Consider the following 72,089-nt stretch of genomic DNA (forward strand, 5'->3'; position numbering starts at 1 on the left):
TTTGCTAAGAAACATCTCAATGATTGCCAATACTTTGGGAAAATACCTTGTGGACTGATGAGACAAAAGTTGAACTTTTGGAAGGCAAATGTCCCGTTACATCTGGCGTAAAAGGAACACAGCATTTCAGAAAAGAACATCATACCAACAGTAAAATATGGTGGTGGTAGTGTGATGGTCTGGGGTTGTTTTGCTGTTTCAGGACCTGGAAGGCTTGCTGTGATAGATGGAACCATGAATTCTACTGTCTATCAAAAAATCCTGAAGGAGAATGTCCGGCCATCTGTTCGTCAACTCAAGCTGAAGTGATCTTGGGTGCTGCAACAGGACAATGACCCAAAACACACCAGCAAATCCACCTCTGAATGGCTGAAGAAAAACAAAATGAAGACTTTGGAGTGGCCTAGTCAAAGTCCTGACCTGAATCCAATTGAGATGCTATGGCATGACCTTAAAAAGGCGGTTCATGCTAGAAAACCCTCAAATAAAGCTGAATTACAACAATTCTGCAAAGATGAGTGTGCCAAAATTCCTCCAGAGCGCTGTAAAAGACTCATTGCAAGTTATCGCAAACGCTTGATTGCAGTTATTGCTGCTAAGGGTGGCCCAAACAGTTATTAGGTTGAGGGGGCAATTACTTTTTCACACAGGGCCATGTAGGTTTGGAATTTTTTTCTCCCTAAATAATAAAAACCATCATTTAAAAACTGCATTTTGTGTTTACTTGTGTTATATTTGACTAATGGTTAAATGTGTTTGATGATCAGAAACATTTTGTGTGACAAACGTGCAAATGAATAAGAAATCAGGAAGGGGGCAAATAGTTTTTCACACCACTGTATATTATATATTTGATGATAAGAGGCTTGCCAAAGACTTTTAATCTAAAGGCATTTCATACTTGTAGTACATTTGCTTTGTTCTAAATCTGGGAATGATACATTAATTTGTTTGTATTTCCAGTTTGTTCAGTTGCTTTTCATACTGCAAACATTCAAGTGAACTAAACATACCAATACACTTCACTTGGACATGTTGTGAACTTCTTTCATTGAGCAGAAACATTTTTTCCCAGAAAAAAATATAATGGGGGGCTTGGCTGCATTTGCGCACTGCTGCTTTTTCCATAATTATTAACTGGAATATTTGAGAATTATGTGCTAAAGGACACATTTCTAATAGTCGAATGTACACTGTACACATACACTGATGTGCTTCAGCTATATGACAGTAAACCCTCGGGTAATAACTGAATGATGTTGCAAGTTTACTCTCAATTAACCACCATATGAACATAACCTTAGTTGTTTTTTTTTTTTATCTCAAATTACAAAAGACATTTTGACATATCTAGAAAATGAATTTCTCTCAAAACTTTTCTTGTTTTGCCCTGAAACAAAGAAAAAAAATCTACCTTTCTCTTGCCACAATTAACACCAATTCAGCCTGCATTATCAACAGACAGATCAAACCAGTCAAGACAAGGAACTGATGTCACTGGCATTATATTGTACATAAAACACATGGTAAGTAAATCATTCTCCTCTGATTTTTGTAAATTAAAAGGTTTTAAAAGATAAGAAAAGATATTATAAAGTCCAGTATCTTGTAAGACAAAGAAACCAGAAATATTTTGTGTTTAAAGTACAACACTAAATTTAATCCTTGAAAAAGACAAAATGTATGCAAAACTATCATACAATCCACTGTTCAGTGAAAAGATAAACAAGAGAAATAGTTTTTGGTTCCGGTATTCAAGCTTTAACCGTGGCATAACTCTGATAAGAATTCTGATTATTTCTTTGTTTTGTGTTATGTGTGGAGGGAATTGCTCTGCCCAAAGGACTAATATTGCAGCGAGAAATGGGAAGTGAAGGCACCATGATGATTTGACAGAGAGTGGATGGCTGCAGGCAAGGTTGAAACCAAAAAGACTAAATATCATAGCGGCTAAACCCAATACACAAATCAAACTCATTGGTCAAAAACCAAAACCAAATTCCTGATTAGCTGTTCCTCATCTCCCCAACTCAAACACTGGAGATGTTAGCAGAGACATTTATCAATTTTTTTTTAAATATTCAGAAAAGTGGAGTGTGATATTACCACAATGGCAACCTAAAAACTCATCTCAATCGTGAAATCAAATGCAATGCCGTCATCGATTTTTTAACAGAAAATGAGCACCAATTCTACAATAAAACCACTTTATGAAGGACAACATATTCAAAATGGTGCCATGACAATGTCACCAATGAAACCATAAAAATAATAATCATTATTATTAACACAAAAATAATGTGGTGGAATTTCCCCTAACAGTCTAAAAATATGTCAAAAAGGAAATCTGAATGTGAGTTTGTCTACATAATACAAAACTTAAACTCTGCCAGTTAAGAAATAAATATTTATAATTAAATGACTAAGTATTCATTTTATTTTAAAGGGCTTCTCTCTCAACTAAAATAGGAGTCCTAAGGCACTTAGGTGCCAAAATTAAAAGTACAAATGTTAGTAGTTAGAATTAAGGAAGACAGGAAATTTTCTCAAGGTTTTCTTGAGTCTGATTTTTGGTTTATGTTTCAGGTTTTAGCAATCAGTTTCCTTCTGATTTTCTGGCTTTTCCACCCCTTTTTTAACCCTTGTTCAACCTACAAATTCTCAAACATTTCTTGGTCCTCCAATGTTGTTATTTTTTTGGTTTGCTGTTATTTTTACATAATACATTAATTTTCTACTAGCTGGACATTATGGATCAAAGCATATGTTAGTGGTCATACCCCCTGAAACTAAAGTGGTATTCAGTGACACAAAAATAACCTTAGATGTATATTTGACCAGGGCCCAGGAACATGCATCATTGTCTGATGGGGTCTCAACTAGTTTGTAATTTGTTCCAGAAAGTACATGTGAGGATTTGCTCATTTTGGGGCACCCAGGTATCATGCAAATATAGTGTTCATCTCACAATATTTCTGGCTATCTTCTATCATACACAGTGTGGAGAATTATGTAAACAAAGACATGTATAACTGCATGATGTATAGTAGTGGAGCCAACTGTCTTCTTCATTACTGACCTGCATATCTATTGCATTCACTGTCTGCACCTGATCTACCATGAAAGATTTTTTCTATGGATTTTATTTCTGATTTGCCACCATGTAGGAGGCTATATGATAATCTTGGCTGTGTCAGATGCGCCTTCTTTTGAGCAAGTGCACATTTCTGCCAAAAGCAGAACATTTACAGAAAGAACACAAGTGTAATGCTACTGGAGTCACCTTTTTTAAGTACGTACCATCCATATTCTCTGTCTGTTCAGGTGCCACAAATGTCAGTCAATCAAAAATACAGGCTAAACTGTAAGACTTCTATCAAAGATTTGAGAATAAGAACTAACCCTCAAATATACTGGTCTATATAAGTGCAGTATGTGTATAAGTATATAGATTAGTTCTGCCACACACATTTTAAGTATATCCTTCATTCCATGGGCAACAGCAGAAATACAAGCCACAATAATATGGGGATCAGAAATAAGAACATATAAAGGTAATGGTAGTGGTATATAGAATAGGTTCATTCCTGTCACACGTACAGAGCATACGTTAATTCTTACTTATATGAGCTAATAAACAAGCAGCATGTTGCCACTCTCCAGAAGCATGATTAATTATAACAGTTTTACCTTAAAACGTCTGTCTTGTTCAATGAAAAATCTCAGAACACATTCCACATTGCCTAGTAGCAACAATGTTATATACTAAATATTGACACGCATTCAATTACTTCTGCTCCTTCAATATCATACATATACCTCAGGTTAAAGACAGATTGATACATGGATGTGGTTATTTATTCATTCTAAAAATAAATAAACTAAATCTCTTTTACACAAGACCTCATCATGGGCATCACAGTTGGTTAGTGAATTATCCTACTGCCTCACAGTTCTGGAGCAAGTGGCTTGTATTCCACATCGAGCTTTGTCAGTGTGGAGCTTCTGTGTTTTCTCTGCATGTCTGTGGGTTTTTGTTCTCCTTTCCTCCCACATTCTAAACACACTTTTGTTAAGTTAAATGATGACTTTAAATTGACCATTAAGTGTGACTGTGCCATGTGATGCTTAGTTATGACAGAACTGGCTCCATCCTCCATGACCATTACATAGATAAGGCAGGCTCAGTAAAGGATGGATGGTAAGACACAATCCATTTGGCACTGTGGCACAATGGATAGTGTTGCTGCTTCACCACAAGATGTCATATACAATTCTAGCCCATTCATTATTTGTATGGATTCTGTATGGGTATTCCCCTTTACCCAGGTACTGCAGTTTCCACCAGCATCTCACATTTATTAATTTGATGACTATAAATAGATATATAGTGTATTACAAGTATTTAGACACCTTAACTTTATGTTGCAGCCTTTTCGTAAAATCTGTTCAATTAATTCTTTTCCCTCAACAAGTAGATTGGCAAAGCAAAACCAGTATATTATACTGTACAATGCCAAGATCCAACTTTTTGACCTCAATACTAAGCATCATGTATCCAGGTAACCAAGCAGCACTCATCACCAGTGTAATACCATTTCGGAGGTGAAGCACGATGGTGGCAGCATCATGTTGTGGGCTTTTCAGCAGCAGGGACAAAGCAAAGACAACATAGGAGTATTGCAAATTCTTGAGTGGCACAGCCACAGCCTGGATTTGAACCCAATCAAACGTCCGCGAAGAGAACTGAAAATAGCCGTAGGTGCTTCAAGTAATAAAGAGTATGGATAATTCCAGTTTTTAGTTTTATTGAACTTGCAAAGATTCATAAAATAATGTTTTGGTTTTGTAATTCTAGGGTATTCGGTTCAAGTAATAGAATGGGAAAAATACGTGAAATGAATTTAAATGACTTTAGCATAAGACTGCAACATAACAAAATGTGCATGGAAATTTTGTGTTTTATTGAAAGTGTATTTTTAAATGTCTACTGCGATTGTAAATGAGAAGAACGCTATCGCCATGCGCTCGATACCGTATTAGACAGACCCTGCCTCTCCGCTACCCCATTAAAAACTTTAAACGGGTGTAGTGAATGGATGGATAAATGAATGAGAGCCCTTGAAATGTTAATTTGCCTTTCTTCAAGCTGCAGTAGTTTTTAGCCTACTCATTTTTATACCCGCACCCATCACCTCAGACGTCTTGCCTTTTGAAGCGTCTTGATCGCCACCGTGAGGTTTCGCTGCTCGTAATGAACAGCTGTGCTCCATGACAATGACTGGTTCATTTGCCAACCTGCCGCTGCCAGTGTCAGTCCCATCCCATCCCATTCCATTCCTCATTTTTGGGACAGGCACACCCCTTCGGGAGCCTCGCACATCTACAGGCAAATAGACAAGCGCGTCGCAGGAAAGAAAAACTCGTGAAAGTCCATCCGGATGTGGAAGAGCGGGAGCTGGGCGCCTGCGTGTTGATACGAGAGGGGCGCACTCGGTGCGTTTGCGCTTCTTCTGTGGACGGTGCACCCCCGTAAGTATAAAGAACTTACTTCCAACCGAACTTATTCCACAGCCGCTCTCGGTATCACCGTTTCGCCAGCCGGCTCTCCTGCTCAGCTTCTTCCGCTGCTTCCCGGCTGGCCTGCTTATTCGCTTCGCGTCGGGATATTTTGTCGGTCTCAGAGGCGGCTGATGTGGTCAAAGTTTTTAGACTGACACATCAGCGCCACCGCTTCAACTTTGCTCCATACCTACAAGTTAATTGTTGGTCAGTTTTTGTTTCTGTGCTATTTTCTCGTCGCGCATGGCAGTTATAATTGGTTTGGGCAAAGAGGGCACGAAAAGCACAACGGGACGATACACCGAGAAGCCTGGGAGCAGAAGTGGTGTGTTTGTTATTGCAACATTTTCGCTTCAAACGTGCAGCTGCAAAAACAGACCGCGGAGATTGGCAAACCTTCGAAGAGAAAATTCAATACGAGTGAGGGCGTTTGGGCAGACCGAAAACGTTACGAGATCAGCCGTGGGAGGAAAACAAGTGCAGCCAAGTCAGACAGGATCTCCTTCACCAGCCAGTTGAGCGTGTTTACTTCACGTTTAGTCGATCTGGTACGCCCTGTATGTACACACATTATAGCTCGCCTTTGGACATTATTCCAAAATATTTTCTTGTGCAGTTTAAGACATTTGACTAGATATATGCAGTCATTTTAAAACGTAGCACAGCAAGGACGGTTTGGTTATTTAAACAATAAGAATAAGGAGAGTGGACGGAAATGGGAGCTGTTTGGTTTAAAGTTAAATTTTTCCGCATTTGGGCTTCAGTGCCAATCTAATGTTTATGAAAAATAATTCGTGAAACATGTTATGCACACGTTGGCGCACTGATAGCGCTGTTGCCCCGCAGTAAGTTTGCATGCGTGGAGTTTGCATGATCTCCCCGTGTCTGCGTGGTTTTCCTTCCACAGGCCAAAGACATGCAGGTTAAGTGCATTGGTGATCCTAAATTGTCCCGTGTGTGTGTCCAGCGGTGGGCTGGTGCCCTGCCCGGGATTTGTCCATTCCTTGTGCCCTATATTGGCTGGGATTGGTTCCAGCAGACCCCGTCACCCTGTGTTAGGACATAACGCGGTTGAACAATGACTGACTGACGGATTTAATGCACTCTTCACACCAGCTGTAGACGTGTACTGTACAGGCGTGTCAATTGTAAGTAAAGATTCAATTCAGTTTTGTTATCCCAAGTTGGAAATTTGCTTTGTCAGCAGGTTTTGCTGACAAACCACTACGTAACATTAAAACCTCATTAAAAAGAACGAAGCAATCAAACAAACAGCGCAAATAAATATAACAGAGCAGTGGCCATAACATTGGATCATATATATAAAAAAATTAAACCAATATTTAAGACTTGACTAGGCAGATGTACTATGAAACTAAAGAAGCTTGAGCTTCAGGACCCCAGAAGAGACTTTAATCTACATTGCTTAAAAAAAACTGTTTACTGTATGAGAGGGGGTTCTTAAAAATATTATTAATATAGTGCAATGCATTACAAAGTAATAGTCAAATTAGAAATGATAAAGTTATTAAAATATCATGTATTTGGCTGTAACCAAAAAAAATTACAATTAAGGATGTTTCATTATAAATATATCTAAAATAAAATTATAAATAATTTAAAACACTTAAGTTAAAAAATATTTAAAATCAAATAATCGCAAAAAGAAAGCATTTTTCATTGCTTGTGGTTATTGTAAAGGACATCATTTCTGTAAGTTTTTATTTACATTAATTATCTTATAAAACCTCATTTTCACCCCCCATAACTCAAACTATACAACATAGGAAATTTCAATTCACACCAGTGACTTTGACATGTGAGATAATCCAGTATAGCAATTTTAATAAAATCTGAGATGTAGTAGTTAACATTTAAAACATTTGTACTGATCTGTCATGGAGCCCCATTGAAGAAGACAATAGTGCTTGCACAGACCTCTTTGATTTAGAAGGTTTAATAGCAGTTGGGATGAAGGAGTATTTGAACTGGTTGCTTCTTATTCTTGGAACTTTGAACCTGTGACCTAATGGCAACAAATGGAATTGAGAGTGTAGTGGGTAAGTCCTGTCTGTTAGAATCCACTTTCCATAATACAGTACTTGCTTTTTACACCGATCTGTCAGATTTATCTGACTACTGTAAGGTGGGTTTGTGCTTTAAAGTGGTGTTGCGTGTTATTACTATTTTAGTTTTGCTTTTTTTTTGCCAAGGTGGTGCACCAGTTAGTGCTGTGGCCTCAAAACTCCAGAGTTAATTCCTGCCATGGTCAGTCTGTGTGTGTGTGTGTGTGTGTGTGTGTTTTTTCAGTAATTGCCCCACATGCCAAAAACTGGCACAGTGTGCTTTGTGATGGCCTGGTGCCCCATCCTGCTTTGGTACTTGCTACTGTTGAAGGGGATAGGCACCGGCTTGCCACAAATTTGAATTCAGTGAGTAGGTGAGAAAATGGTTGGGTGAGTGAAATGTTTGCTGTTGCCATTAGCCTTATGCTGTAGGAACAGACTCCAGAACTTGATTAAGCCAGGCTGACAACTGATTGCTGGAAGTCCATTCATCTTGCTTACTTATCCTAGGCAGGGTCACTGGGCAGCTGGAGCGTATCCCAGCAATTATCGGACACAAAGCAGGAACAACATGGACAGGGCTGCAATATTTTACATTAACTTTATTATGTCCTGTTCTCAAATTGTCAATGTGAAATGCACTATATAAAAATTAACAGAACACATGAAGTACCCTATCTGTGATAATGTGCTGTATGTGAACTATAAAAGGTGTTCCTCATATTAATGGGAATTTTCCATCAACATAAATAAAAGGGACCCTTTGCAATATTATAAAGAGATTTGTTTTTTTTTTAAAGAAAGGTGATTGAAAACGTAACATTGTACTGGCATTGACAACAGTTGTCCATGAATGTGGCAGTAAAGGAGACATTCCCTCTAAAGCAGCATAAGATTTTTGTTTTTGTGACATGCTGGTTTGAATATAAGACAGAACAAAACTGGAAAGTTTAAGAAAATTTGTTGTTGAGTCTAAATGGCTGTTAGTACATTATAATACATGGCAGATTTAACAAGTATGCTAAAAATAAGAGTGAGCTCTGGAGGGTACACCATATGTATGTGTATTGTATATGTGAGTAAATAAGTTCAAATTGAAATGTTTTAATAAATACAATGGCATGAGCAAATACAAAGAGCAAAGTGAACAAAAAAAAGACATCAAAAGACTAATCAGTGATGACAGGTTTACAGTTTGAATGAAGAGATGTGCTTAATGTCTGGACTTCTATAATGAGACTGAAAGCGACTCAGACATAAATTAGACACGATTTAGAGAAATTAGATACTAAAAAGCTAAATGACCGTTAAGAATAATAAAATAATGTTTAGCAATACTGTGGTGATGCTAGAGGATTTTAGTTACCAAATTAGTTTATTTGGAGCAAGTATTTGACAGGATCTGAAAATTAAGGGAAAAAGAGTTTTAGCAATTGTGTTTACCTCTGAAGAAAACTGCCTGCAAGTGGAAGAAGAACTACATGGAAAAAGCAATTTCTTATACTATAAAAGAGAGGTTTGTCCTAATTCAGGCTGTATTTTTAGAATATCGGAGCATACAATGTAAAATATCTTCTAGCATCCATCCATTAAACAAGGATATTACATTAAAATAAACTAAATCATACTAAATTATTTCAGTTTCATTGGTTTAATGGCATACTATAAATTACACAAAAGCTTTGTTCTCAGTACTGTACAGGATTTAGGATTGTGTTATATGTGTTGTACCTTGCAAGACTTATGGGAACATGCTGTTAAAAAACCTCCATTCATCCATCCATCCATTTTTTAATTTTCTTTTTGAGGTTGGGAGTCCTAATGCCAATTCCAGCAGCACTGGTCATACTGCAGACCCTGAACAGAGTGTTGCTATGTCATAGGCCACACTTGCACAGGCTGGGCTAGTTTAGGGCTACCAGTTAAACTAACATTCACACACGGTGACATCATGGACACTGCTCATGGACACATTCTGGTCCAGGGTACAATCCCAAGACTCTACCTATAAATTCCTTCTCCCATAAAAGAAACATTTGTAGTAATGTTACATATACAGAATATGTTAAATCATTACAGAAGGACTTGGACAGCATACAGGCTTGTGCAGATTTGTGGCAGATGAAATTTAATGTCAGTAAATGTAAAGTATTACACATGGGAAATAAAAATGTTAGGTTTGAATACACAATGGGAGGTCTGAGAATCAAGAGAAGGATTTAGGAGTTGTAGTGGACTCTCCCAACAGTTTTAAGAAGCCATTAAGAAGGGAAATGGAATGTTAGGTTATAAAGCATGATGTGTGGAGTGCAAGTCCAAGGAGGTTATGCTCAACCTTTATAATGCACTGGTGAGACCTCATTTGGAGTACTGTGTGCAGTTTTGTTCTCCAGGCTACAAAAAGGACATAGCAGCTCTAGAAAAAGTACAGAAAAGGGTAACTAGGCTCATTCCAGGGCTACAGGGGATGAATTATGAGGAAAGATTAAAAGAACTGAGCCCTTTCAGTTTAATCAAAAGAAGATTAAGAAGTGACATGATTGAAGTGTTTAAAATGATAAAGGGAATTAGTACAGTGGGTCGAGACTGTTACTTTAAAATGAGTTCATCAAGAACATGGGGACACAGTTGGAAATGTTCGCACAAACATTAGGAAGTTTTTCTTTACACAGAGAACCATAAACACTTGGGATAAACCACCAAGTAGCGTCAGATAGTAAGACTTTAGGGACTTTAAAACTAAACTTGATGTTGTGTTTTTTTTTTTTTTTTTAAGAAGAATTAGGTGGATAGGACTGGCACGTTTTGTTGGTCTGAATGGCCTGTTTTCATGTTCAGTGAAATTCTTACTTGCATGTCCAACCAACATGCAAGATGTTGCCATCCTCCAGGACCATGACAAATAAGAAAGTATTATTATACATAATGTCATTTTATTTAATAGAAAATGCAAATAATGCACATCAGTGGGTAAATGTATCTCATCTTTCAAAGGTTTGTACTGTGTTATGCTAAAGGATATTTTAAGATGACAACATGAGGTATGCCAGCCAGTAAAACATGGACAGTTTCTTTGGTAGAACAAAAGACCAAAGCATCAAAGCAGCTGTGCCAATTAGCTTCAGCTAAAATTAAATCAAGTGGATTTGACTATGAATAAGAAGTGGAAGGACGATGGGAATGCATGGGATGGAATTATTGGTTAAAATTTGGACTTACTGCAAGGACTGCTCCTGGGAACACAAGACAACGTACTGGCAGCTAAGCAGGTAATAGAATGGAAAATCATAAGGAGTGGAGTGTGAGAAATAAAGAGAGTTTCTAAAATGCATGCAGACCCTTGTTCTAGTTAGGAAAACTGGGATATTGGTCTCTGATAAAACCAGGTTAACTTGCATAGATTTCTCCATGAGCAAGCTGATTATTGGCTACGTAAGGTAAAGCTAAGGATTTTGTAGCCTTCACATGTCTGTTGCCTTCTGTTAGCTTCACATAGCCACAGGTAGAAAACTGTGGACGTGTTCACAAAGATCAGTTTCCTGTGCCACATGCTTGGTCAATCACATTATTTCTTCTTCTAGTTAAAGTAATCCATCCCAACATTTCAGAAATCACTAAATTTTTGTGCTTGAGCTAAACATAAAGTGCTAAGCTCAGCAACAGAATCAAGGGAGCAGTTGGGTAACGCAATAAAAGTAATATTCAGTAAAGTAAAGTAACAAGTAACCTAAGGCAATACTCATTCCACTGAAGTAAAAACGCCTGCATTATTATCTCGGCAGCAATGAGGTGTAAGGCAAGAAGTAACTGTATTCTGATACTTTGCAAGGCTCAGTCACACAGCTAAGCAAAAAAGCATCACCTGCGTACAAAATTCAATAACAGAAACATATTTATAAAGTGCCATTTTATTTTTCTTCCAGCTATTTATTGCTGGGTGTAGCAGTGGCCTGTACAGTTTTTCATGCAAAAGAAGAAAACGTAATGGACTGTTTACACATTACATTACAGTATGTAACTATATAACATTTTTAGTTACTTTTTTGTAAGTAATGAGTTATGTAACTGGGCAGCACGGTGGTGCAGTGGTAGCGCTGCTGCCTCGCAGTTAGGAGACCCAGGTTCGCTTCCCGGGTCCTCCCTTCGTGCAGCTTGCATGTTCTCCCCGTGTCTGCGTGGGTTTCCTCCGGGCGCTCCGGTTTCTTCCCACAATCCAAAGACATGCAGGTTAGGTGGATTGGCGATTCTAACTTGGCCCTAGTGTGCACTTGGTGTGTGGGTGTGTTTGTGTGTGTCCTGCGGTGGGTTGGCACCCTGCCCAGGATTGGTTCCTGCCTTGTGCCCTGTGTTGGCTGGGATTGGCTCCAGCAGACCCCCGTGACCCTGTGTTCGGATTCAGCGGGTTGGAAAATGAATGGATGGATGGAGTTATATAACTAAGTTACCATTAAATGCAACATTCCCAACACTGCTCGGCTCCACACAGGCTCTATGCATGTTTTTAGATTCATGCTGGCCAATGAGAATATTTAAATGTTTTGGTTTTTTTTTTGGCGTGGTTTAATGACGTTGGTACGTTTTGCCTAGGGAACACTCCATAAGTGGACTTGTGCATGTAAATGCAAGTTTTTTTAAGAAACCAGGTTATTCTGGTTTTGTATGTGAATGTAAAAGCACTGAATGAGTCACAGGCTTTATGAAACCAGATATACCCCACCTTTTGAATATCATGCGGTATCAATAATGTTGATTGCAGTTCCCTTGGACACTAAGAACTGAGTTACAAGTTTTGTGATTGTAATACATAAGGCCTCTTGTATGTGTTCATCAGTATGTTAAAGCAGCCACAGAGTGATTACTGGTGTTGGCCAGTCAGAGCAAGACGTGTCAATGAGTACCACTTTTCTCAGAACCTGCAGTTAGTAATGCTATTATCGATTGGCCAGCAATCTAAATCAGCTGATTTTTCACGACAAAAGGCTCAATTCATGATCAGTAAATTATTCGATCACAAAAGCCTTTTTTTTTTTTTTTTTAAGCTTTTTAGTTGAGTGAGTACACGTCTTTTTTTACTTCACTTTTTTATTGTAAACAAGAGAGGAGCAATCCAGACTTGACAAGAGAGAATGAGAACACCAGAATATTATCCTTTATATTACAAAAGTAAAATAATAAACTGAGAAAAGAGAATCTGAGGATTTGCCCCATGCAATTAGACAAACAGGAAGAAAATAATGAATTCAGACCTTTTTTTATTTTGTTTGGTTAAAGTGAACACTGCTTGTCTGAGCTTGGACAATGAGTGAAGTAGTGTAAAGTACAGCAGTTTACATTTTTCGATTCAAAAAAGAAGAAATAAAGAATTTTAAATTGCGTCCTAGTAAACAGTCATATAAATGTTGAATAAAAAGCATTGCCTCCACCTTTCTAAAGTGGCAATGGATGATGTCACAGTCAAATGATAACTTGTGATGTTTTTGGTGGCATCTCTTTTAGTACCTTAGCTGAAATCAAGTTGTTTTTAAGTTTTGTTTTGCCGTTGTATGCGTGAAACACATCTGTGATTTAAGCAACATGAAATGATTGAATGTATGGTTGTTTATTAAAGAGTCTGTCTTATCCAGATTTACTGACATATGCATGTTGCGCACAATGATGAAATAGAGTGTTTCAAAAGTATGGAGTTCTTTTGTGCTGGCTTTAGAGCATTTATTTATTTCTGACAGATTTGTGTGTTAAATATGTGGAAGCAAATACAAAAGATACTGGAGCATATAATGTGGCTTATTTTTTTATTTTTATTACAGTATCCATATTCAGTTGTAAGCAATACTACTTTTCAGTTTTTGTAGAATAATCTGTTCAAAATGCAGTATTTAATATATAGAGGCACTGCAGCTGTTACTTCAAGCACGCCATAAGGTTTACAGCATCTCTGCACAATGCTGGTAGAACTGGGTAGTGTTTTGCACAAATGATTTGTTTACTGGAACTTAGCATAGCTGAAGAACTTCTGCTTTGTTTAAATTTAGCGTTATGCATCAGTGAATCATTGGCATCTTGGCCAACTAGCAAAGAAGAATGTAATTTTGTATTTGTAGAGGATTAAGTTTGAACTTCATACATTCAGAACATCCTTAAAGTACAGTATCATTCAGTTAAGGAGTGTGTGGGGGTTACTAGCTATTAAACAGTCCTGGGTGGGTCACTTATGTATCACAAGGCCCACTGAACACACAAACATGTAGCATTCAGCTCTTTTTGGATGTTTTCAAAAATTAAACTTGCATAAAACACCCTTTTTGAAATGTCAGCTTTTGTTGATGTAAAGGTTGAAATCAAGACAAATCATATCAGACTGTTTTCACTTTGAACTTACTTTAGTAAACAATTAGCTTCTTGCAGTCGAACCTATAGACCACACACAGACCAAATCGAACCTAGGATTCTGAAACTGTGATGCATTAGGAATATATCTTGTAACTCCAAACAACTCCGATATAATGAGTTCTAAATGAACATTAAGAAGTATATTTTCAGGAAGGGAAAATGTTTGCAGCAGAATTCTAGGTAAAACATATGTGAATCTGAAAGTATCTCAAAATACATTTGGTTTGCTGTAGTATTGAAATTATTTTCATTTTTAAGTACTTCCTTTGGTATTAGATTCTCTTTTATAGTATAATTTTTGGAATTGTGACTCAGACATTTTTAGTAGGAAATTTGTGTGAAGCATAAGAGTCTTTTAAGTCTGCACCCTACATACTGACTTTCTGCAATTCCTAAGCTAGTTTTTTGTCAGGATGGGTTTAAGAAACAAACTTTTCAGCATCTGCCTGTCAATAGGTGGAACTGCACTTAAACTTCCTTAGACTTGTGCAGAAATGTGAATTTAGCAATCTATTTTTGCGGGCGGCGCGGTGGCGCAGTGGTAGCGCTGCTGCCTCGAAGTTAGGAGACCCGGGTTCGCTTCCTGGGTCCTCCCTGCGTGGAGTTTGCATGTTCTCCCCGTGTCTGCGTGGGTTTCCTCCGGGCACTCCAGTTTCCTCCCACAGTCCAAAGCCATGCAGGTTAGGTGGATTGGCAATTCTAAATTGGCCCTAGTGTGTGCTTGGTGTGTGGGTGTGTTTGTGTGTGTCCTGCGGTGGGTTGGCACCCTGCCCGGGATTGGTTACTGCCTTGTGCCCTGTGTTGGCTGGGATTGGCTCCAGCAGACCCCCCATGACCCTGTGTTCGGCTTCAGCGGGTTGGAAAATGGATGGATCTATTTTTGTTATGATGGTGCTTTATAAAAGTCACTGATGTGTTTGTATTTGACTTGAAAAAAAAATTAGTCTTACCTTTTAATGGAGAACAGAGAGAACAAAGTTTTTGATACAGTGGAACCTAATAACACTGAATAACAGCAAACAATATAAAAATGTCTATGAAAAAAATCTCTCACTACTTGTGTCAAATAACCCACATTTCAGGAACCTATTTTTTATGCATACAAAACACATGCATTTTTGCTAAAATATTGTAAAGGTTCTCAGATATGAACATAAACGAAGTGTGCTTTACGCTTGATGTTTCTCACTTTCTTTTGTTTAACCTCTATTTATACACCTCTCCCAGATCACATGCAAATGAAAAACTTTGGTTATAACGTTTTGTATAAGAAACTTGGTATTGGGTATAAATTTATAGCACGTAAGGTGTGTTTATACAGTATAATTTACATTAAATGAAATAGTCCTGAGGCATTCCAATTTGTTTTGTTTTTTTCTTCTTTCCAAAATGCGCCAGACAGGATGGCTTCTAAACTTCTGCACAAGATCCGGCACAGTTTATTTAAGGAAGAGACACCAGAGACAGATTTGAGCGCTGCAGCGGAGGATTGCCCAGAGATCTCAGAGCTAGATGATGATACAGAAGGACTATCTTCCAGGCTAAGTGGGACACTAAGTTTTGAGGGTGAACAAAATGTCAAACATGAAGATGAAGGAGGAAGTTCAGAGCCTGAAAGCGATTTGGATGTTTTAGAGGAGTCCTTGGAAAATGATTCAGAAGGGACAGGTACAGTTGGGGTGGCTGGGGGTAGACCTAAAACCTGGTTCCGTTAAAATCCATAAATTGAACTACTGGTAGATTGTTTTGTGTATTAATATAATTTTTACATGTGTGTACAAAACAATAATTATTCGCCCAAGTGCATCAAAATGATTTTGAAAAGTTTATATATTAATATTTATTAAATATATTATTTACATATTGCCAGTTTGGTATAAAGTACTTCCTGCTATGCAGAAGGAATGACTTTCAAACTTAAAGTTAAAATGTGTTTTGATTTGGCATACAACACAAGTACAGTAGTGGTACTTGTTGTTATGGTATTCCAATATTCACCCAACCATTGAATGTAAAGTATTTATTGTATATTTGTGTGACCTATAATTTAACTTGAAAACCATTTTCATCTGTGAACCTGATGGTGTCAGCATATTTTCTAAATAAAAAAACACATCAGTTAATATAAGCACATTTTAAAATGGATAGATGAAAGGATGAAAATCATTGCTTGTATGTATACAATTTGCTTATGAAAGTCAGTTATTTATAATATAAAGTCAAACCTTTTTTTTTTTTTCTTCAAACAAACTGTAGAATTTGTGGTTTCACTTTAATAATACAAATGCAAGTTTTAGTCATTTTTGGGAAGGGGTTGGCAGTCAACTTACAATATGTTTTAAACAGACTGTTTTAAAATGTAAGTTTTATGTATTTATAGGGTGATATTTGAGATGGCTTCCTGCTCAGTAATCGCATAACTCGGCAAAATGTTCAGTTTACTCTGTAAATAAACTGCTTTAAAAAACACAACAGCAAATGCACTATATCTTTTATGACAGAAGAAAACTTTTAAAATATGTCAGACTTTTAATTACTTAAAATTGTGGGGAAACAATCTACTGTAATTTTTAAACAAAACTGTGTTTTTCATTTCATGTTTTAAAAAAACAACAAATTATACTTATTTCCTGCACATCTGCATTTGTGTGCTGTGTAGTTACCACTTCATTGCACTTGTAATTAAATGGTTGTTAGATGGTTCATGCTAATGTAGTTTTTGCATATTTCTTTTCTGATTATTGGCTACTGCGTATGAAGGAAGGGGCTCTTACCTAATGCAGTATAATTTCTGGTTTGCTGCTTTAGGTTTTCCAGCAGGTCAACAACCACAACCCTTGCTAACTGTGCAGCTGCAAGAAAAGTGGCGCAGGAGTCGTACACGCAGCATACCAGAGAAAGTGATTTTTGAGGTAACCAATGCTACTGTTGTACAGGATCATAGCTCTAAATTTGTGGTAAGTGAACACAACAAAAACTGGTCAGTTCAACAGTGCAGAACTTGTCATAGTGAAAATGTGTAATACCTGGCTTAACAGGAAAAAAATCTAGCAAGTGGTGCATTCCATGACGCATCAGAGCAGATAAAATCCAGAAGAAACAATGCAGGACCCTGCTCTGCAAACAATAGCTGAGTGGAACAGGGCAGGGCACGAATGGTCTGAAAACAGCCAGGGATAACAGAGGTGGATATACAGTACTTAGCTGAAACAACGTGGGCGTTTATCAGAACATAGTAAAGCGAGGCTTTTTTTTTCTTTTCCTCTTAAGGATTTGCTTTTTTGAAGTGTTCTTTTAAAACCAAATGCTTCATTCATGTTTATAAAATGAGACTTTATTGTACATAGAAAACATTACGAATAAAATAATCTGATGTGCATTTGATGTTTAAGTTATTAAATGTTCATTCATGGCTGTGTTAGCATGTGCACTTAACCTTTTAAATACATAAGAGCCTACAGACTGTTAATGTGATTTCTTAAGCACTTCAGATTTTGATGCTTTAGTGACAGTTAACTGAAATAATGTTATTTTTTTTTTTTTCTATTTTTGGCACTGAACTCTTTTCTTCCTGTCACAACAGAAAGCTAGTAAAGCAGCATTCTTCTGCACCCTAAACCTAAGCATTTTTTTTTATTGGGTAGTAGCTCAGTATAACTGCATGCTAAGAAACAATATTAATGAAATACATTGAATTTTTCTTTTTTTCCTTCAGCTCTACACTATTCATGTAATCAAATCAGGACAGTTTGATAAATGCCCAGGCATAATCACTCGACGCTATACAGATTTTGCAAAGCTGCACAGCCACTTGAGGAAACACAACAAGGAGGACATGGAGGGTATAGTCTTTCCACGCAAAAAGCTGCGTAGAAACTTTGCAGCAGAGACGATAGGCAAACGCAGCCGAGCCTTTGAACAGTACCTTGCACACCTATATTCAATAGCAGATCTACGCCGCTCCCCAGTCTTCCTTGACTTCTTTTTCTTTAGGGACTTGGTAGAGGGACAGAGTTTGCTTAGAGCAGGCCAGTATGAAGAAGCCTTACGGTGCTTTGTGAACGCCATGAATCTGCAAGAAAAGCTAGGCTCCTGGCAGCAAGGCAATTGGCTTTTTACACTGGCTTCTATAGTGGCTAGTTTTCAGGAGCTTGAGCAGTTGGAAGAAGCACAGGAATACTGTGAACGAGCACTCGGAGATCTGTCCACACATCAAGAAGAAAAGCATCCCTTGCTTGTGCCACTACTCCAAGCAAATGTCCGTCTCTCTTGGAAAATCTCCAAGGACAAACGTCACTCCGAAGCTCACCTACAGAAACTGCGGGACTCGGGAGTGGATGTGGGTAACCAACCCTCTCTCAAGGAATACCTAATAAAGGAATCATTAGAGAGTAAGAAATAATCTCCAGCAAAGGAAGCCTCATTAACAGCTGCACTAATCTACAGCACTGAGTAAGTCTGAGCCTTACTCAAAGATTTCCATTTCAGCACTACTTTAGTAAGGATCTGTGCAATGTAATTAAGTAGAAACTGAAAATCATTAATGCACTCAGGATTCCCACTTCAGACTAAGAATTTCATTTTAAAGTCTTTAGTACTTCATTATACTTCAAAGTCTGTAGGATTAATGTTCTGCATTATCTATATAATAGACATAATACTATAGCTGCAGATCTAAAAGAAACACATGACAAACTGATTTGAGATTATAAAAAAAAAAAAAAAACTTGGAACTGCAGTTTATTTAGCTACATATAAGATCTCAATTATCACTACCAGGAAACTTGAGTGAAGCCACTTGAATTGTGTTGACATACAAGACTGGTCTCATATATAGAAAGCCTAGAAAAGCCACTTACTAGGTCCCACTCATCAATTTTGAACATTACCAAAGTTGTCTCAAAGTTCTGAACTCCGATCAGAAAGTGTTAGAGCGAGTGTCTGGACAAGTCATAAATTTCATTTTATGTTCCATCTGTGGTTTCTTTGAGATGGTGGTTACTACTATACTCGTATTCAGACAGTATGCTATAGTTTTGAAGTGTAATATCTGAACAATCTGTGTGTGAGCTAAAACCAGAGCAAAGGATATAACTTCAAACAAAGTTTACTTTTACAAGTAGTGATATGCCCACTATGTAATTTCCTGCTTATGAAGTAGAGGGTCTTCAACCTTCGAATATGCACATACACGCAAGCCTCTTATAGGTGGTATCTGTGTGAGCTGGTTTGTGTGTGTATATATTCATATTTGCATTTAAATTTTATACTGTTCATTTTCTTTATAAAAATAAGTCTTTTTAAATAACTGTTTAAAATATATTTAAGTATAATTTTTTTTTTTTTTTTTACATTTCAAAGAAAACTGCCATTTCTTTTTTTAAAAAGGTACTTACTAAAAGATTAAAGATATTTTATATATAGATTTTTTGCTTGGCTGCTAATTGACATCCACTTTATGACAGTTTTTTATATGTGAAGATATGGACATGGGAGTTGGTTAAACAATTGATATAAAATAGTGCTCTCACCCCTGTAAATGTCAACGTGTTTGCTTGCACTTTTTAAAATATGCCACCAAAAGTCCTGAATTTCAATCAAAAATACCCAGCAACAAAGTACTTCATCATAACAATGAATCAAATGAATATATCTTGTTTATGGTAGTTCTCAGTTAAATCTCTTTTAAAAACTGGTGTATAGTAATATGATATCCAGTCAAGCTGAAAACGGCAATTTGCACCTCTAAAAATAAAACATTTAAAGCTATACATATTTTTAGTTTCCTAAATTCATAGCCTTCCAAGTTATTTTTCAATAATGAAATGATACTTGATAAGGTTTTAATTCCACCTACAAAGGACTGTTCATTTTTCATAAGTGGTAAGTATAAAATGCTGTTACATTCAGAATTCTCAAAGAAATAAATTGCAAGTTCAATACACAAACATTTGAAACACTTATTTCAGTAATTACATTGATAAATATACCCGATTTATACAGAATGTGCTTAAGCGTAATGCTGCGGTTTGTTTATTAAGTGTTAATATTGAACAGAAGTTTACTAATTGATGTAGTGTAGTGGGTAAGGCACTGGACTAAAGCTGCCAGATCAGTTCCCACTTCTGACTCACTGTATGACCCTGGGCAAGGCACTTTAAAGTGCTAGTGCTCCAAATATTAAAGGCCTCAAAATGTTTCTAAACCATTGTGATATATCCTGACCTTGCACTTTTCTCTTGATAATACCATCAGCTACTGTACATACAACAAAAGGTAATCCTATTAAAGGATAAATGAGTTGTTTCACAAGGAGTACAAGGTACCTTCATCCACCATTTACCATTCGTAAATCATTCTCTATAAGATGTAACTGTAATAACATGCTAAAATGTCTGACTGCACTCACTTCCTTAAAGTTGCACAGCTACAACATTGCTTGTTTTGGTAAACACCAAGTAGAACACATGGTACTGTACTAGTCTTCAGCTGAGGTAAGAACATAAACAGCTGCTTAAATATTCTCAAAACTAAAATGAAAAGTGTACATTCTTTTGTTCATAATCTAATGTAGATTTTCCTCAACCTGTGTTATGCGAAGAATTACTGGGTGTTACATGAAGTAGCACAAAAGAAAAACGGAGTGGGAGACATTCAGTTGCAATTACAAATAAAGAAGCTTCAAGGTTTTGAATTGCAGCTATCAAACCTATTTCTTATATGTCCCATATATAACAAGAATGTCTCAAGACTGATGTAAGATATGAAGTAGTAGGGGAAGTGATGACGAAGGTGGTAGGGATGAGAACAGCGCTTGTACGCATGCACTGCACTGCCGAGAGCTGATTCTACAATAAAATAAAGAGGAATAACCTTGGAGGTCAATCATCACCCCAAATACGGATAGTAGATGTCGCATAGTATATGTGTACCAAATATCAGGTCAATAGGTTAAACGATTTGTGAGCTACATGTGCTTTAAAATCCTAGACAGACAAATGGACAGCCACGGTAGCATATTATATATAAAACATTGACTCACACTCTCATCAACAAAAACACCATTTCACAGTTTGTTAAAAAACTGAAATTTGTAAATCTAGATCAGTAGATATCCAGTAAGAGAGGACATTTAGGGGTAAACCACCAAAGCACCACCACATAATTGACAACCAGGGGTTTGTTGGGGTTGACGTGAAGTTTCGTGAGTAGTGGCTGCATTACCAAAGGGTAAAAGGCAAGAAAACGGCTGCACAGTAAGGGAAGTGCAATGCAATGCAATTACAGCTGCACGGCAGTTCAAAAGTGCTGGGAGAGACCCAGAAAAAAGATGTGTAGCTTAGAGGGAATATAATTAATAACCTGTATCAATTAAAAAGAATAATTTCCTGTAAAATTGTGTTTTGCAATGACCATCCATAAAAGCCAAGTCACTAGGAAAAGATCGGAATGTTTTACTCATAGACAATTGTGTATCTTCAAGAGTAAGCAACTCCAGTGACTTAATAGTAGTAGCAGTAGTAGTATTTGACTGATGCCTTTATCCCAGGTGACTTAAAACATTTGAAAATAAGATTAGTTATGTTTCTTTTGTTTTTCCAACTGGAGCACAGGAAAGTGAAGTGACTTGCTTACGGTCACACAATGTCAATAGTGGAATTTGAAAATATTTGAAGTCCTTGTTTCAAAGTCTTGACCATTACAACACACTGTCTGCCAATATTATTAGCTATTGGTTAAAAAAAAAAAAAAAAACATTGCAAATATTGTATACAGTTTCCTCAGATGCACCCAATTAACTGACATCCACAGTCTTATGAAATGCCCTGGGCAGAGCCAGGTAACACACCTAGTCTAACACAGGAGGGAAAAATTGTAAAATGAAAGCATCAGGTGTAACATTTTTATTGATTGGACATATGGATTAAATATTCTTTAGTAAGACTTCTTAGTTAGCTAATGTTTCCACCATACACTAATGCAGTCTCACAACAGCAAACGTGACAAAGTAATGTTCTGTCAAATCTGATTTGAAAAGTGTGCTGTAGAAAAAATGGCGTTTAAAGAGTTTTTATAAAAAAAAAAAAATCTAGTATTTTGATACTCAATAATTCATGTAGATATTACAATGTTTTGATTCTTTTTTTAGTATTGGTTTTAAGCAGTATTATTTTTCAGTTAAAGGACAGAAACTTGCAAGCGAATAAATATAGTGCATGCACATGATGAGTTAAATCATGTAGCCCACAATGATTATATCATTGTTCATAAACCTTGAAACCTTCCAAAGCCTGTGAAATACCCCCAATGTGGCAAGATGAAGAAGGGACCCGAGTTGCCTTGAAAGCTTCCATATTGTAATCTTTTTAGTTAGCCAATAAAAAGTGTCATTTTGCTCGACTTCTCACTAGGCTTACTAATTTTAATTCCATGTCAAACCACACTATTGTTGTTTGATAAATAATAGTAATATTAAAATTAGTTCATTAGAAAAAACATTTGGTGAGAAAAATTAAAACATACAAAATAATCTGTAATACTTTAAAATCCCCAAATACAATATTTTTGGACAGATAAAGAACTTTAATTTTACTTAATAACAGTTCAACCCTTACCAATTTAAGACCAAACAAATGCTCCAAAGTAGTACTTTGGAACTTTTAAATTCCTTAAGAAGGTATGCCATGACAAAAGGTTGAGAACCCCTCATCTAGGTTTTAAAAAATAAACATGTAATTTTTTTTTTTCTGTTCAGTTTGAAAATTTGTTCAAAGTGCATTCTTAAAAAATACATGCATTACTAAACTCTAAAACATTCCTCCTCTATTGTTATCCTGGGCTCTTTTATTACAAAGCAGTAGTGTTCTTTACACGTTTCAAGGCTCATTCAGTGTTTTTCAGAACACTTCAAATTTTGTCTCATGCTAATCCCAGCTTCCCTCTTTTCCAAAATATTTTCAGATACAATTTAGAAAGTTGCTATTTTGTATGTCACCCCAAGCCTACTCATTTTAAAGGATGGGAAAGAAAAAATGTACAGTTCAAACACAGCCTATCCAGGTTGTGGGTCATTAAATTGAATGAAAGCAAGTAATCTTTCCAATCATGGAAGGCAGAGATAAAAAGTTGTTACTTGCACAAGTGCAATACAGTAGCTACCAAAGGAAAGGCTTGTGCTTTTTGATCATGACACCTTAGAGCTTACTCGGACTCTGTACAGGTTTCACCCGCAGTACTCCTTCCTGAGCACAGGTGACTGCAAGCACACCATCACGTCTCCAAAGTCTTCCCTGCACAAATCCCCTGCTTTCACCTGTGGAAGGAAAGTTTTCAAAATGTTAGTAAAAAGAATGGGGGTTGGGAACACTTAACTGACGATCTGAAATTTAATACTTTATGTAATCCACAAAAGAACAAATTATTCTAAATAAATTCACACTGGACTACTCCTATTTTATATAAGATTTTTAAGTGTTTTAAGTTCTCTGCAAGAAATCCACCTGACTTTTATTCAAAAACATCAAACCAGCACTATCACAAAACACAGATTGGTCCATAAGGTAAGGCAAATTCAATTTTGAAAAAGTAGTTTTACCTGCCCAGGGACTCTCGCACTCATATAGCATCCATTCATCAGACCGGAAGTTGCTATGGAACCACATTGCATGATCAAGAGATGCTGTAAAATGTGGTCTCAAATGTGGATAAGGCATCAGTGCAGTTGTCAGAAAAGAGAAGTCTGAAACATAGGCAGCAACACAGCAGTGCAGCTTCATGTCACATTCACCTAATTTAAAAATAAATAAAGTTTGTTTGGCAGCATCCTTCTCTCCCTTAGGTCTAACAGTTAAAGTGCCAGATATCAAATTCAACCAGTAGTATGATAAACCTTTCATCCACGTGTCCCTTTTCTGCTTTTTTGATAACACAAAAATTATACCAATGTCATCTGAGAAGCCACTTTCTGTGGCATATATGCCGTTTGCCAAAGACTGTTGTTGCTCCACTCTTGACGGTTTCCCTCTGATCGCCAACCCCTTTCAACTGCATGCTGATCAGTCAGTCCCTGTGCTGCCCTATTGTTGATGGTTAGGAATTTCCAACCTCAAGGTAGTACTGCCATAGGTTTATCTCAATAATGAGCCAATTTCTGAACAACAATATACAGCAACACTACCCTCTAAGATCTTAACGAGGCTATCCCATTTGTACAGGTCACAGGCAACTAATCAATAACTATGATATGAACTGGAACAACATGTGGATGGCTTACACTGTTCCTAACCTGTCATTACCCTGATATCAGCAATCGCCATTTCAAAGCCAATGCCACCTTTTGTGACTTTTCTTTATGGCATATATCAAATTTTCCGACAACAATTGCTGATCTCATCACCAGACCATGTCAATTTAAACAACTGAAGCTTGCTGGTTATGTCACATTTGAAACCTTTCCTGCATAGTCCTGATTGCCCCGATTTCAGACAGCCAATAACATGCTATCTGACAGAGCTGGTGCTGAGTTAACAGGTATGGTGAGTTCAGCTTTCATTTGTGAGGCCAAAACCACCCACACTCTTTTTACACTGCATTACATGACTTGTACTTCTGGATAAGCATTCATTGATTGTCAGCTCTTTCTGCACACATAGCCTGCCCTTATGACTAAAGATAAAACCAAACCTATTTGATTTTGTCAAGGTGAATTGCAGCCTAGTTGCTGGGAATTTCATGCTACGTGACCAACGTCATAGGAGTGGGCCGCTGGCTACTTCTGTCTCACTAAGATTATGTAGATGAAGGCTACGACTAAAAATTGCTAGAAACGGTACGTAATATGACATAGCCTTAAGATGATGCTCCATACATGAAAGCACTATTACCAGCATGGGGCTCCAATTGATTACATTTTTAAGAAGTCTCTACCCTTTTAAATCGTGAGGGGTTGGGAAAAAGGAAGGAGTTTCCTTACTGGTGGACTGCTTTGAATTGGACATCAACCTATACATCCAGTGAAGCACTTGCAAATGTCCCATTTGTCAAAAGCTCTCTGCAGCTCACTATAATATTTTTTCGGAAACCCAGTGATTTACCACACTATAACAAGTTTTTTAATTTTTTTTTTTTTTTTAAACAAACTCCCCTCACAGTTTTGATTTTCAGACTGTCATGGAGTCCACAGGGTTTGTTTGGAGGAATCTGGCTCCCATTTAAAAAAAATTCTGATAGGATTGTTTTTACATTTTGTTGTGTGTATCATGATTACATTCATATATATTCAGCAAATACAAAATTTTCACTGTCTATGTTCTGTAATTCCCCACTGCAGTGCAATATGGCCATAGCGGTGTATGCTGTTTGCCTGAGAAAACATAAGCTGTCAAATGACCATCCTTCTACCAACTTTGTTATTTTCTCTCATCTAATGTGCTAGCGGAACCATAATTACAACTGCAATACTAATGTGCAGCAATTCCCCATTTCTTGCCAGGGGGCTTGCATCAAGATGTCACTACACACAGTAAATCAATTTGTCTTGGAAATATTTACTGTCATTTAACAACCTTTCAGAAAGAAGAGATCTGTCTAAACCAAATAGATATCCAAAGTAATTCACTATTATTACAGAAAAATTATAAACTAATGTGACTATGCTACAGTACTTACCAATGTGTCCTCGTGCCCGGACCCAAAAGAGCTTCTTTGGCTCCATGACCACTCTCTGGTAGAAATCAGGAGGGTTCACAGGTTTGATTTCAATTGGCACCTCCTCAGCCAAGAAGTTATTCAGTCCCAATTTGAACTTCTCAGTAATGTTTGGATCACTGGAATGCATCAAAAGTAGGGTAACAGTTGGCAGACCACAAGACATCCACTCTGAACAATCTGCAGCTCTAGAATTACTATTATTAATATATACGGATTATATATGTACAGTATATAAGTATTTGAAAGAAAATAAGTTATTCACAGCTTTTAATCAAAGGAACCATAACTTGGAAACAAATGTTCACAAGGCCAGGTATAAAATTAAAGCAATGCTATCTTTATTGCATCAAAAAAAGAAATTAGGACTTATTTAATTTGTAGACACATACATCCTGATCTGTAAAACTTTGATGTAAAATCCTACATTTTCCTTTCTTGGTCTTTTACATTTATGAAAGGTCTTATTATATATTCAGACACTCTTAATTAATCTATGCACTTTCTGAACCTACTAACTCCAATACAGGGTCACAAGAGCTTATGCTGGCAACAATTAGTGCAAGGCAGGAACCAGATATTGATGGTGTGCTATTCTGGCATTGGTCACACTCACATACATACCCATCTATGCTTCAGGTAAAAAAAAAAAAAATAAATCTCATATTATAAAGAACGGGTTTTACAGCTGGTAATAAAAGATGACAGTGCAGCATCACAATGACTGCAAATTTTAAAAAAGTCACTGTCATTGTGTACTTTGCATGTTCTCCCCATAGCTGTGTCTGTCTCCTCCACTTACTTTTGTTTCCACCCTGTTTCCATGAGGGTATCTGCCATTTCTAAATTAGCTTGGAGTATGTATGTTTAGATAGTAGATTAATAAAATGGATGTGACCTCTATATTTCAATAAGTATATTAAACCCACAAGACAAAATCAGAAAATTACTCAGAAACCTGAGGTAGTTTTGGATGAGTTCTTCACCCGTGAGCAGCTCTTCAGGTGGAGGAACAGCTGGCATGCTGAACTGATGCTTTAAAGGACTCGGCTGAACATGCTGAAAAGAGGCCTGGCAGATGAAGATCGATTGCCCATGCTGAACTGCCTTCACTGAGCGGACACAGAAGCTCCTTCCATCACGGCTCCGATCTACTTGGTACACAACCGGCACCTTTGGGTCTCCTGTGGATGAGACCTGTTGCAATTACTTTGAATCTCATCTGGAACAAGTAAGGATCACAGTGATGCATCAATCTTTACACTATATTGGCAAAAATATACTGACAAAGCCAAACATTTAGAAAACTATTCTTTACTTCTTTAAATGATACCAAGTTTGTGAAAATAAACTAAAAACATTTCTTCATGTTTCCCTAAACTCTTAAATTTTTATCTAAACAGAGGAGGACAATACTCCTTCAGACATAGCATGAGACATTATTCTTGCCCAGTTAAATGAAACCACTATCAATCACTGCTTTCTCATATATTTTTAATTTAACTTGATAGTTAAAGCCCATGATATTAAACTAACCCAAATGCCAAAACACAGAAGCAAAGAGTTCACAATTGTAAACAGGTCAGAGTACATACCAAGAAATGAATTGCGTTGTTTGGTGTAAGATGTCAGTACTTACCAGCTCTCACAAAGTAACAGTGAAGCGAATGCACAAAAAAGGAATCTTCCACAGACTTGGCAGCTGCCACCAGAGCCTGGCCAACAATCTGTCCCCCAAACAAGCGGCGAGTTCTTGGTACCCAATGGTGGGTTCCTCTACAAAAGAATTAAAGGCAACAAACAGAAAAAATGTACTTCATGCGAGTAATCAACCATCCATTTACTTTCGAAGCCCTTAATCTAATTTTGTGTCAAAGTTGGAGGCATGATGTTAACCAACCCTGACCAGGCCCCCAGTCCATCTCCAGTTTAATCTCGAGTATCAGGTGTATCAAATGAAAATGCCAAACGTATCCATTTCAAACAAATAAATAAATAACAGCTTTGTTGCAGTTTATGCTGAATGAGCGAACAGCTGACTAGAAGTCTTGCCAATCCAACATCTTCTCACCCAAGACAGAAGGTGATGTGATCGACTGATCACACGATAACCTGGAATGTACAAATTGGTCTTTTCAATCCAGACCGCTACTGTACAAAAATCACTCAATGTCGACAGCACAAAAAATATAACAACATGTAGTACTCTTGTAGCATTTTGTAGATTTTGTGTTTTATTCAAGTTTGTTACCTTTTATGCTAATTAAAAACTTTGTGTTTCTTGAGGACTCAGACAGCATTTCTGTAATATGTAAAAACATTTTAAAGTCCCTCCCTTTCAAAGACTCTAGAGTACAGTAGGAAAAGGATCTCTCACTTGACATTTGAGAAAAAGAGTGGAAGGAAGCAATGCACAGAATTCACTCGAGCTCCATTATATATTGAGTGCATCTATCTCGTTTAAAATTGTCCAAAATGTTTCCAGGGCAAGATCCAACCTGTGAACATTACAATCAAGTTCTAGCCTCATTGGGCCATATGTTTTGGTCGTGTACCAAATTAACATCATTGTGGACCAAAATCTTTAAATGCTTATCAGACCGCCTTGGCATCACAGTCCCTCCTAATCCACTGTTTGGTGTACTTCCAGGTAGGCTTAACGTGGAAAAGGACAAACTGTAATTACCTTTACTGTACTTCACTATTGGCACATAGACTTATCTTGATCAAATGGAAGAATGCTAACTCACCTCTTTTAAGTCATTGGGTAACTGATGTTATATATTATCTAAAATTGGAAATATTCAAATTCTCACTTAGAGGATCTGTACAAAACATTTTCAGAACTTGGCAGGGTCTAATCAATAACATTTTAGAATAAGCACTTAAACTGAGGAAGCAGACTCTCTTCCCGCTTTTTTATTCTATTTATTTATGTACATATATTTACTTTTATTAAAGTTTTACTCTGTTGGCCTAGCTCTTTTTCTTATGGGTGGGGGTTGATTTGTTTCAAACCTAGTTTTGTTAAACTTGACTTGCTTGTATGGAATGTTATTTGGTTTTAATAAAATCAATAAAATGTAAAAAAAAAACCAAAAAACTTGTGTTTCCGATATTTACCTTTAATTAGTGTTTTATGTGGATATTATGCTTACCATTGTTGTATATTCCCTGCTGTTCATTCTGAATTTTTGTGAAGTGCTTTGAGCATGGGAAAGGTGCTATATAAATAAAATGTATCATTATTATTATTAAATTATATGAGAGAAGTATAGAGATAAGTGTTTTCAATGAATGACGCTATATCATATTAATAATAGTTGGAATAGCTAGCCATTCGTTTCACAAATGCATTCATATAGCTACAAAAAACACTAATAATGTAACAAATTATTAATTTGCTGGTCAGTGTGGCTGGGCCTCTCTTGAAACTTCCAGTCAGTCTCATTCCGCATATTAAGTATTCTTCAGAGACGTTTTTAAGTTAGGAGCTCATAGGGTTTTGTATTAGGTTCGTTTGTACCTCGTGTCAGGTTTTTGACAGTTCAATAGGAACACGCCTCACTCTGTCACCATACTTTCTATAAATAAATGGTTGTATCTCAACAATGTTAAAACATGTTACAAAAACAAGCCCAAATTAATCGATATCACAAGGATATGCAAGTCATTCAACTGAAGATAAGCTAATCCAGTAGTATGACATCCACTTGTATAGGGTGGTCCAGATCTAATTATGCAATTTTCATTACGCTATAACTTAAGTTTATTACATTGAAAATCACCCGAAAAATCCCGGACCATCGAGAAGTGTGCGAATTGACGATATGAAGATTCGTCTTCGCGCCGAACTAGAATTGTCCTCGCATAAATCAAAGTCATCAAGATGATCTGGATCTGCATAATTAGATCTGGACCACCCTGTATAAACTCCCCATTCCAAGCATACTTGCACGTTTGACAAGAACTACTATACAAATCCTATCTTAGAATTCTTAGAAAGCAGTGGACATACCTGTACAAATCCGTCTCCAACTTCTCCAAATTTAAGACACTTGTGACGAGCACGCTCCGAAGGTCTGTCTTCTGTTCTTCTGGGTCATTTTCGTTTTCAGCAACTGCATCTTTTCCCATCGAATTCAACGGCTCGTCCTGGTTAACACTGGGGGACGAAGCCATTAATAAAGATAGAGTTGGAATAACACAGTGCCGCTAAGAGGAGTCTCGTCACATGACGAACACTGCTCACGTGACCAGCATACGTCAGAAAGAGGTTCGTCACGTGACGAGAGTGGCCCGTGATGTCTGTTTGGACTACAGATTGACGGCACTTAAAGTGAGAGGTACAGGCTTTGGCAGATTCACAGGATGATTTTTTTTTCATTTTATAATAACAATATACATCATTCAGTAAATTCTATCAATTATTATAAATGATACTGCCAATAATGTTGTTAGGTTAGTACTAACGCGGTTGTGGTCAAACATTGAACGAGCAGATTATTTCAACAGTTCGATAATGCGATGGATTAAAAGAATTTTCACCCGCCCAATAAGTGACACCTAAGCCCTTTTTTGTTTCAAATTTATCGTAATTTTCTGCGTTTTAATATAACTTTGCATAGTGTACAGCTGCATTTGTAATTAACAACTGAATAAACAATGTTTAATTTGGCAAGACCAACAAGGTAAATGTATACACGTCTATCTAACTTATGTTGCAGTCTGACATAACATTTATAAGACAAACTACTTGAACATGGGGCATTTGATACTTTTTTTTCACAGTTTTAACGGAGAGCCCCTGTTCTCCCACTCCTTTCCAGTACCAGAATATTGTCCTGCCGCATTTGCGAGATGGGCAGCAGATGCCTTATTTGTCATTCTTCTTCCTATCACACAATCATCTTCTACATTTTGCTTCACATTCAGCAGATGACATTGCTCTTCGTTTTTGTTCTGCATTGAAAACGGTCTTACTGCTAGCCACATTTTTTGCTTCACCAGAGCGTATCACATCATAAGCTTTCGATCAAGGTTCTAGTGGTTTGCTAATAATCACGTGTCAAAACGAATACAGCCCTCAGCATTTTATACACACACATATACAGTTAGGTCAATAAATATTTGGACAGAGACAACTTTTTTCTAATTTTGGTTCTGTATGTTACCACAATGAAGTTTAAATGAAACAACTCAGATGCAGTTGAAGTGCAGACTTTCAGCTTTAATTCAGTGGGTTGAACAAAAAGATTGCATAAAAATGTGAGGGAACTAAAGTATTTTTTAACACAATCCCTTTATTTCAGGGGCTCAAAAGTAATTGGACAAATTAAATAACTGGAAATAAAATGTTCATTTCTAATACTTGGTTGAAAACCCTTTGCTGGCAATGACAGCCTGAAGTCTTGAACTCATGGACATCACCAGATGCTGGGTTTCCTCCTTTTTAATGCTCTGCCAGGCCTTTACTGCAGCGGCTTTCAGTTGCTGTTTGTTTGTGGGCCTTTCTGTCTGAAGTTTAGTCTTCAACAAGTGAAATGCATGCTCAATTGGGTTAAGATCAGGTGACTGACTTGGCCATTCAAGAATTTTCCACTTCTTTGCTTTAATAAACTCCTGCGTTGCTTTGGCTGTATGTTTTAGGTCATTGTGTATCATGAAACACCGCCCAATCAATTTGACTGCATTTAGCTGGATTTGAGCAGACAGTATGTCTCTGAACACCTCAGAATTCATTCGGCTGCTTCTGTCCTGTGTCACATCATCAATAAACACTAGTGTCCCAGTGCCACTGGCAGCCATGCACGCCCAAGCCATCACACTGCCTCCACCGTGTTTTACAGATGATGTGGTATGCTTTGGATAATGAGCTGTTCCACGCCTTCTCCATACTTTTTTCTTGCCATCATTCTGGTAGAGGTTGATCTTGGTTTCATCTGTCCAAAGAATGTTTTTCCAGAACTGTGCTGGCTTTTTTAGATGTTCTTTAGCAAAGTCCAATCTAGCCTTTCTATTCTTGAGGCTTATGAGTGGCTTGCACCTTGCAGTGCACCCTCTATATTTACTTTCATGCAGTCTTCTCTTTATGGTAGACTTGGATATCGATACGACCCCTGGAGAGTGTTGTTCACTTGGTTGGCTGTTGTGAAGGGGTTTCTCTTCACCATGGAAATGATTCTGTGATCATCCACCACTGTTGTCTTCCGTGGACGTCCAGGTCTTTTTGCGTTGCTGAGTTCACCAGTGCTTGCTTTCTTTCTCAGGATGTACCAAACTGTAGATTTTGCCACTCGTAATATTGTAGCAATTTCTTGGATGGGTTTTTTCTGTTTTCGCAGCTTAAGGATGGCTTCTTTCACCTGCATGGAGAGCTCCTTTGACCGCATGTTGTCTGTTCACAGCAAAATCTTCCACATGCAAGCACCACACCTCAAATCAACTCCAGGCCTTTTATCTGCTTAATTGATAATGACATAACGACGGACTTGGCCACACCTGCCCATGAAATAGCCTTTGAGTCAATTGTCCAATTACTTTTGAGCCCCTGAAATGAAGGGATTGTGTTAAAAATGCTTTAGTTGCCTCACATTTTTATGCAATCATTTTGTTCAACCCACTGAATTAAAGCTGAAAGTCTGCACTTCAACTGCATCTGAGTTGTTTCATTTAAAAGTCATTGTGGTGATGTACAGAACCAAAATTAGAAAAAAGTTGTCTCTGTCCAAATATGTACTGTATGGACCTAACTGTATATACAGTCATATGAAAAAGTTTGGGAACCCCTCTCAGCCTACATAATAATTGACTCTACTTTCAACAAAAAAGATAACAGGGGTATGTCTTTCATTTCCTAGGAACATTGAAGTACTGGGGTGTTTTCCGAACAAAGACTTTTAGTGAAGCAGCACTTAGTTCTATGAAATTAAATCAAATGTGAAAAACTAGCTGTGCAAAACTTTGGGTCCCCTTATAATTTTGCTGATTTGAATGCATGTGACTGCTCAATACTGATTACGTGCAACACCAAATTGGTTGGATTAGCTCATTAAGCCTTGAACTTCATAGACAGGTGTGTCCAATCATGAGAAAAGGTATTTAAGGTGGTCAATTGCAAGTTGTGCTTCCCTTTGACTCTCCTCTGAAGAGTGACAGCATGGGATCCTCAAAGCAACTCTCAAAAGATCTGAAAACAAAGATTGTTCAGTCTCATGGTTTAGGGAAGGCTACAAAAGCTGTCTCAGAGGTTTAAACTGTCAGTTTCAACTGTAAGGAGTGTAATCAGGAAATGGAAGGCCACAGGCACAGTTGCTGTTAAACCCAGCAGGTCTGGCAGGCCAAGTAAAATACAGGAGCGGCAAATGCGCAGGATTGTGATAATGGTTACATACAACCTACAGATCACCTCCAAAGACCTGCAAGAACATCTTGCTGCAGATGGTGTATCTGTACATCGTTCTACAATTCAGTGCAATGTGCACAAAGAACATCTGTATGGCAGGGTGATGAGAAAAAAGCCCTTTCTGCTCCCACGCCACAAACAGAGTCGCTTGTTTTATGCAAATGCTCATTTAGACAAGCCAGATTCATTTTGGAACAAAGTGCTTTGGACTGATGAGACAAACATTGAGTTATTTGGTCATAACAAAAAGCGCTTTGCATGGCGGAAGAAGAACACCGCATTCCAAGAAAAACACCTGCTACCTACTGTCAAATTTGGTGGAGGTTCCATCATGCTGTGGGGCTGTGTGGCTAGTTCAGGGACTGGGGCCCTTGTTAAAGTCGAGGGTTGGATGAATTCAACCCAATATCAACAAATTCTTCAGGATAATGTTCAAGCATCAGTCACAAAGTTGAAGTTACGCAGGGGTTGGATATTCCAACAAGACAATGACCCAAAACACAGTTGGAAATCTACAAAGGCATTCATGCAGAGGAAGAAGTACAATGTCCTGGAATGGCCATCACAGTCCCCTGACTTGAATATCATCAAAAATCTATGGGATGATTTGAAGCAGGCTGTCCATGCTCGGCAGGCCTCAAATTTAACTGAACTGGATAGATTTTGTATGGAAGAATGGTCAAAAATACCTCCATCCAGAATCCAGACACTCATCAAAGGCTATAGGAGGCGTCTAGAGGCTGTTATATTTGGAAAAGGAGCTAAACTAAGTATTGATGTAATATCTCTGTTGGGGTGCCCGAATTTATGCACCTGTCTAATTTTGCTATGCTGCATATTGCATGTTTTCTGTTAGTCCAATAAACTCAATGTCACTGCTGAAATAGTACTGTTTCCATAACGCATGTCATATATTAAAAGGAAGTTGCTACTTTGAAAGCTCAGCCAATGATAACTAAAATCCAAAGAACTGGATTAAGAGGGGCTCCCAAACGTTTTTATATAACGTTTTTATATAATATATATATATATATATATATATATATATATATATATATATATATATATAGGTGGCACGCTGGTGCAGTGGGTAGTGTTGCTGCCTTGCAGTTAGGAGACCCGCAGTCCTTCCTGCGTGGAATTTGCATGTTCTCCCCGTGTCTGCATGGGTTTCCTCCTATAGTCTAAAGACATGCAGGTTAGGTGCATTGGTGATTCTGTGTGTGCTTGGTGTTTGTAGGTGTGTGGGTGTGTGTTTGTACCCTGCGGTGGGCTGGCGCCCTGCCCGTGGTTTTTTTCCTGCCTTGCGCCCTGTGCTGGCTGGGATTGGCTCCAGCAGACCCCTGTGACCCTGTAGTTAGTTAGGATATAGTGGGCTGGATAATGGATGGATACATATAAATACCTGCACTTCGCAGTGGAGAAGTAGTGTGTTAAAGAAGTTATGAAAAAGAAAAGGAAACATTTTAAAAATAACATAACATGTCAATGTAATTGTTTTGTCACTGTTATGAGTGTTACTGTCATCAAGGTTTTAATTATTATTTCTTTCAATCAGGTTCGTATCAGGAGGACGTGTTGTGTTCAAGTTACATTCCATGTTTGTCAACCGTTGTAAAGATAGCAGGTTTCATTCATTGAAGTGTACACTACCCAAATCGCTACTCGTGAATCTAAGATTTTTAACAGGCATTCCTGGTATTAACTTGTGGATTTGCCTGCGAATATTTAGCGGCAGCGTGTCTATGAACTTGTGGATTTGCTTTCGTGTATTTAGTGGCAGCGTCTGTATTAACTTGTGGATTTGCCTGCGAGTATTTAGCGACAACGTGTCTATTAAGTTGTGGATTTTTCTGCGAGTATTTGGCGGCAGCGTCACAAAGTTGTTTCCGTCTAGCCTGCATCAGAAAATGTACCACAACGTCTGACACGCCTCCTTTTTACTGTTTTCTCACAGCTTGGATTGCTGCTGTCATAATCGATTTGAGTTTCATGGTTTGTTTCAATTACGTTAGTATTTGCAGGACTTGTTGTGTTGAAGTGACATTCGGCATCTGTCAAGCATTATAAGCATACAACCGGCTTCATCGATAAATTCGCATCCAGCTTTTGAGAGTTGAAACATTCATAAACATCAAAGTGTCCACTACTCAAATTGTCACCTGTGAATCTAAGATGTTTAAGAGGCATTGGCGGTTCTTCAAAATAATAAATAGTAAAATATGTGGCCATTTCGGTACACTTGAAAGCAACAGCCAAACAATTCAGCGGCAGCCATCAACTCACATGCAGAAGCATAGCTTAAGCATTTCACTCTTTAGTGCTCCTGTGTAGTATAATTATCTCCTGTACCGTCATCAGTCCACACCTTGAACCTGTCCCAGTCATTCAATACATAAGACACAATGTTCCTCCGGATATCAAGAGTGAGCCTGATATGGCCGTGCAATATGTAACACAGAGAATTTAAAAGGCAGGCGGCATCTCCGGGCATGGAAACCACTCGGTAAGTGACAGTTCTTTGATCGATGGTGATCACCTCAATAGACGTTAGTCTATAGATGTATGATGTTAATGGGGGTACGGTTGGAACGGTAAAAGAAATGGGTACCTGAACAATGTAAACTAAGTCTAAAATACCTACACAATAACTATAAGTGTAATAAACGAACAATAAAACAGTGGAGAGCCGTGGATTAAATAAAAAGGCTGCAGTTATCAGCAAGGAGACATGAATACCGTGGCGAAGCAAGGAAGGGAATGAAGAGACCCAAGCGACGGACGGTCTTATATGGGCAGGCAGCCAATTATGTAGGAGGCGACCGAGCTGCAGGCTATGGACGTATATATGTACATAAGTAGGTTCCAGTTATGACCGTTACGCATAGAATTTCGAAATGAAACCTGCCCAACTTTTGTAAGTAAGCTGTAAGGAATGAGCCTGTCAAATTTCAGCCTTCTACCCAACAGGAAGTTGGAGAATTAGTGATGAGTCAGTGAGTGAGTCAGCGAGGGCTTTGCCTTTTATTAGTATAGATATATATACTATATTGACAAAAGTATTTGGGCACCTGCCTTTACACACACATGAACTTTAATGAAATCCCTTTCCTAATACATAGGCTTTAACATGGAGCTGGCCCACCTTTGCAGCTATAACAGCTTCAGCTCTTCTGGGAAGGACTTCCACAAGGTGTAGGAGTGTTTTTTTGGAAATATTTGACCATTCTACCAGGAGAGCATTTGTGAAGTCAGGCATTGATGTTGGACGAGAAGGCCTGGCTCACAGTTTCTGCTCTAATTCATTCTAATGGTGTTCTTTTGGGTTGAGGCCAGGGCTCTGTGCAGGCCAGTCAAGTTCCTCCACACCAAACTCGCTCTTCTATTTCTTTATAGACCTTGCTTTGTGCACTGGTGCACAGTCATGTTGGAACAGGAAGGGGCCATCCCAAAAGTGTTCCCACAAAGTTGGGAGCATGAAATTGTGCAAAATGGCTTTGTATGCTGAAGCATTAAGAGTTCCTTTCACAAGAACTAAAGGGCCAAGGCCAACCCCTGAAAAACAACCCCACACCATAATCCCCCCTCTGCCAAACTCTACACTTGGCACAATGCAGTCAGACAAGTACCGTCTCCTGACAACCGCCAAATCCAGACTCGTTCATCGGATTTGTCACTCCAGGGGACACGTCTTCACTGCAAACATAGGCAGGAAAAAACAGGCCTAGAACAACCCACTAGACAAAAACACTCTCTAACAACTTTATATACTTCCTTACAATGCCCCCCTCAGCATCCCAGAGGCTGCTTTATTTAAGAGTAGCAGATGTGTCTCCTCTGCCCACACCTCTCCACAGCAGACTGAACAGTTCCACTTTTTTTTTTTTTTTTAAATGGCTTCTTAGGACACACTGCCTCAGTGGCAATTTCTTTTCCAGACTGTTATTATATACATACATACATATATATATAATATATGTATATATATTAAGTGCCCTCCACAATTATTGGCATCCCTAAAAAATAGTGAAAATTCTAAATTAGTAAAAAGGGATAGAAAAAAAATCACTGTTGAAGAACCGTCATCTTGCACTGAAAAAAATGAGAAACATCTGACTTTTAATTAAAACAAGTCAATTGAAAGAAAAACAAAGCTCTAGTCGAGAAATAAATATTTTTAAGAAAAACACATGTGCCACAATTGTTGGCACCCATACATTTAATACTTTGTATAGGGGTCAGGTTAGGAGAGTGAGATGACAATGGAAAAACTTTGATTTTGTGGTAAGTTAACTATTACATGTGTGTGACTATATATATTGTCGCGGATGCCAGGGGCGACAACCCGGCCGGGACACCTTGGAGGACCGGAAGTGAGTGTGTGCCCATCTGGGATCACGTGGGGGCCGCCTTCCTGGTTGCTTTGGGGGCCACGGGTTCAGGGCATGGAATGCCGGGAACCACCTGGAGCTCATCCGGGAGCGTATAAAAGGGGCCGTCTCCCTTCATTCAGGGCTGGAGTCGGGTGGGAGCAGGACAAGGCACGTGAGGAGTGTGGAGGCGGCCCAAAGAGAGGCATTTGTGAGGCCAGGACTGTGTGTTGGGGTTTGTGCACATTGAACTGGGTCTGAGTGACCATTATTTGTAAATATTGTATATAATAAATACGTGTGGTGGTGAAGAACAACATGTCTGTCTGTCTGTGTCCGGTCCACTCCATATATATATATATATATATATATATATATATATATATATATATATATATATATATATATATATAATAAACTTTTTTTCTCTTATGTTGGTTTATTTCTCTCTCCCTGTCTCATTCTGTGTGTGTAAAGAGAGAGAGAGAGTTCCATCCATCCATTTTCCAACCCACTGAATCCAAACACTGCTGGAGCCAATCCCAGCCAACAAGGCAGGAACCAATTCCGGGCAGGGTGCCAACCCATCACAGGACACACACACCAAGCACACACTAGGGCCAATTTAGAATCTCCAATCCACCTAACCTGCATGTTTTTGGGAGGAAACTGGAGTACCCGGAGGGAAACCACACAGACACAGGGAGAACATGCAAACTCCATGCAGGGAGGACCCGGGAAGCGAACCTGGGTCTCCTAACTGCGAGACAGCAGCGCTACCACTGCACCACCATGCCGCCTTGGAGAGAGAAATGAACCAACCTAAGAGAAAAAAACTTTATTTTAAAAATGTAGACACTTTTTTTCTTAAATAGACATTTTGTATTACATATTGACTGTGGTCAGTGGTCCGTTCATTCATTTTAAAGCCTGCACTTTATTCAGATCACACTGGTGCTGTGGATAGAGTTACTACTTTGAGGATCAAGCAAATCCAAATTGGCCCAGTGTAAGTATCTGTACAAAAGTGTACCCTGTGATACACAACATCTGGTGCAAGCGAGAAACCAAAACTGAACAGGGCACCAGTCCATTGTGTGAAACACACTCTCTTTAGCATTGCTAATGAGCCCCTATGGAGCTGCCTGTGACATTTACCATTTAAGTTTGAGTTGTGAAAGGAAAATGTGATTTTCCACATAAGCATATAAGGATTGTGCAAACTCAAAGTGATCATTGACCAGAATTTTAACCCAGAGTAGGTATAAGGCAACAACACTAACCAGTGCACCACCATGCCAACCATTATTATTACTGTTCCTTTCTCAGGCATGGTCAACTTACTTCATGGTTGCTGATTTCAGGACTTCTCCCAACAACACAGTCCTGGTAAAAGCACCACTGCATCAAAGCCAATATTTCATAATAATAATAATAATAATAATAATAATAATAATAATAATAAATCTGCTTAAGGGTGATGCAAGAGTTTTTTTTTCCAGAGCTTATTCCATTGACCCTGGACATAGGTGAGTAGTAATCCTGGATACAAGGGCTAATTTGAAATGAACTTAACCTGCATGTCTTAAGGAATGTGAAGGTAAAGCAAAGTACCTGCTGGGAAACCCATGTAGGTGGAAGGAATGTGCAGTCTCTCCACCGATAAGGACCAGGCACTGGATTTGAGTCCATAATGTTGGATTTTGCAGGCAGCTTCCCCATGCAGTGCATTCTTCTTCTTCTTTTTATTATTGTTATATGCCCATCTGACCCTGTTCTTCAGCAAATACATTTAGAAAATAGATGGGTAGATTAGTGTTTTTTCAGAAGGAGATTTCACTGTTAATTGAAGTCTGCATATTTATTTCCAACTTGTTGCAAATAATTTCCTTTTGCCTTTTGTTCACTGTAACAGTAATGTTGTTTGAAAACACACGGGGGAGCTGTTTATTATCCACAGTATAATTTGGCAAATGACATTTGAAAATGAACCACAGTGAATTTTTTTTAATCAGAATTAATTATATTTATTAAATGATTTTTCTTCTCTATGAAAATTCTTTCTTGGCAAAATAGTAACTAAAACACATTTTTAATATTTAATTAAAAATAATGTAAGCAAAAAGTTCTTCAATCCATGTGGACATCCAAGCAACATGCGTAGTCCTCAGAACTAATGTATCAAAGTATGTTAATTGCTGTACACATCCACTCACCCATTTGTCCTTTTGAGTCTGATTGGTCCATTCCAAGGTGTCAGAAGTTAGTGCAAATTCAGAAAGTGTCTGGATAAAGGGCACAGTCACTCTTCTGGATCAATTTACTTCACCAGCTTTTCTAACATTCATATTTGTAGGAAACCAGGGTACCTTGTGAAAACACATGCAAGCATAAACTTTTTTCACATTAACAGGAATGAAACCTGTGCTCAGTGCCACACATTCTCAAACTTCTAATCCAATTCAGAATGCAGGGAGCTGAAACCTAAGCACAAGACCAATGCAGGGCCAATTCAAGCACACCCCCAAAAAGGGCCAGTTTAGATTCACTACTTAAACTGCGTGGAATGTCTTTGGGGATCTTAAGTACCCCAGTGGAATCCCACCCAGATAGTGTGGGGATGTACAAATTCCACATAGACATCAACAAGGCACAGCGGTCTAACCAAGAATACCAAGTTTGCCACTGCGCTGTTTCTCTCAAAAATAAAATCTCCATCTATCTATCCATTATCTAAATTTGCTTTGTCCAAATACGTACCACAGGACTGAGGTATCTGTAAAGAGAGGAAAAAATGTAAAAACAAGATTTATTGTCAAACATGTAATTTTTTTTCAATAATCTTTAATTAAATTGTAATTATCCCCAGTGTAACCCTGATCAGGTCTCCACAGATTACATTTTCTCCAATGTGCAGTTTGCTTCTTGACCCCCATATCTCCCACTTCTGGTGTGACTCTTCGCTGGCCTACATATCTTACCCTTGTGTTTCTCTGAGGACACTGCCTTTTCTGACACAATTGTTGGTTATTAATTAGGCAGTAAGTGAGTGGAGTTGCACTACAGCTTTGATCCACTATTAAGTTCTGCACCATGGTATAGTTTGCATTTTACAAGACTCTGGAGTTTATAGTTTCCTGCCACAGTCATTTGGAGAAGCAAATTTGACCAGATGTGTGTGAGTTTGTAGTAGCATATGTCACAGGCTCGTGGTTTGTACCTTGGCTCATTGTCACTTACATATGGTAAGTTTCTTTGAAACCACAGGTTAGTTGAGAGGGTAAAGAAGGTGGATGAGCATTTACCCCTTAAGAGAGCAATAGAGATGCACAGTCAGTCCATAGTCACCGTGCTATATTTTTATTAAAAGTTCAAAGGACTAAAATTCATTATAGCATATTTTAATAGAGGGGTCTGCAGATTGTGGAGTGTGCCCCATTTTGGGAGACCTCAAAATTCCTGTTGTGCACACCCCATATTGGACTGGAGTTGATCCTTTTTGTCATTCCCAGCCAAATGTTCAATGTAGAATAAAAAATAAGTTAGCATCTCTGTGAGACTAAGACCTCAGTCACGTGGCAGAGATTTCTTGTGTGTGTGTCTGTGAGTGTGTGATGAGGGAAGTCTAGGAGCTGACATTTAGCACAAGAACTAACAAGTGTCACCATCAATGATATCACAGTCCACTGCAATAGTCAGCCAAATTTGGGAAAGCAATATAATTTAGGAATTTTGGAAGTGACATTTTTAAAATGGATTATTATATGCAGTACATTTTAATTTTTTCTTTGTTATTTTCATCCGTTTTGTGGAGCCACATTTTATAAAAAGAGTTTTTTTTTTAAATACTACCATCTGTTTTTATGATTTATATTTTTTGCATGTCTTACATATTTTATTGTTATTATTAGTCACAAGAATGTGATTATGTTATGTATTAAATGACTTTTCTATCAGCTACTTGAAAAGGTCTAATGATGAAATGAATTGCCTGGTCACCTGTCCTTTTCATGAAGAACTCAAAGCAGGACTCCTAAAGCATTATGGAGGAATTAATAATAAAAACATACACAACTAAATAAGTGTATCGTGAAATGTGACAAGAAATAAATAAAAAAACACAATGATATGTCAGCATTAATAATGTGCCATGAAAAATATATTGGTTGTTGCTGATTTCTTTATATATTCATTTAATTTTTTCTTAATTTCCTTATTTCAGGGACAACATGAAACATGCATTGAAATGATCTTGATTTCACCCGTCAAAGTTGAAAGTGGGGGTGGCACGGTGTCGCAGTGGTAGTGCTGCTGCCTCACAGTTAGGAGACCCGGGTTCGCTTCCCAGGTCCTCCCTGTGTGGAGTTTGCATTTTCTCCCCGTGTCTGTGTGGTTTCCTCCCACAGTCCAAAGACATGCAGGTTAGGTGCATTGGAGATTCTAAATTGGCCCTAGTGTGTGTTTGTGTGTGTCCTGCGGTGGGTTGGCACCCTGCCCAGGATTGGTTCCTGCGTTGTGCCCTGGGATTGGCTCCAGCAGACTCAGATTCAGCAGGTTGGAAAATGGATGGAAGTTGAAAGTGAGAGCTGCGTTTTGATTGGGAAATCATCGATGAAGCAGGTGATGAAAATTCTGGTTGTGTGTGTCTGTGGAGGTTATGAAAAAGTTGCCCAACATTACTGCATGAAATAGCTACATTAATTTATCATCAGGAGCCTGTATCTCTAGTGTCTGCTGTATATGTAGCCCTTGATGGCAGTCAAAACACAGGAACTCATTAGAGACCATCCTCTCAGATGTGATGGGTGAAGATGATACTTTTCATTTCAAGGTATATTTTACATTGTGTGTGGTATCACTAAAATAAATGAATGATGAAATAACTAAATAATTGCTGTCGTCCCACCTTTGACATCTATGCTTTTGACCAAATGTATTTCAGAAATATATATGTAAAAAAATATATATACATGAGAAGCACTGCTGCCTCGCTGTAAGGAGAACAGGGTTCACGTCCTGGGTCTTTCCTGCGTGGAGTATGCGTGTTCTCTCTGTGTCTGTGTGGGTTTCCTCCCACAGTCCAATGACATGCAGGTTATCTGGATTGGCTATGCTAAATTGGCCATAATATGTGGTTGTGTGTGTGTGTGTGTGTGTGTGTGTGTTTGCCCTGTGATGGACTGGTGCCCTGTCCAGGGTTTGTTCCTGCCTTTCATCCTATGCTGGCAGCAACCCCCAGCGACCCGGTTCAAGGCTAAGTGGGTTATAACCTAACTGACTGAATGACATTTCACTGTGCGTTTGCTTATTTGCACAGTTATTTGTTTATTTATTTAATTTTGTCCAAAGTATTCCCCATAAAGCACAAACTCTGGATCGTTTAAACCTTATTAGGTGTCCTTCATATATGTGTACTGACCCACAATATGACAGTGAATTCTCCCCCACACTTCTCAAGGAATCCATTGACTTGTAGTGTGATTTTCAGCAGGTCTCCAGTCCTTTGAGATCAAATTCCATCCTCTTTTGTAACTTTGACTAGACCCTCCATCATCTTCCAGCTCAGCCATTGACTTTTAGTGTGACTTCCAGCAGTCATTCACATTATTTGAGCTCAACTGATGTCCCATTTTGATGACTGCAAAATTCCCATACCTCTCAGATGAGCTGCTGACTCCTGGCACAATTATGAGCAGCTCTCCAATTTTTCAAACTTCTCATGTGATTCCCAGAAGGTCTCTTCAACAAGAAAAATAAGTATTGAATGCATCAATGTTTTTCTTAGTAAATATATTTCTAACATTGTCTGGCACCACATGATGTTTATCGGCTTGCTACCTGAATGCAGTACTTAAAATGTTCTACTACGAACAACATTTTTTATTTAAAGGCTTGTGATCTTCTGCATCTCTTTGGTTTCTCTATTTAAAATTTAACTCAATAATTTTTCTATAGCATTTCATCATGGCATTAGCAGCTGAATTTTCAGTTTCAGTCTTTTTGTGTGAAGCTCCTATGAAAAGTCAATAAAGTACCTCTTTCAAAAATGCACAGAAACAACACAGGCTCTAGGACCTGGAAACCAAGATGTATCCCCACCCAACACCCCCCTCCAGCCCCTCTCCCTCTCTCTCTCTCTTGCTCAACCACTTGGTATCACAAGCTTTAATCCCACTCTCCATTCTCCCACATCACCAAAACCACCTCTTCAGCAAGGAAAAGATGAAGACTGGAGAGACATGCTATTTGCTGGTACTTTCTTGTGTTCTCATTGGATGGTTGGATGCAACTCACGCCACTAGAAAAGACCTTCCCACAGGTGAGCTAGTCTGTCATTTGGAAACAATTTTCCTCAGCAAACTGATTAAATATCCTTGTTATTTTCTTCTGGGCAGTTACTTAGCATGGTTTACCTGTTAAGTTCCAGGTCCGGTCACCACCAGTAAGTCACTGTATAACTGTGTGCTTAAAATGTATAGAACATTCATTCCTATAACAGTGAAATATAATGAATATTTAGCAAGCTACTGTATATTGTTAATTGTGAAGTGTGCTGCATAAAGTAAATATTGTATGTTCAGATGAGAAGTCTGTCTTTGGCTGAATGATTTCCTCATGTCCTGCTGACATGAACACACAGTCCAAGAGGAGCAAGTCTGCAACACTTTCCTCCACTGGGAAATGTCTGCATATTTTGGTTGACTCACACAGCAGAGTTTCCTAAATTCCTTGTTAGTACAGCAACAGGCCAAAATTAGGAGACTGGCTTTGGACCAGAAGTCTTCAAAGAGAAATACTGTTTCTGCATGACATGATAAATATAGAGTTGAAATCAAATGCCACTTTTTCAACCCAATTCCACGACAAGACAATACCATGTTAAACACTACAGCAGTACCAGCCGTGCCTGCCAGAAGTACTAGCTTGGTTCTCCTATTAGCTCTAATGGTGTCCGAATTCATTAGACATCGAAAAATGCACGTTTCAAGCCTGACAAATCAGTCCATCACAAGACCTGGCAAACTTCAGGCAGTACATGTTTGTAATTAGCAGCATGTTTCCTGAGCTGCATAGCCTGAGTACAGCGAATTCAAGAATGTTGGCGGGCTGGGGTGAGTCTGGTTCATTTAAGAGCACCCAGATGACTGCTGACTGAGACAAAACAATCCACAAGTCTGCCTCCCACAAAATGATCCAGAAGTAGATTTTTTTTTAATTTGTATTGCGCTGAAGATTTACCAACAAATTAAATGTAAATGCTCTCATGAAGATGGCATTTATGATAAACATGTTTTTGGGCACATTGTCATGCCAGTGGGTTTCCAACTTAAGCTGGCAGCTTCACAGTACAATTATTAATAATGAGGAGCAAAGGTCTGGCTCCTTCACAAGCGCTTATCCTGAAGTTCATAGCTAATGTATCAGATAGACGCAGGAGTGAAATAGTTTATTTAATGATGCATCTGAAACTTAAAAAGTGGCTATTCAGGAGAAACAAAGATGGAAGAAGACCAAAACCTCAAAGTCTGAATAAATCTTAAACTTTCGTGATATGCAGAACCATATATTGTAAAACCCGCTCAATCCAAGCTTTCAAGGGACCGGATGGAGCCTGACCTCGCAGCACTGAGCACAAGGCGGGAACCAAACCTAAATGGGGTGTTGGACTTTTGCAGGGCCCACTCATGTACACGCTCTGCTTGTCTTTTTTTAATAAAGCTTAATGCAAACTTAAAAGACTCACGTATTAAATACCCTATGATTAGTATTGCATAAAGACAAAAAGAAAGGCACATCTGTTTTTTCAATATCACAGTAAAGATTAATGGGAAGCAGCTTTTATCAGTAAGTTAAATGCATATTTAGAATTAGAATAGACTGCATGAACAGAAATACAAATAAACAAAACATAATAAAATTAAGCATGCTAAGTATACTAATTAAGTATACCACAAAAAATTTGAAAAGTCCAATCACTTTTTAATAACAAGGTGAATTTATTATTAATATTGGCCATTATAGACAGAAGATGCTTCCTTTGCCCAAGTGTGTGTTCATTTTGCATTTTCTCAGTCAGCTTCCAGCTGGGCAAAACTGAGCCATTTATTTATAATGTCATAGAGAATATGCTTGCATTTTTGTTTTTTTTTTCCAGTCTTCTCTTTGTTTATCGGAGCTCTGTCTTGCAGTTCAACCAGATCACAAAAGGATGCCTCCTTCCGTTGTCCTCTAGTTTTATGGTGCACCAACAGGAAGGGCGGGGAGTTTGTTCCCCTCAGTCAGCAATTTTCAATACTGTGGGGAAGAAGGAGAGAACATATTTAGAGATAACACTCCCTCTCGCCCTGGGCTGGTTTTATGTACCTCAGATAAGCCTGGAAGGTAATCCTTTGACACGCGTGTTTGACAAATAATAATAATAATAATAATAAAGCATTGTCAAAGTGCTTTATAAATACAGACCCACATTATAACATCTCACATATTTTGAATTTAAGAATACTAAAAATAAGTAAAAAAAAGAAGAAATTTTATTCACACAGTTAATTTTTATGCTTTATAAATTCAGATCCTTGTTATGTGCACATATTTTTGTATTTAATAATAGTAATGCAATTTTACATTTATAGAACTACCTTTCCCATGCTTATAATGTTGTGCAAATACTGTAAATGTACCTCTTCAAATAGTATAACTGTATATTTTTTACAGTTGCAGCAAATGTGGAATAAGTGATTTTCTTAGGGGTTATGCTGTGAATCAGGCAAATTAAAAAAAACAACTTTGTCAGCTTTTTCATTTAAATCCCAGTGCCATAGCCACCATGCTACACTGATTACTTGAATTTCAGTGCTTTGTTCTAATCTATTTCTAAAGTATGCTTTCTAATTAATTTTAAAAATAACCACAGTACAGTACAATATATATTCAGCACAGTCACTAAAAAATGTGGCTCTTGAGCCGATTTAAGCATTTTACGTCACTGCCTTCCCAAACCTGTATATAAAAATACAAAAAGTGGTCTTATTACACCTGGCTCATAATGTGCATAATTTAGTTAAACAGACAAAGCTAAACCTAATCAATGTTGACTACACCATTTAAAAATAATGCCAGAGCAGCTTGTTTTATCAGGAACGGTTCATCAAGAATTTTACAAACAAGATACCCCAGTGGTGCTGTGAATATTTGCAAATGTAGCATTGCAAAGGTTTCAGGCAATACAGAAATGTGCTTGGACTAGATGAATTACTTATTGAACATTAAAGAAGCCCACAGGCTTCAGTAGTTGGCTACCATCATGAAGGGCTCCAAGTTAACATGCTGTAGTTGTGTTTATGGATTTTCTTAGCACAGATTCACACCCATAAGGTAAATGCTGTACTACTAATCACTTTAACAGTTCTTGGTGATCACCTTCACCCCATCCTGCAGCACTTCCCTCCTTTCAAGAAGCATAGATTTCTGGGTGATAATGTCCAAGTTCACAGAGCAGGGCACCCAGTGGAGCATTTATGGCTCATGTATTCTGTATAAGCTGAAAAAACTAATGAAAGTAGTGATAAAAGAAGAGAACGTGTGATATTCATAACATGAAAAAGTAAGTCATAAAGGTTTCTAGATGGATTCAAAAGGAAAAATGGTAATCAGATAAATATCTAGGCCAAAGAAGTGTTCCACAAGAGGAGAAAATGATTAATGTTTGAAATAAGACCATCATTAGTAGGGTAATGTCCATCATTATAGTTTATGATTGAGAACGTAGTTGTAGAGCGGGAAAGAAACTTTTAAAATCTAGACATGTACTAATGTGAAAGGTAACAAAATATTAAGACAAACTAGGAATTTGTAAGCAGCTTTTCCAAGAAGGCATACTTTTAGAAAATCTAAACTATATTCCTGTCCAAAATAAATGAAGAGTGTATAAATAAATTCATATTAATGGATGAGAAAGACATTAATTCCTTAAGTACCGTTTATAATGCTACAAATGTCAATGTCTGTTTACAGGGGAATGTGGAAGTCACTAAGCCTTGCGTTCAGGTAACCTACAATAACTCAAATGGGCAGCATCGTTCAAGTGGATCAGGCACTGACATTGTACTCCCTCACAAACATAAAAGTGTGCAAATATCGGGATATGCGTCAGTGACTTGTGTACAAATCTGCATCAGTACCAGCAGCTGACATTCATCGCACCTTTCCTATTGCATTTATATTGAATGTTTGGTATTAACCTGTTTCTGTTACACATAATAACATTTTTTCTTGTTGAAAAAATGTCATCGTTTTGACGTATTTTTCTTGGAGTAAATATAGCAGTAAGGAATTAAGCAGGTGGGCTTTAACTGCAGCAGTGAAAGACATTTGTTCACATTCATGGCATGTGTTTATTTGCTCCATAAACTTGACTTTCTAAATGAAAGAATTTTTATTTTTATTTTTACAAAGCTGATCTCCTGGTGTCTTTTAAAAATACTTTTTGTGGTACCAGAGCAAATGTTAAAAACAAAAAGGCCACTTATCTTATATATTAATTTCGAAGCGTCAAGGTTTCTGATTTTAAAGTACGGGCCTTCTGAGTTTCACAACTATGTTTATAACAGCCTTATGGTCTCAGTGCTAAGCCATGCACTGCTACAGCTGACAAGGTCAATCAATAAAATTGACTCTAATGAAGGCTAACTCTTTGGTCTGTCTGCTTTGGAATGTTTCTTTTATTTTAATTTTGGAAATCGAAAAAAATGTTGACAATTCTATGAATGGTCTTTGCTGGTAAACCATCCCCACGAGTAGCAGTAATAGGGAGTAACACTTTGCTTGACTTACTGAATTTGTCACTGGATACAGCTGTGTTTTTCAGTAAGTCCCAAATTCTGCAGCATAGGCATTTGTCCTTGTTGGACTTTATTTGACATTTTTCAAATGTCACCCAAATGCCAGGTCTTCTCAGCCTCACCATAACTTCAGGATGTACATTTTCCTGTCATTTTTGTCTTTCCTTTAATCTGCTGCTAATCAGCACATCACCTGGTTATTCTGGCTTATACTGAAAATGTTAAACATTTTAACATATTCAGATATGGTGTGGTTACCAGTGGGCACACCACTCCCCTAACTCGAGACTGGCAGACATGAACACAAGTTCAGCAACACACGTTTTTTATTTTTTCCTTGGGAAACTCTTCCTTTTTATTTGTCACCCACACAGCACAGTTACAAGCACAAATAATACTGTCCACAGCTCTTTCTTTCTCTCTCTTATCAGTCCGCCTCCACTCCTCCTGGCAAGCTTCGCCTTCTACATCTCCACTCCGACTCCTCGAGTAGTGGCAGGGGGCTCCTTTTATCCTGCACCCACACTTGTCAGTGTGGTCTGGAAGCACTTCCGGATGAAGCATAAGCCCGAAAAATTAGGGTTCTGCAGTTCCTGCAGCACACCCTGGTGGTACCCATGGAACCCAATAGGGCTGTGCTGAACTCTTACTTCCATGGAGCCCTGTGGGAGTCTGAGGCACCGGTGCAACCCAGGAGGGCTGCCATCTAGTGCCCCGGAGAATATAATGGATGTATTCTCTCCCCGGTCTTTCCATTATACAGGCAAGAGGGCCCAGCCATCTGCTACAATGAACATATTGATGATAGAAAATGAGAGCTTATTTATTTAACTACTAAGAAATATTGTAATTTCAACAGAAATAATAGGTTGAGTGTTCTAATTGTTATCAAAATATGATCAGAAAAGCACTAGACAAGCTACTAGTAACCACATCTCTCAAGGAGAAAGGTTCTCATGAATATAAAGAAAAGTGCATGCAGACTTTTAAACTATGCAGGAGACTCAAGAAACTGAATGATATGAGAATGGTGTTTCTCCCGGCAGTAAAGCACCTAGAGGCTTTAGTGCCCAGATTTACTCAGGTACATTAAGAAACATTAAAAACAGCATGCTGGATATCAGCACTTCTTGCCTTCTAGTTATCAAGCCAAGAGCACACATTGAGAAACAGAATTCTAAAATGACAAAGGAGATGAAAAGAAGTTAATCTTAGGAAAGCAAACAAATTAGCAAAGTTAAATCCACAAACCAGAAAAATAGTCAGTAAACTAGCAAGGAATCATGGCTCCAAATAATAAACGAAACCCTTTTCAACTGGACAGATCTCATGACCTCCATTCCTAGCTGAACATGGTCATGCTTCTTTATACTTTATTTGCACTGTGCAATTTATTATGAGAGGCATGAATAGGAACAAAGAGAAGTTATCAAATCCACTTTATTTAGGTGTTGTGTGTGCCTGCTTTCTCATGCAGGTATTGTGTCAGCCAGTGAATCAGTCCTCATTTTTAAAGGATCCCTCATAGTGAAATATATACTGAAACCATTTGACCTGAAATTACAGTATAAACATGAAACAGAGAATTGTATGAAGTGTGTGGAGTGCTGTATCAGTGCATGTTCCCAACCTGTGCAAATCAGTTAAATCAATTCAGTTCAGAGACACTGACATTTTGCTTTAAATATCCATATAAAGAGATGGTAGCAGATGGCAGCAGACCCACACTGCCAGTTTAAATAGTGCCACGGTGATGCCGTCACACATTGCCCACATAGCATTCATGTATTGCATGTATAGCAGCCATGTGATAGCGATGGGATGTTAAAAAGGTGTTGCGTTTTCCTGAAAATGATCGACAAAAAAAAAAATGCTACTAAAATACAACAATGAAAAGTTAAAATAAAAATATAATGTACGGTAATAACAGGCATGCGTTATATACTTTTAAAAGCCACAGAATCATGCTACTAGGAACAAGAGTAAGAAAATGTGACTGATTGTAAACAACACTTCCTTGAGCAAAGGATGGGCTTCAGTTTTTCTTGTCTGACTTTATTTTTATATTTTTAACGTGTTTACCCTATTTAGGGGATGATTTAGAAAAGGCAGCCCATAAAGTAGCTAAGACATTTTTCCGTTTAAGAGTAGCAGAAGGCTACCTACCCAAATCACAGAGAATGTTCTGGTGTCATATGGAAGTGAGCCAAGCAGTGAAATCAAGAGTCACTCAGACTAGTGTCTCTTTGAGCTTAATAGCAGAAGGAATAATGGGGCATAAACTTACTGGCAGAAACAAGAGAGGCCACTCTCACTGGCCAAAGCCACTTCTTCCATACTTTGTTGCACATGCCCCTAAATAGGCTGATACAAAAATGAATAAGAGATACTAGATAATATTTATTTTTGATGCGACTCTAGCAAAAATCTGCAAAGTTGAGAAGGATGCCATTTCTTTTAAGTATCATTAAAAATATTAATATTAGGTGGCACCCCAAAATGACATCAAATGAAGCACCATGGACACTGAAATGACACCAAGTGAAGAGCAATGGCCAGAGAGTACTGAAGAAAGTGTATGTCTTGATTCTGCCTTTGGCAGTACACCATTGACAATGTGGCAGTACAGGGAGTTGAGCTGGGCTTACAAGTGAGTACCTGAGCTGTAACTCGCTAACATCACTGAGGAAAAAAAAAGAATAAAAATGGAGGGTTACTGATAAAAATATATATATATTAATATAAATAATATTCTATTCACTTTTAATAATCCACACTTCCACTTAGACGCCCAGCATGTTATACACCAACTACAGATACAATACAAGTAATTTATAAATAGAGTTAGTGAAGGTCTTAAATATGAACTGGACAAATCCCATGACCTCCATGCCTAGGTGAACATGTTCTATGCTTCCTTATACTTTATTTTCACTGCACAATTTATAATGAGAGGCATAAACAGAAATAAAGAGAAGCAGTCAAATCCTCTTTATTTATGTGTTACGTGTGCCTGGTTTCTGCTGCTGTGTTGGGCAATTAATTGGTCCTTATTTTACAATGCATCCCTCAAACCACTTGACCATGCAATTACAGTTTTAAAATGAAACAGAGAATTGTATGAACTGTGCATGACAGAAAGGAAAGGAAATTCAACTAAATAGCACATCAAATATGCAAGAATGACAGAATAAAGTGGCTGATCCCAAGGAGTCATGGCATTTTTTGCTAGACATATTTGTGTTAACTGGCATTACCAGATTTAAAAACTGGAACAGCCAGAAATCTTGAAAGTGATGTAAAGGAATCACAGCTGCTCCCTTGTTCCTCTACAGAAGTGAAGCCAGGCCACTGCCCCAAAAAGCTGCAGGTGACGCCTTCGAAAAGAGTGTGCAGCAATGACCACGAATGTCCCAGCAATGACAAGTGCTGCATCTTCAGCTGCGGTGCCGTATGTGTACCTCCGGCCTTTAGTAAGACCTCTCGATTTGTTCTCTGCCAATTAGACTTGTTTGCTTTGTTGTCAGAAAATATCTTGTGGCTGGTTCTTCAAAATGTTATCATCAACATGCAGAAGAGAGAAATGAATAGTTTTGTATTTTAGTCCACTACATTTAGATATGTGGAGCAAACTAATGTGAGTTTTTTATACATTTACACAAGTACACATACAGTATGAATAAACAGAAGGGTCACGCTTCAAATCCCCCCAGAAAAATACACTACAGGGGTAGCAGACCAGGTATCTAAGCCACTGCAGTTTTGAGTTGTTTTATGTAAAATATGTTGCCTTTTTGCCACTTTAATCTGCTAAAGTCAGTCCATCAGGCGTGTCCCCCCTATTTATTGATAACTGGTAGAATATCACTATAGTATGCTCACAGCCTGTGTTTCCATCTGGTGTCTTTTCACTGTTATCGTAAAGAGAGTAGAGAGAAGAAGCCAATTATTGGAAGACACTGTAGACACAAGTCATAAATTGCCTTTTCAAACCTGCTTCTCCCTCAGAGTCATACATTTACTTGTCCTTTCCAGTCCAGAAAAGCTCATAGAATCTAAATTTTTTCTGAAAACCTGGCCTACTCTGGTGAACTCTTCTCCCCCCATGATAGATAGCCAGAGCATTTGTCCCAGCGCAACAACTATCTTATCTAGCTTCCATACCATACCCTTTTCTAAGCCCACTTAATCCTGAGCATGGCAACATTTGACTGGAGCATATCCCAGCAAGTATAGGGTAGAAGGCAGGAATAATCCTCTAGCCAGCTCACCACAAGACACACTCAATTACCACACACCCACTAGGGCCAAATTGGCATCATCATTCTACCTAACCTGCATGTGCTTGGACTGTTGAGGATAACAAAGTACACCCATTCAGACATTGGGAGAATATGCAGACTCCACCCAGGGAGGACCCAGGACATGAACCCTGGTCTCCTTACCATGAGGCAGCAGTGCTACCACTGCACCACCATGCCTTGAATTTAAATACATATAGTTACATAATAACTTCCCTGCTTGTATAAACATATAGATTAGATGATAGATTATACTTTATTTGACCCAACAATTCCCCCACTCACCAACCACATAAAAACTCCTGGCTTGGATAACAAAGAGCTGCTATTGTCAATACAGGTTTGTAGGTGGCAGTTAGAGGAGGTCAGGGCTGGCGCCACCATTGCAGCAAATTAGACATTCGCCTAGGGCACAGATCATGGAGGAAGGGGGACCCAGCCGCACGGTTGAGCTACCAAACAGTCAGTTGGCACACTAATAAGTTTGGCCCAAGATGTGAAATCACCTATCATTGGATGAGGTCAGACCATTTTGGATTGTGCCCCACATTTAAATTTAAAGGTATTAAGAGCTGGATAGAGCAGTGTTCACAAAAGAAACAGATCTAATAGGTCTTGATTCCTTCTTTGAAGTCCTCAGCATTAAGAATGATTCATCAAAAAGATATTGGCACACAGTGACTCATTTCTGTTGCTGAGTGAGCCAAGATGATGTAACTTACTTTCCTGGGCAGAGACATGGACTAATTCAGTCTGAAATTCAAGGCCTGGATCACACATTTAGTTTTAAATTATAATGGGTTCCCTATTTCGTCACTGCAATTTCACAAAAATCTCCAGTACTCCTCCCGTTTTTTCACTCAGTCTGATGAAACTCATCCAGCATTAAAATAGCATCTGAAATAAGTGATTCTATGCAGTACCCAAATATCACAGTGCCCGAGTTCACCATAACTCACTTAGTTTTATCCTCGCTCTGGATCTTCACCTTCCATCTCCAAACGAGCTTGTAACATTTTGTCCTTGCGCCGGATGTTCCCCCTTTCACCCTGAACAACTCTTCCGACAGGGCGTAACAGCAGAGCACTTTAGGCAGAACTAATCGCAGTGCTACCAGGTGAATACAGGAATGTTAAAAATGCTCCATTTTCATTTTTTTATGGGTATTTTATGTTCTCTGATGTTATATATGTGGGCAGGCATCAGATCTTCTACACTCACCGTGTGCCATTTCTCAAGTTCTCAGCTTGTCTAAGAGGTAATTGAGGCAGGCCGATTCATGAGTCTGTGTTGAGAGGAATAGCGCTTCAATTTAGCTTAAAAATTCATCAAAAAAAATGTATGGTCAAATAATCTTAAAATTACTAATAACTAATAACATTAACCAATTACATTAAAATAATTAATAATTTTAATAACAATTTTAAATTTTAAAAAGAGAAAGAGCCTCTATAAAGGATGTTGCATGACAAAATATATATAGCTAGATAGCTAGAACATTAATAATAAAGAAATATTAATATCTCTGTTACACTCATCCTTAATGAAACATGTTTAAATGCTTATTTATTTATTAGTGAAGCCTCTGTAATTGTGTTAACACAGTTGAAACCTGCTTTTCCGTTCAGTAAAGCAACTAAATTATCTTTCCTCAGGTTCCAAGATACTGGCATTCCAAAAGTTCAGTTCTGGACTCAAAAATAGGCAAAATAGAGCAGCTTTCTAAAGAAACTTGTCAGCTCGTTGGTGTTCTGCATAATGAAGGTTATTCCATGACATACATTTTCAAGATAGTACATTTAATCAATGTAATTATACCATATTTAAAAATGATGCATTTTTATCAGAAATGTGAACATTTTTGGGCAACACCAAATTTTTGAAGGATAGAGTATGTTTTATAGTTGGAACACACGCAGGTACTTGTAAATGCAATGTATCCTGATCTTTAAGCTGCCTTGGATAAAGAGATACAACAGTAACAAAAAGTATATACAATAATATACCCATTACTAAGAGGAAGTTAATTATAAAGGTTGCTTGGAGTTAAACTCGATGAAAAAACTCAATTTTCATGTTTTTCTTTTGGTTCTTGAAATAAAAAAAAATAAAAAGCAGGAATATTCAGAAATGTACATAGACTTGTGCGTACAGTAGGTGCAGGCCTACTACATGCAGTATGTATAGTATATGTGTACACAGTGGGTGCAATTTTCATGCAGTATATGCACTCCATTACCGTCATATGCTATGCAATAAAAATAATGTCATAAGTACAAATCTGAGCATAAAAACGAGGCTGTTCACAAGTGTCCTATTTATTAAACACGCATACACATCAGAGTTAACCAAACACACGGTCTTCAGATAATAACACATACACTGGTTATTACCATTAAATGATGCTATGAAGGTTTTAGGCACTGTAATGTATCTTCTTCATTCTGTCACTGTCAGCCTGAATAAAGAAAATGTAAGGTAAACAAATAAAAATTGCAAAAAGGCAGACACCAAAATCGTGGGGCACAATTTTCCTTAGCAGTGTTAGTAGTACTGTGTTTAGGACAGCTTTTGAAATATTGACAACCCAGACATATAACTTGAGGGTTCTAAAAGATGGAAGCATTGTGTGCAGCACTAGCCCAGAGTGGCAGTTCATTGACAGGGCCCACACACACTTGATAAGCATGACCTTGGGATGTAAGAGGAAAACTGGAAAACATAAACTGGGATGAATAGGTCAGGGGTCAGAATTATTACAAAAATGAAATGAAAGCACAACATTTTGAGTGTAACAGTCAACTTTTAAAGTACTATACACTGACCTCACTGTTTCAATCATCAGCATTCCTATTCAGAATGTACTTTATGTTTTTGTATACATTTCCAGTCAAGTACACAAGCTCAATGGATTTTTTCAATATCTGAAACACACCATAATTTCCTGCTTAAGGAAACACAATTGCACAGGATGTCTGTTTTCTGTTATTTGTAGTCTCTGATCCTGACTAATATGGAAGTGATTTGATTTTTGACTTCCATCTGCTCACTCTATTTTACCTAATTCCATCACTTGAAACAAACACACTCGTATACTGTATAGCGTGTTACTAGCAGAAATTCTCTAATGAATCTACACTTACAGGGTGTATTGACATGGAGAATGGAGAACTTTGAGAAATGCCAGCAAAACCAAAGAAATGCTTATCGACTTTCATCGCACCAAAGAGACACTACACCTGGTCATTATTCAGGAAGTGGATGAGGAGGTGTTGCACTGCTACTAGTAGTTGGGGGTCCGCATCAGTGATGAACTGCACTGGTCCAGTAATACAGAGGAACTATATAAGAAAGGGCAGAACAAGTTACAAAGCTAACAGTTCAATCTTCAGCAGTGACTTTCCAGGTGACCCTATGCACACCATTTAATCAATATGTGCTGCATTTTCAATAAAATATACAGTATGTGTGGAAGGAAAATTACATTTAGGTGTCACGGTCATTTAGGATAAAGTATTATATTATGCATTCCATATTAAAATATAGCATCCATCTTAGAAATATTAAAGGGTTAATAAATGTCAGAAACCTGTTCTGGCATATCAGGAAAGCAGATAAAGCTCACATGAACAGCAAAGACAAAGATGTAATACACAAAATGTATGAAAAGATGACTAAGAGATCAACAGGTGCCCTTTAACAACAAGACTGGACAGTTGTCACATACACAGAAATTTCAAGGGTGATGGCTAAACCTAGAGATATGGGAAGAACAAGAGTACAACAAAAATAGACTTTTATTTCCTAAGTTATCTGATGCGTAAACCAACCACAGTAAAAGGTATGCATTGATTGACACTTATATTAATTCAATTGTTTATAAACTAGACTTCTACCCTTTGATTACTGACCATTCTGATCATGCTGCAACAGACTGCTGTAAAGAATGCTCCCTGTTCAAGCATTTGCTGCATAGTAATAAATAAGGCAAATGGACAGGTTTTTCTCCTGCTTGACTACTGACTCAGAAGGTTTTATCAAACTAGTCCTGCTACAGAAGAAGTTTATTTCTTTAATTAGTAGGTTTGATTTCTACCACAAATGCATGAAAACGATTGAACTCCTTGAGTCAGAGTTTATCCCGGATACAGGCTTGTACACAGTTAGCTTCTGACTCTGTCATCCTGAAAAGCAATAAATGGGTTTAGAAAATGGACGGAATGATACACACTTATGATCTATCTATATGAGATTGGGTTATGAAGAAACCATCATATATACAGTAAAAAAAAACCAAACCTAAAATCTACTGCATATGTTGTTCATTATAAACCACTATTGGCATATTATGACGTTAGAAAGTAGGAAAATCTAATCGGGCATATTCTATACACTCATTTTTGTGGACGTTTCTCCTTCATGATGAAGGTAAGATGCAACCGGTACAGATCTTGTATATTTAATTTAACTAATGATATTTTATTTTGATAGAGAATCATCAGTCTTTCTTATGCGTGGTTCCTCATTCCACTGCAAATAATGAACTGCTACTACCTGAGAAGGCTGAAGTAACTTTAAACCTTTAATCACAATGAACACTAATTGACTATGTATGTGTCTCTTTCAGCCAAACCTGGCGTTTGTCCGAGACGAAAAACTGGAATGGGGACATGTGCTGAATACTGTGCCAATGACAGTGACTGCCCTGGTGTTAAAAAATGCTGTAGCAATGGCTGTGGTCATGAGTGTGTGAAACCTTACATAGGTATGTATGTATCTCCTTTCATTTGTGTGCATTTATTGTCCCCTCATCTCCACAAAATACCAATGATAGTGCATGAGGAACAGCAGCCATGCTGGTCCTTTCACAGTTATATTATGTGTGTATCAAAACAGGTCATCACAAAACAGCACTGTTTTGTTCAGAAAAACAATGTGAATGAAAAACCCAGTCTTTATTTTTGAGCCAAGTAGCGGATATTGGCTTGACAAACAAATAAGACATTTACTGTAATATATACACGTGACAATACTATTACTACTAGCACAAATAGCCAGGCCTTCGTAACATAATAACAGCGAACTGTAGGGGAGCAGTTACATATTTAGGAGGGTTAATGGCAAGTAGTAAGAAATACAAATTCTGAGAATAAATCAAATAAAATGTACAGTGCTGCAAATGGAGGTGCTTTATGGTAGACCTTTGCATCCAGAACAAGTTCAAGAAGAATAAAAAAAATATAAATAAAAAGGCATATTTATTATCAATAATAGCACAATACGAATAAACACACAATTACAAGTAAAGTTACTATTGCCACTCATAAGAATTTGCTTCCAAGTGTTGAAACCCATTCAGTAAGTTGGGGGTGGGGGTCTTTTCTGGTTGCTGGTCTCACTTTTTTCTCCCTCTCTTATTTTCACTCTGCTGTTGTTTTTCCTTCCTTCCCATCTCCTAGTCTCCCCACCCAATTCTATACTGACTTTTCCTGTACCAATAAGGCAGCTTCAAGTCTTCAGACCACCATACATGACCTCTTTTCTATTACAGTTCACCAGTGCTCCCATACATTAGAACAATTATGTCATCCAGCACAACAATCTCCACAACCCTATTCACCAAATTCCTAAAAATGATATCACATTGATTTTTAGGTGTCCCATATGTCTGAATTTCTACTTGATCTGTTCAAGTGTCTGTGGTTCTGTGTGGGAAGAAAACTTATGTTTTTGTGAAATTCACCCTTAACAATCAACAAAAAATCCCTGCTTGGACTGTTTGTAAAATAGTGACTGGGAGACATTGTCACCTGTGGTATTCCATTTAGGCCTCACTTTTGATTAAAAGACATCTCTGACAATTGCTTAGTTGCCTTCCGTCTAACATCCTGGGAAGGAACTGTATGCGTGCACCCAAGGCTTCCATTTCTCTCATATGTACATGTAGACAATGCACATTTCAAGGGCATCCTACCCTGCCAGAGCCCAGTGTTATTCATGAACTAATTCAAAAGAGAGCGTTCATTGAACAAACTCAATTTTCTAAGACCGGTGAACTTAACATAATATATCTGCAAGTGAAGAACTTGAACGTGAGCTAGTTCAGTTTTATGTGACATTCTGGATCTGGTTTAGGTCCAGATTAAACTTTTTTCCTTACCCTGTAATGTAGGGGTGGAGCCGGATCTGAATACGGTATTCGGATAAGCACAAATAGTGGATTTTTACCAATATTTATTTTGAACAAATTTTTTGCCATTTATCTGTATTCGGGAAAAAATAAAGTAAAATCAAATAGGCACTGCTGGTGCTTAAACTGCACCCCCGTTGAAACGAGCACACGGTGAAGCTATGCTTTCGCTTTTAGGAAAATGTACTTTGCGAGGCCATTTTATATTTTTCCCCATTGGACATGCAATATGTGACGTGAATTTTGACCAGTAGCATAATAGATTAGTTCAGCTACACGCTGGTTCCGCAGTAACCGTTTGTATCATATGGATGTAGTACTAGGGTGTTGTACCGTGTTAGCCATTATGAATGAAGAGAAAAGCCAAGCAAAATGACACCTTTTATTGGCTAACTAAAAAAATTACAATATGCAAGCTTTCGAGGCATCTTGCCTGAAGAAGGGGCCTGAGTTGCCTCTAAAGCTTGCATATTGTAATCTTTTTAGTTAGCCAATAAAAGGTGTCATTTTGCTTGGCTTTTCTCTACTGTCATATGGATGGAAACAGAGCAGTAATTTATATGTATACTTGCATCTATTTAATTTCTTTTTTGACCGGGAGGATATTAGCATATATAGTTATATGTGTTTGCTGCTGGGTATAACTCAATAAAGTGTATTTAAATAAAAAAAATTCTTCATAGTTATTGTATTTTATTTAAATACACTGTAATAGCCCAATAAGGCATGCAAAACTGAAAAAAGTAAACTCATGGTTCATTTATTTTCACTCCTTAAAAAATACAAAATGAACTGAACATGAACTAGTTCAAAATTGAAATGATGAACTATGAACGTGAATGTATTCATTTTAATCGGTGTGAGCTGAACTTTGAGCTAATTCTTGTGAGGTGTGAACTTGCGCAACACTGCCAGAGCCCATGTTTCACTAGTTAAACTCCCTGATCATGACACCAGAGAGTGGAGATGTGCTAAATCTTGATTAGACAGGCAAGTAAGAGTTTCACTGTACTTGTACACTTGACCTAACATTAACCCTGCCCTAGTGAGTCCTCTGGCTTAAGCAGGTGTAACAATCAGGGATACAGCTAAGATAAATACATATAAATCATTTATATATATATATGATTATGAATCTGGGAGAGCAGCATTCCTTTCATTAAAGGAGAATGTACGTCAGGGGAGTTTCAAGAGTGAGAGGAAGAGGAGCTATGAGAACCCTTGAACAGGCGCGAATACACGCGGAGGGACGGGGGGCGGGAGAGAGAGAGAGAGAGAGAGAGAGAGAGAAGGCGCGCACTGAAAAAAAGACGCGGTAACGCCGACTACAGATAAACACGATTTAAACGGACCACAATCGCGGTAAGGCTTGGTTTTAAATAAAGTAATAAAACGGAGGATAGAAACAGAAAACAAAGCAGAGAAACCGACGTCTGTTTTTTGTTTTCTATCTCCGCCAATGTGTGACGAGCTTAAAGGAAGAAACTACTAGAAGAGTTATGGGCAAACGAGACTGATTTTGGAAGATTTTTTTCCCTGTTGTTAAGCAGGTATAGAGAAACGGAATACTAAAAACATGTTGATCTTGCACTTAATTGTTTTTAAATTATCTGCATCAATGTTGAGAGAGAGAGAGAGAACAAACGTTTGTCAGACACCATATGTTTGAACATTTTGGATTTATGAACTCCTGTACATTTATTGAATGCGTTTGTATAAATAGTTGATTGTGATGTGCGGATCACAAATGTGCACAAAACAGAAGGAGGCGAGTCCAGGTTTCACACACACACAGACAAACAAAACACAGCTTTATTGTTGTGAGGACAGGAACAACCTCAAAGCTTTTATTCATACGAGAGCCGTCACTTGAACACGCGCATCATGCAAGCAGTGACAATAACGCCGTCCAACATTCGCTCTCTTCTCAAATCAAAAGGGCAGTTAGCACAAGTCCGGCATTTAAAACAAATGCTCATGCCTTTAGAGCGTCATATAATTTTAATTACAAGCAACAAGATACAACTCGTCAAGGCTTCTATGAATACAAATAAACTTCATAACATGCATTAAAACCCCACAAACCAAAAAAAAAAAAAAACTAGTGAAATGAACAGAAAAAATCTATAAACAATGCGACAATAACACAAAGCAAGTCAAACTAACATTACATTGTGAAAAGACTAAAGAAAAAACGTGACCAGCCCCCTTGTATCTAAAAAACAAAACTTACAATTAGTTGAAACCGTTTGACTCTTATTATACACCTATACTGAATAAATACAAGACCCTTTAAAATAATAAAGCCCTACCATAAAACCAAACCGTTGAGGCACGGGTTTCATTTCCTTACTGCAGACACCTAATTCACCGATGCTCTCCTCACACACCTGCCTTGCGAAGGCTTCTGGGCCAATTATTAATCCTACAAACAGATAGCCTTCCTGCATAAGCCTTCTGTTAACAAATTTGTTGGTTGTTGCAAGCTAGTTTTGTGTGTGTTTGTGTGTTATTTTAGTCAGATTAAATATATTAAAAGCTCCTTGAGACGTGTAATGTAAGTCATTTTCCAGCCCATCCATCCATTATCCAACCCGCTATATCCTAACACAGGGTCACGGGGGTCTGCTGGAGCCAATCCCAGCCAGCACAGGGCACAAGGCAAGAGCAAATCCCCGGGCAGGGCGACAGCCCACTGCAGGACGAGTAACATTAACATTGAAAATTAAGAAGCCTCTAAAATGTACAGCCAGGAGCGCAAAAGTAATAAAAGTCACGTGCCATCTCCCAAATACAGTGCTTGCAAACGTATTTTGATTATTAATCAATTCTTTGTTTTTACTGAAAAATAAATCCAGCACTTCTGTTTGCTCTGAAGCTTCTGAAGCACTGAAAAGCATAATTATTATTTTTTATCTCATATTGTTTTACACTTAAAAACCTTAAGAGAAAAAGGAAATAATTGAGTTTCAGTGGTTCAGAAATCTCTAGGTGAATGTAGGGTGAGTTACTGGGTGCCTGGTTGATTGGCATATGTTCACTCTGTAGACGTCGAAATATTAATTTGTGTCAGTGTATTAATCGGACTGCACAAAGTAGGCTGCCAAATTTTAGAACAAAAATATGCAGATTTTAGTTTATGAATTAACTGCCCTTAAATAAATGTCTAACAGGATTATTCTGGAAAGTCAATAAAAAGTACGTTTTTGTTTGTACAGTAATTCACCAACTGTAAAAAAGTGAGAAGCAAGCATGCACTAAGTGAATGAAAAAGTCCTCGATGCTCTGGCTGACACAATAATACTGTCAGCCAGACTACATCATTCATGTGTGAGTCACTTATGGACGATCAATTAAGCTTTATTGAAGTAGGCAAAGATCCTTCTGACTGAACAAACAGACCGTCTTAGGTCTCCACGGCCAAGAATGTCAATTTGTAAATCATTTATGTAGCTTTTAGGATCTATTAAGAAAATGTGAATTGCTATGCATGGGTTAAGGTTAATCAATTCTGTGGGGGGTAAAAAAAATGATGAAGCTTCCAGTTTCTGTGGTTTGTCAGGCTATAAGGAGAACACTGTACCCTGAAGGGAGGCTTTTCTCACGCCTGGGTCAGCTGGTTTAAGTCAGTGTGCGTTATAAGGTTGTATATTTCTACTCAGGGTCCTGGGACTAATACTACAAATACACATTTTATTATTATGATAGTGAGGCTAAAACTACCTCTCATTCTTCCATTAATTTTCTAACCTGGTTATTCAGTTCAAGTCCACAGAGGACAAAGCCTTTCTCAGCAATGCTGAGCACAACACAAGAACTAATCCTGAACAGTGCCATTACACTTACTCATAACAGGTCCCTTTTATTGCTTGATCATTAATCCAAGTTGTACATCTTTGGGACATACAAAAGAAATCCCACTTAGATGTGAAGAAAACCATGCAAACTTCACACTTATAATTGTGAAAGTTAACACACAAGCACCTCAAAGCTCCTGTACAAAGTTGTCACTTTCTTTGTTTACACCCAGCTCATAGAAAGTTGATCCCATATTTGCCTTCAGAATGGCTTGAACTAATCTAGTGTTGGACTCAGAAAAAGCCAGAAAAGTGTTGCCCTGTTAATTCCATTGTGTCTAACAGTGGTAGCAAGTTAGCAGATGCTGGATCTTTACTTTGAATAGATCACAGAACTTAGCTGATTGACAGGTGATGATTGTGGGGGGGCACTACATTATAATTAACTTACTGGTGTTCCTTATGGCACCTCCTGAAAAAAAGGCATTCTTCTACCATGAAGGGATGCACCTGATCAGCAAAAATGTTCCAATACCTCCTGAAAGTTAGATGTTGCTCTACTCATATCAAGCAATCCCATTTTTGCCGTAAAAAAAAAAAAAAAAACACACCATTATGCCACCACCAGCTTTACAAGCCTGCACTGCTGGAGCCCAGCAGAATGGATCCACACACCTTTTTCTACATTCTGGTCTATTAGTGTGAGTGAGGAGGAACTCTGCATAAGCTTATAGGCTTATCAGGTCATTAATATCCATCCATCCATTTTCCAACCCGCTGAATCCGAGCACAGGGTCACGGGGTTCTGCTGGAGCCAATCCCAGCCAACACAGGGCACAAGGCAGGAACCAATCCCGGGCAGGGTGGCAACCCACCGCAGGACACACACACAAACACACCAAGCACACACTAGGGCCAATTTAGAATCGCCAATCCACCTAGCCTGCATGTCTTTGGACTGTGGGAGGAAACCGGAGCGCCCGGAGGAAACCCATGCGGACATGGGGAGAACATGCAAACTCCACGCAGGGAGGACCCGGGAAGCAAACCCGGGTCTCCTAACTGTGAGGCAGCAGCGCTACCACTGCACCACCGTGCCGACCAGGTCATTAATATGTCATGTACAAAATACAGTGGAATTCATAGTTGCATATGCTAATCAGCATGCAATACATTATCACTCTCCAGCTCCATGATTAGTGAATGTAATAACCTTGCCTTGAAATTTCTGTTTTTCATACACCTAAATCTCAGAACACCGTTTACAACGCTATCTACCAATTAAAATGTGTACATTTATGGGGTCATTACTGTCATGTGTACAGAGTATAGCAATATCCTTACATACATGTGCTAATCAACATACAACACTGCCTGGCATACTGTATGTCAAATTTTGATGTTACTTGGCCCAATGCAATGCCTGACAGAAATGGAACTCAGTTTGGTAGTCAACTGCATTCTTGCCAAGACTCTTGAAGGTCTGTTAGCTGCCTAACTAAAGCGTGTGTGCTAAACTGTAGAAATTGTGCTTACTTATTTGTACACTTTCATTCACAGTGTTTTCCTGAATATAGTAGAGCTACTGCTATGACATATTGGGCAATGGCCCATTTCAGATTAACTGTCTGTCATTTCTAAAAGCTTCAGCATATCTGATATTCTGTCCATCCTCTTAACCATGCTGCATTCATAGTTTTGCCCATTTGACCTGCACCCACCTAAGTTGCAGTGTCTGCACATATAATGGTGTCACTGCCTGAGCACAATGGGAAGAGTAAGGGGAATGTATAAAGTAGCCACTCGGTTGATAACTTTCTCAAGGTTTCCACTACACGTCTGCATGGAATGCTAAATCTCTGTTGTGCAAAGTGGTTCACAGGCAGTACAGCTGCATCTCAGAAAGTGGAACTAAACCATCTTCACTCACTCATCCATTTTATGAACCCAAATTTGTCATCACAAGGTCATGGAGAAGATGTTGGGATCTATCCCAGCAGGTCTATGGTATGTTCTAACCTTGAAATGGGTAATCGCTCCACTCACTTACAAAGTTAAACGTATGTGAACCCCTAGGAATTATCTATATTTATGTCTAATTCCCATATACAGTAAAACATGGTCATATCTTCAAGTCAGTCACAATACTGAACAAACACAGTCTCCTTTAACTAAAGATACACAGATTTTCAGAGAATTTTTGACCATTTTGAATAAATCATTCAAACTGTAAAACTGAAGGTTGGAAAAGGTAGGTGAACCCTAAGCCAATGACTTTTTACAAAGCTCATTGCAGTCAGAATTTAGCACACCTGGAGTCTATTTAATGAAACGAGTTCAGAGGTGTAGCCTAGAAATACTTTGATTAATAAAAACACTATAAAGTTTGAGTTTTTGACTAGAAGCATATCCAGATGGGAATCATGCGGCTGGAAAGGGTTACAGAGTCATCTCAAAGATTTAAGATATTCATCAGTCTACTGTTAGGCAAGCTGTCTATAAATGGAGACAATTTGGTATTGTGGCTACTCTGCCTAGAAGTGGGCATCCTGCCAAGATGACTCCAAAAGCACAACGCAGAGTCAGCAGTGAGGCAAAGAAGAACCCTAGAGTGACAGCAAAGGACTTGAAGAAGTCATTACAACTGGCTAACATCTCTGTTCATGAGTCAACTATATGCAAAACATTGAACAAGAAAGGAGTCCATGGCAGGACACCAAGAAGGATGCTACTGCTATCAAAAAAGAACTTTGCTGAACGCCTGAAGTTTGCAAAAGAGCACTTGGACACTCCACAACGGTACTGGGAAAATGTTTTATGGAGTGATGAAATCAAAATTTAACTTTTTAAGAGGAACAAGCAGAACTTCATTTGGTGTAAAAAGGGCACTGCATATCAACATCAAAACATCATCCCTACAGAAAAGTATAGTCTAGGGAACATCATGATTGGGCCTGCTTTGCTGCATCAGGGCCTGGACTACTTGCCGTCATTGAGGGGAAAATTAATTCACAAGTTTATCAATAAATTCTCCAGGATAATGTCAGTGTGTCTGTCTGTCAACTTAAGCTCAGAAGTGGCTGGGTGGTGCATCAAGACAATGACCCCAAACATCGCAGTAAATCCACAGCACAATGGCTTCAGAAGAACAAACTCTGCCTTTTGGAGTGGCCCATTCAGAGCCCAAATCTCAATTCTATTTAGATGCTGTGGAAAGACTTGAAGAGAGCCATACACAGAAGATAACCAAAGCATATGGAAGGGCTAAAATTGCCCCTGCACGATGTGCAGGTCTGATCTGCAGTTACAGTAAGCGCCTGGTTGAAGTAATTGCTGCCAAAGAAGGGTCAACCAGTTATTAAATCCCAAGGTTCGCTTACTTTTTCCACAACCACTGTAAACGTTGAATGTGTTTGTAAAATAAGGAGTAGAATTTTTTGTGTGTCATTGGCTTAAGCTCATTATGTGTATATCAGTACCTGTGACTTAGATGAAGATCAGGTCACTTATTATGACCAATTCATGCAGTAGACCAGATAATTCCAAAGGGTTCACATACTTTTTTACTTTGACTGTACACGCAAGGATTTAAGGATGTGGAAATAAAAGTAGAGTATCTGTAGAAAAACCCAAGCACACAAGTGAAGAGGCAATGCTCACACAAGATATTAACCATCTTTTAATTAACTTTTTGCTAGTAAGTGTATTCTTTCGAAATATCACGGGAATTTTTCCCATATTATTCAAATTTTTAGCTTTTTTAAGCTGTACTAACAATCTGGTATTTTTTTTCTCTTCCACAAAAGCAACCTTTAGCTCCACTAATGCTTCTCTCATTTTAACCCATTCTCAGTGAAACCAGGTCGCTGCCAGCTTCCCAAGACTACCCACATGTGTGCAGAGTTCTGCTACCATGATGGCGACTGTCCAGAGGAACAGAAGTGCTGCCGTACCACCTGTGGCTCAGCCTGCAGCGATCCCTGCTAAACACAGTCCAGGAGATCATCAACTGGTGGCCACAGACAGCTTTGACCAGTATAGATAGCTGCTGCTTCTGGAAAGGGGTCAGCTTTCAAACTAATAAAGTATAATGTAGCAATCATGACTTGTTTGCTTGGTGTTGAAGGACTTCTTAAGTAAGATAATATTACAAAACCAAGGCCTACATATTACAAACAATGAAAAATAAAACATACATCCAATACTGTGCAAAAATCTTAAGACATAATACAATTTTTTATAGAAATTTTTTTTCCAGACGTTAAGAAAATGTTTTGTATTATATTAACGAAAGTAACATATTAGCTAACAGGACACTTTTCAGATAAAAACATGATACTTTTTCAGGTCTATAGACCTGGGCGTGATTAAACAAAGTTGTCATTGACCATTTATCATGTGTTAATTGAACCAAACCGATTACCTTAAACAGAAACAAGTGTAGAATCTGGGCAAAGGACAACCAAACTAAAAGGTGAGGGTATGGCTGATGGGACAGTTTAACCTTCAAGTTATCAATTCAGGAGTGAGCAAAGCAAAAGAATTAACTTGCATTTTTAAGTTCTCCACAAAGCTCTTTTAAAGAAGCAAAAGGAAACTGGCAAGGTTGAAAACCAGAAACACAGTGGTCACAGAAGCAGAATGCAGCAGATGAAGAATTTTCTTTAGAAATCTCAACACGTTGAGCACTGCTATCAGCCCTGAACTCAAAGAAACCTCCGAAAACCAAGTATGCTGCTTTGCAGTCTGAAGAAGTCTTGTCAGAAGTGATTGTCTTGAAAGAGGAGTGAAAACAAAGACAAGAGACTCACCTAACTATAAAAACACAAGGACTGTGGTGCTAAACAGAGGCTGCAAGTGCTTTGGACTGACAAGTCAAAATTTGAAATTAACTGTGTATACATGAGGCAGTTTGTCTGCAGAAGATTAATGATGAGTGTCTGCAGACAAAAGTGAAGTGCAGCAGAGATTCCCTGTAAGTTAGGAGCTGCATTTGTGTAAATGGAGAGAGAGAGAGAGAGAGATAGAGAGATACTACAGCAGCAGCATACTGATATAAAAAAAAAATTGGTCAGAATTAATGGAGTTCTCAATGCTGTGAAGTTCATGCAGATGGTTATTCATCATTCAATACCATCAGGAAGATGTCAGATTTATTCCAACTTTGTCGTGGAGCAGTGGCCAAGACTATAAAGAACTATCACCAGCAAAAAGGAGAACACAGAGTCTGGCAAAAGATAGTATGGTCGCCTAAGAGAACTGATACAGTTCTAAAGGTAAAGCATTGTCACACCAAATATATAAATACATATATATTTCTAATTACTGCCCTTTATAGTACTTTTTTGATATTTGTAAATGTTTCACTATATCTGAAGGCACCGTCTCTACGGAATTTGTACATCTGCCCATGACATTTTTACAGTATTGCACATTATACAAAATTTGTAGACATTAAGTCAGACTAATGCTGGCCTGTCTAAATCCAGTCATTACTATCACACTGTCACATAAGCACAAAAGTTTTGATGTCAGGTCATTAAAAACCATTGACTTACCTGAAACAAGAACAGAGTAAGATGATGTTGGGATGTTCTTAAGATTCATTGGGATGCTCCACTTTACTATTTGAATCCTCTTCAGAGCCTACAATGACTATCTGGTACTCCAGTCCCTCAAGGCCATGAGGATGTCCAACTCCTATCACTAGACTCTCCAAATACGGGGTCCATTTAAGGTCATACGTTTCTAGTTTTTGAAATCCAAGGGAGGAAGTCCAAATAATCACAATTTACCTCAATTATTCAACTACTATCCAGCCAATGTTTCCAAATGCAAGACTAAGCATTTCAAATACTCCTCAAAACTCAACATTCACCTTGATTGCACACGAGGATTATAGAAGTGTCTGGTTAATCAGAAACACATGGGATTCAAAAAACAAGATGGTACACTAGCACTTTAGCTGAACAGTGCAAATGAATTTCAGTCGATACATTCTTTGTAGAACATCTCTCATAATATACTTTCTTATTGCACTCACTTGCACTGTCAAAGCCATCTTCCAAGAAAGACTGACCATGACACAGTATGTGGGCCTTGTTCCTTTGCACCATTTCCATAAATGTTTTTTTCCCCCCACTTTGTCCTACAGGTCACACAAATCGTGAAACCTAAATTTGTAACAGCAAGCTGGAAACATTTAAGGCAAACCCATTTTCTCATGGGATTAGAATATTCTTCCTTTCCCTTTCATAGCAAACTGAAACATTTTCCTAACCGTCTAGACCCTCCCTCAAGTGTCCATTTCAAACATTCCCAGCTATTAACACCCTCACACCCTGGGGCGAGGAAAAACTGACTCGCCATGGCAGCCTTGCCCACAAAAGCAGAGCAGATTTTTTCGATTCCTTCCCTCTGTTTGTTCGGGTCTGATGAATGCAGGCTGTGTTTCAGGAATGCCACCCCCTCCCCTTCCGCCAGTGCTTGGCAAGGGGGATAACCCTGAATCAAGCTCTGCCTGTTGCATTCACCATTTGCAACAAGAAACCTAAAAAAAAAAATTAAATAAAAATACAGTACAGTGCTACACCACCTCCGATTGTCAAATGAACTGGTTTTATTTTGTTAAAAATTAGGACATGTTATAAACAGGACATATATCTGAATCCCAAAACACTAAAATGGAGGATAGCCCTTTATAGAAAATCCACAGCACAGCAGGCTGAGTTTATGAAGACGTGTGTCTGTTCCCTTCATTTTAGCAGCAGGAAGATTCAGTGGATATTGATTTCTTCTGTTGTATGCAACGGTCTTTCTGCTGAAAATCGCCAAAAACACAGCAGAGTTTGCCCTCTGGCTAAGATATGCCAGCCTAATAATAATACTCACTTTCAGCTTTTGCTTTGCAGGAGCAGCAGTTTCAAATACCCATGGGCTACAATCATCTCTATAACGTGGACTGGAGGTGCATAATCTGCCTTGAAATCTTGTCACTACTAAAAACAGAAGACAACTCCTCCAAATTCTTGAAATTTGTAAGAATTCTGTGGTGACGACTGCCCAAGATTATCTAATCATTCCCTTTGGCCAAAACCACTTCTAAAATGATTGCATTTCCACTGTGTATTTTCCCAGTTGCTTTCTTATGGTGCTAGTAGGATATTGCTCTGAAAAAATAAAACAGCCAGGGCATGAAAAGGCCTAATTAAAGACAATACGTGGAAAAGAACTTATATATAAGATTACAGAGCCACTAAAGGGGCAATACCAAAAAAAAAGGTTGGCTTGTGCAGATCAGTAAGCTGCTTGGGTACACATCTTGTGCAAACATTACTGTGCCCCCCTTGTGCAGATCCACATCCATAGCCGATATCCATATGTGCAGCAACAGCACACAATGTGATCTGTCGGTCTTCTCTGATGAAGGCATTCACCATGATGATGTGAGAGTGTGCGTCAGATGTTAATGGTCAACCAGATCGAGCTTTGTTGGTTACACTTGTCCTTTAAATCTTTGCAGCCATTTCTAAAATTTTCAATGAGTTATGTGGTTTTCACTTTCATACTGAGCCAACATCAGCAGGTTTCATTCCATCTGCCCAAAGAATCCTCACCATGATGTGTTGCTTGAAAATGGTGCAACCCCGAAACACAACATCCACATTCTTTTGCCCTTGGCTTCAAATAGACTAATGGCAGACAGCGGCGCTGCATGCGTTCAAACTACTCATAAGCCACTGCAAACGTGTTGTATTGTGTCGCTTCTATCCGTTTCGGCTAACGTGTAATTTAAAAATTGCCTTTACTTTTTGATGTACCCATCATATAAAGAAATTTATTGGCCTACCCTGTCAAAATCCAGAAGTCGGGAGATGTAACACAGATCCCTACTATAGTAGCGGTAGAGATTTTATAGATCAAGTAATGTTCCAGAGGAAGCAACTGTGTCATGATAATGTATGGCAGTAGCTCTTTTTACTGCTTTATCCAAAGGTATTAAATATCTTAATAAACTATAAATTTACTCAAAGGCAACATTACAGAAGCAGAACAGGTCTACCAGAAATACATACGCATATTCTAGAAATATTGTTTTGTGCACACACAAAAATATCTTGCAAGCACAGGATAATTTCTTATGTGAATGAAAAATAAGATTTTTTTTTTTAAGTTATGTCTCTTCAGGGAAACCTTGCAAAATAAATGTCAGGATTCACTGCGAAAGGAGTGGGATGAAGGTATATTATCCAGCATTGGGCACAGAGTAGGAACGAACGCTGGATGAGCCACACTCGCTCATAGCAGATTGATAAAAAGCTTCTAATTGACTTAACACCCATAATTTTGGGATGTTGAGGGGGGAAAAAAAAAATCATTCCATGAAGCGATATTTTTTTAAAATTGTCAAGCCATGTAAGTTCTGAGATATCATTGTGTCAAATATTTCCACTGGGAAAAACGACTATGCCAAGTAATGTGAGCACTGAACATCACAAATATGAGCAAACACGGTTTTGTTAATGGGTATCAAATTATTTTCGAAGAATATAGCATACATGGAGACTACTATATGAAGACAAGCAGCTTGGTAACACTGAAATGATGGACACAGAGCCAGGAAGAACTGATCAATTAAAGGCCTAAAGGGAAATGTATAGGTGGTCACAGAAATCATATGCATACATTTAGTGATTTCTTTTTAACCAGGAAACAAAAATTAATCTACACTAATGTCATTCCCATTTACTGAAAGTTCACATTCCAGTGTTCAGCCTGTGGCAACCAGTATGGATGTCAGGTATCAATTGGGAACTTGCAGGAGTGTTGCTCAAGATTATGGATATAACAGCAAATGTCAGCTTGGGGATGCTGGAGCTTCAGGATGAACAGAAGTACAATTTCTTGGACAAATGACAGCAAAATCATAATAGTGTCACACGTCACCTTGCACTGTATACTACACGATAGAACCGATGTATAGACAGGCAGCACAATGAGCAGTCTCACAAATAAATGAAACACATCTCCAAGTTCCACATAAAACAATATTATACCATTATCATATTTACTCAAGGTGCTTGCATTTTTGTAGAAAATTAATATGGGTTAAGAAAGCTTGGATTCATTTTGCGTACGCAAAAACATAGTAGCTATTTGGGCATGTTTAAAAATCTCACATTACCAATGACACTTTATTTTTATTTGAAATAACAGTAGAATCCTCTCAATCTACCTGTGCGATGTGGTCAGTGCATCAGTGTGTCTCAGTTATTCACCTTGTGTACAATTTACTCAAATAGCAGCAACATCTCTCCATTTCCATAGACAAAATGGACCTTAGCCTCCCATTCCAGTGTCCCTCGAGTCCCAACATACCAACATCTGGCCATTCAGGTTTGGTTTGCTGACTTGCTTGAACTTCCTTCAATGCCCTGTGGTGGGAGCGATGGGAGCATTACAAT

The 72,089-nt window shown here is 38.2% G+C and overlaps 4 protein-coding genes across 8 annotated transcripts in view; 2 read left to right on the forward strand and 2 right to left on the reverse strand.

Moving 5' to 3' along the window:
• The first annotated feature begins 5,216 nt into the window (after nt 1-5,216).
• snx21 (sorting nexin family member 21) lies at nt 5,217-18,744 on the forward strand. Of its 5 annotated transcripts, none has more exons than XM_039734953.1 (4): nt 5,217-5,532; nt 15,421-15,686; nt 16,827-16,930; nt 17,734-18,744. In XM_039734953.1, the coding sequence occupies exons 2-4, from the start codon at nt 15,422-15,424 to the stop codon at nt 18,418-18,420; spliced, it is 1,056 nt and encodes a 351-aa protein (XP_039590887.1). In that variant the 5' UTR covers nt 5,217-5,532; nt 15,421; the 3' UTR covers nt 18,421-18,744. The 5 variants fall into 5 exon arrangements, with proteins under 5 accessions (XP_039590887.1, XP_039590883.1, XP_039590882.1 ...); XM_039734949.1 differs by having other exon boundaries at nt 5,219-5,532; nt 15,417-15,686; nt 16,827-16,975; XM_039734948.1 differs by having other exon boundaries at nt 5,220-5,532; nt 16,827-16,975.
• A 3,168-nt stretch (nt 18,745-21,912) lies between these two features.
• Nucleotides 21,913-29,970, reverse strand: acot8 (acyl-CoA thioesterase 8). Its single transcript, XM_039734996.1, has 6 exons — nt 29,743-29,970; nt 27,364-27,500; nt 26,683-26,908; nt 25,686-25,843; nt 23,614-23,805; nt 21,913-23,331 (listed from the first exon to the last, which is right to left on the reverse strand). The coding sequence occupies exons 1-6, from the start codon at nt 29,904-29,906 to the stop codon at nt 23,213-23,215; spliced, it is 996 nt and encodes a 331-aa protein (XP_039590930.1). The 5' UTR covers nt 29,907-29,970; the 3' UTR covers nt 21,913-23,212.
• Nucleotides 29,971-43,630: 13,660 nt separating this feature from the next.
• wfdc2 (WAP four-disulfide core domain 2) lies at nt 43,631-66,730 on the forward strand. Its single transcript, XM_039776570.1, has 4 exons — nt 43,631-43,818; nt 51,673-51,810; nt 57,266-57,403; nt 66,479-66,730. Exons 1-4 carry the CDS (start codon nt 43,722-43,724, stop codon nt 66,610-66,612), a joined length of 507 nt encoding a protein of 168 aa, XP_039632504.1. The 5' UTR covers nt 43,631-43,721; the 3' UTR covers nt 66,613-66,730.
• A 2,491-nt stretch (nt 66,731-69,221) lies between these two features.
• Nucleotides 69,222-72,089, reverse strand: part of pigt (phosphatidylinositol glycan anchor biosynthesis, class T) — a 41,620-nt gene continuing 38,752 nt past the window's right edge. Inside the window, exon 12 of the mRNA XM_039776569.1 lies at nt 69,222-72,089. This exon is cut by the window's right edge and continues 509 nt beyond it. The gene's annotated coding sequence lies outside the window, so the exon portion shown is untranslated.

The sequence above is a fragment of the Polypterus senegalus genome, chromosome 14 (genome assembly GCF_016835505.1).
Source record: "Polypterus senegalus isolate Bchr_013 chromosome 14, ASM1683550v1, whole genome shotgun sequence".
Lineage (NCBI taxonomy): Eukaryota > Metazoa > Chordata > Cladistia > Polypteriformes > Polypteridae > Polypterus > Polypterus senegalus.

What these genes read in the sequence shown, in the direction of transcription:
- snx21 (XM_039734949.1), top strand. Translation starts at nt 15,422, where the DNA reads ATGGCTTCTAAACTTCTGCACAAGATCCGGCACAGTTTATTTAAGGAA. An exon ending in AAATGATTCAGAAGGGACAG is followed by an intron (nt 15,687 to 16,826) that starts GTACAGTTGGGG and finishes TTGCTGCTTTAG; the next exon opens with GTTTTCCAGCAGGTCAACAA. An exon ending in ATCATAGCTCTAAATTTGTG is followed by an intron (nt 16,976 to 17,733) that starts GTAAGTGAACAC and finishes TTTTTCCTTCAG; the next exon opens with CTCTACACTATTCATGTAAT.
- wfdc2 (XM_039776570.1), top strand. Translation starts at nt 43,722, where the DNA reads ATGAAGACTGGAGAGACATGCTATTTGCTGGTACTTTCTTGTGTTCTC. An exon ending in ATGTGTACCTCCGGCCTTTA is followed by an intron (nt 51,811 to 57,265) that starts GTAAGACCTCTC and finishes TGTCTCTTTCAG; the next exon opens with CCAAACCTGGCGTTTGTCCG. An exon ending in GTGTGTGAAACCTTACATAG is followed by an intron (nt 57,404 to 66,478) that starts GTATGTATGTAT and finishes ACCCATTCTCAG; the next exon opens with TGAAACCAGGTCGCTGCCAG.
- acot8 (XM_039734996.1), bottom strand. Translation starts at nt 29,906, where the DNA reads ATGGCTTCGTCCCCCAGTGTTAACCAGGACGAGCCGTTGAATTCGATG. An exon ending in TTGGAGACGGATTTGTACAG is followed by an intron (nt 27,501 to 29,742) that starts GTATGTCCACTG and finishes ATTCTTTTGTAG; the next exon opens with AGGAACCCACCATTGGGTAC. An exon ending in CTCATCCAAAACTACCTCAG is followed by an intron (nt 25,844 to 26,682) that starts GTTTCTGAGTAA and finishes GATGCATTCCAG; the next exon opens with TGATCCAAACATTACTGAGA.